Raw genomic sequence first — 72,089 nt, forward strand, 5'->3', positions numbered from 1 at the left:
GCACCCAAGCCCAAATTACAAATTCCTGCCATGACTACCTCGGTAGCTTTTGATACAATCTGACCTCCTGCCTTGCTCTCCACACTCTCTGCCTGCAGCATCCTCGGCCAACTCCACACATGGCTTACTGACCATGACATCCCTCATCCTTCAGAAAAACAGGCTGCAGCCTCTTCCCTCTCTTCAGACCTTGAAATAAATCCAAAGATGGTCAAACACTTGGACTATATCTTTCCATCCTGACAAATCTAACACGATCGCAATCTCTCTCTGAAAGGACCATCTGACAAACCCTATCTACTTTCTCAACAATCTTCTTGAGGAAGTTCAGTTATTCAAACTCCTGGGTCTCTCTATCAGCCGTGAACTTTCTTGAGCAAACCGCATTTCAACGTTGGCCTCCAAAGCCAGTTGCTGACTCAGCATTCTCCATCATATAAAGTCCTTCCTTGACACACCTGAACTCCTATCCACCTACAAGGCCTTCATCCGCAGCTTGATGGAGTATTGCTCTCCCTTTTGGGCTGGCTCTCCTGCTTTACAACTTGCTCAACTTGATGTCAAGGAAACAAAGGCCTTCAAAATCATCATTATCTCCCATGCTGAAGATGAGTCCATGGACCTATCTATCACTTCACCATCACAGACAGGTTTATGATCTTTCTGTCTTCTACCACCTCCTTTCTGATCTTGCATCCTCTGCTCTTTCCATGTTATGTCCCCCCCCCCAACGATTTTGCAGGGCTCACACAGTCCACCATCAACCCCCTTCTGGTGAAACTATCTAAAACCAGGATCACTGCTCACCTCCACTCATTTGTTCCTCTTTTCCCACCTGTGGAACCAACTTCCACATTCTCTTCAATCTCGTTCTTCTCTCCAGGTTTTCAAGACACCTGTTCGCCACCATCTCCAATCGTCCCCAATCCAAAATCATTATCTTTGCTCCACTCGTTAACCTCGCCCAAATCTCTCCTCCTTCCGATTTTCCCTCGTTGGAGTGTCCTTCTGTGTCCTTTTTGTCCACCAGATGCATGCGTGTTTTGCTTCCTGTTTTTGTCTGTTACGTCCTGATCCATTCACTGTACTAGCTCTTCCATGAGCCTCGACTATGTATACAAAAATATTTTTAAAATCCTCCAGTCACTTGTGTAATCTATATGTTATGGAGAAAGTGTATGTCGAGCCACTAACCCACGTGACTACAAATCTTTTAATTACATACTATTGCAACATACCTTTTAAACTCTTAGACACCTTGGACCTTTTTAAGACCCTTTACACATTTTAGGCCCTTTAGATACCATTAGACATTTACTTTCTGAAAACCCCTTAGACCCCTATATACCTTAAGACCCTCTTGGAACCTTATAGACCCCCCCCCCCAAAAAAACCATTTAAGAACCTGAAGATCCCTAAGATCCTGTTAGACCCTTTAGAATCCTGTCGAACGATAACATCCTCAGGACCCCTCAGACCCCTTCTTACCTTTAAGACTCTTTAAACATTTTAGACACTCTTAGGCCCCTTCACACATTAGACCTTTTATACCCAAATATACCTCGAACTTTTAGACCTTTACTCCTATTACGCACGGTCGTTGTGCCTCAGAGTGAGTGCCCTGCAAGTACCAGGAGGGGAGTGCAGCAGACAATTAAAATGATCACTTTAAACTTTTCAGTCAATTAACAATCAGGTGACAACCAGCGCATGACATAAAGCAGAAGGAAATTTAAAATGCAATTAATTAAATCCCACTGTCTATGATGCAAGTACTACTATGATGCAATAATAATTCAATCACAATAATTAATCACAATTAAATCACATTTCAATCACAATAATTCATCATCAATCCTCAGTAACTGTAAAATACCACACAGGAATAACAAGTCACGTTCAATGCTTTTTAAAACTTAATCAAAGTGACAAACATATCCTCACATATACTTCAATGCAGTTTCAAATACTTTCACAACTCTTAGACAATTTACACCCTCTGAGAAAGCAACTTTCCACTCATGTTTTAACACACCCCTTTTATGGGATATGTGCCGTGAATCAAAGTCTGTATCTTGCACTGTTGATAGCAAGTATACAGTGGATCGACTGTGTTTTTGAAATGAGTGAACCCCACAGGAATTCTCTCGCAGTATGGAATCTCGCTGTGACCCTGGCCGTTGCTTGAGAAGGAGTGGGGAGGAGGGACAACCTTGACGTGAGATGCCCAGAGAAGCTGTTGGTGTGGAATGTCAATGTGGAGTTACTTTGCACCCCGAGTGTTGCGTTGGCTCCTCGTGAGCACAACCAGTCTGCCAGCAGGAGTGAATCTGAGCACCTGCGAACGTGCACTGGATCACGATTGGGTCTGTGCTGAATGTGCGCCCAATGATACACGGCTCACGATGCCGTCACACTCTGTCTCTGCTGTGCACAGTCCATCTTTCGTAAAAACAAACTTGACTGCACTCCGCCACTCCAAAGCTCCGAACGCTGCTAGAGCTGGATCTCTGGTTCACCTCCAAGACCTCCTCCGTGTCGATTCTGCCAAACGCTCATCGCTTCAACTTTTATTGTACCAACTCAAGGTCAACCCCGAAACAAGGCGACAGACAGTCTGAATTCAAAGATTTACTAAAGTTTGACCATTGGATCGGGGCATTGCTTTTCCATAACAAATCTTTCATCCAGTCCAATGCTCCCCAATGTAGGAGTGAAGCTGTCATGTTACCAGAACACTGTAGCTTCAACAAAAGTCATCCTCAAAGTTCTGTTGATATTCCATCATGATACCAATGTCAATGATGCATTCAGTTGTCTGCACATGTATCCTTTCCCCCAATACGTTTACCATTTAATTAATTCACTGTCACCCGAGTTGCCTTTCTTACAGTTACTATCAGAGTTATGCAATGCAATCTTACAGTTATTCTCAGAATCTTACAGTTACTATAGGAATTTATGTCTTTCAATCCTGATAAATCTCAGACTCTCACAATGTCTCTCCAAAAGGACCGTGTAGAAAACCCCCCATCTACTTTCTCAACAATCCTCTTGAGGAAGTCCTTTCATTCAAGCGTCTGGGTCTCACTATCTGCCATGATCTTTCCTGGGAAAGCCACATTTCCAACCTGGCCTCCAAAACCAGTCACCGACTGGGAATCCTCCATCGTGCAAAGTCCTTCCTCGGCCCACCTGAGGTCCTGACCACAAACAAAGCTGTCGTCCGCAGCCTGGTGGAGTACTGCTCTCCCCTCTGGGCTGGTGCTCCTGCCTCTCACCTTTCTCAGCTTCACACTCTGGAAACCAAGGCATTTAGGATCATTGGTATCTCCCGCGGTGAGGCTGAGTCTTTTGGTCTCTCACCGCAGGCAAGTTGGTGGTGTTTCTGTCTTCTTCCATCTCCTCTCTCGTCTCCCCCCCGCTATGTCTGCGATACGTCCCCCCCCCCTCCATTGTTCTGCAGGGCACTCAAGGTCCACGAACAACCCCCTTCTGGTAAAAATACCAAAATCACGATTTACTGCTCCCCTTCACTCTTTCATTCCTCTTTTTTTTCTCACCTTTGGAACAAACTCCACACTCTTCGATCCCACTCTTCCCTCCAGGTTTTCAAAACAGCTGTTCACCACCACCTCTTATCATCCCCCATCCAAAACCACAATCTTTTCAACCCCCGCTAATCCACCCAAACCCACCTCCTTCAAATTCCCTGCTTTCCTTCCTGAAAGTCCCGGTATTGTCCATCTTGTATACCCCGTGTTCCCCGCCCCATCCCTCTCTCTTCCACAGATCTCCTCATGTCTCTGTTCCACACTGTTGTTTTTTTCCTTCCCTCTCCCGCCGCTCTTTTCTCCTGCTCCCCTTGTTGTACGTCCTGTGTGTTAGCTCTCATACGAGCCTCGACATTGTATCCCAAAAAATAATAAAATGCATGTTGCTTTTGACAGAATACTTCACATTTCCAATTATATAGGATTTACAAATCCGTGACACTCCCCTTAAGTCCTTTGACTCCCTTTGGACCCCTTAGACCCTTGAGTCACTCTAGACATGTGAGACCTCTTTAGACTGCTTGGATTTAGAGCTTGAGACCTTTTTCGACACTTTAGATCCCCTCAGACGTCTTTAGGCCCCTTAGACATTTACATACTTTCGAGATTGGAGCATTTAGACTCTTTAGACCGTAAACTACTATCGGAACGTACCCTTTGACCATCTCAAACCTTTTAGACACACACCACACTAACATCTAGTCTTCTTGCAAAATACAGATTTTACTTTTTTCAGCAAGTCATGTGCAAACTCAACCCACCCAGAAGGTGAGTGAGTACTCTCATGGTTGTCTTAATTATTATGTGTTCGGTTGGTGAACTTTTTGGATTTGTCGTATTTTGTCATTGTTTGTCAAAAATAATATTTTTTGGTTCTTCTGCCGATTGTTGACCAGGAATGATTATAGGAATTAGAGTTGAGGCGAGTGATTTTGAGAGAAGTAGAAACGTACTTTGGGAGGTGACGAAAGGTACGTTTATAAGTGGAATGGAGGAATATGAAGAAATTTTAATTCTAAAGTTTGGATGAGCTTGTTTTGGGTTATTTCCACGGAAGGAAAAAATATAGGGCTTTAGTCGTTGGAGGTGTAAGGTAGGCTAGCATCGTGGGGGAATAATTTGCAACCGGATTTCTGGTAAATATTTGTCTCGCCTCATTGATGTACTCACATCGACGAGTGTTTGTGTGTGCGTGTGTGCATTATAGGTCTGCCAACGTGGGTCACCTTGTGTTCAACACCCTCATTCACCTCGTGCCACAGTGGATAACAGTTCCATTGGCAGCAGCAGCAGCAACAGCAGCAGCAACAGCAGCAGCAAACTAGCAATAGCAGGTAAGAAGAGCCGTGACTGGTGAATTGATTTGGGACGAGGTAAGCTTTGGCCTTTTAAAAGGGCATATCAGGTTAAATATTAAAATATCTCAATTAAATTTTAATATTGATTGATTTGTCTTTTTTCAATCAGGCTGTGAGTTGAGAAATATGAGATTAGGAATTGCCTGTCATGAGCTTAGGTTGTTTTAAGTAGTTTTTTTGTGTTGGAAACAGTAGGTGTAATACTCAAGGAAGTCGTCGTGATCTCTGTGCAAGATTTAACTAACTAACTTCTCTGCCACAGAACCTGATCCTAGTCCTTTGCCAGCACAACATCCTGCCAGCTGGTCTCACCCACTTTCTGGTTCAGGAAGTGACCCTCTCGTGGATATGAGAACCTTAAATGATCAATGCCCAATCATACATTTTCTGCCCTGCTCTCCAAACGAAAACAACGGGAGATCTGCTGAAGCTGGAGATGGCCGTAGGCGTCTGAAAAAGAAGCGAACGTGTCTGGTTGGACCTTCCAATGGAAAGCGGAGAGGAGGTGTGGGTTTCCGGCCCCCCGGAAGCCAGAACTCGGGCTCTCCTTTGAACATCTCTTCGATGGTAATGGATTAATTTGTAAACTTGAGGCTTCATAAGCAACTTCGCACATTGCGTGTATACTTGCCCTTCAAGGAAACCTGATCTATGTTCAAGAAAGTTAACCACTACTCAACTATGTTGATTTTTTTCCTGCATTTATATGCAACTGAAAACTAAGCACTTGCTCGGAACATGTCATTCCCATCTCTCCCGATACGATGGAAAATCCTTCATTTTCAGTTATAAACATGTGTATGTGCTCCTTTGTTCATACACTTACTTACTAATTTCTTCCAAATTTGCATTTGTAAAGTCCAATAGCTTTACTCTGTTTTCTTTGAATCTCATTCTCATCAGAAGTTTCGCACTAATTATCCACAGGTAATTTGGTCCCACGGTTCCTCTATCATTTGTTGGACATTTAAGTGGCGGATGTTTTTTGAACACACACCTGCATCTCATGCCTGAGCTTGCTCTTCCCTCCCCACCTGCTTGAAGTAAAAAAAAAAATCATGGAATATATCTCAATAAGTGATTCTCAAACTTCATGTAAAGGTCGGTCTGGGTCCATTCACACACCAAGCATCTGAGTGTGACCTGCCTTTGTCGATTAAAATGTCATGACTTCTGTTAGGGAAAGGTCCATTGCATCTGAAATGTCTGTGACAAAAATGTCCATTTGCTTGACCGTGATGTTTTTGCCTCTCGTCCAGGTAAGCGCAATCAGCCAGCCACTTGAAATATCTGCGATCTCTTCTCCCGAAACTCCGGGTCCTGGTGGAGGTGAAGGCGAGTTGGGGGCCCAAAGCGAGTCTCGTATGGAACTGCTTGGTGGTGCTCATGATGGTCTGATTACCTTCAGTGGAATAGGGGATCCAAGTGCCAGTGATGAATCATGCATTTCTGGTCATGGGGTGATCAGCCCTACCCTGACTCCCTCTGGCTCTCCAGCTGTATCTGCTTCCTCTGGATTTTCCTTTTCTTCTCCATTTGCTATGGCATCCACATCCAGTGGCCCTTCTTCTAACCCCTTCTCCTCTTTGTCCTCGTTTTCTCTCCCTCCAGGGTTACTTCTTTCAGTTCCCTCTCCGCAAGCTTCAGCCATGACAAACAATGGGCTTGGTCAACCACCTTTGGTCTTTTCTTCCACCCATACTGTCTCATCCACTCCCTCTGTTTCTACAACCCATACTGCGAGGCCTAGTATTACACAGCAATTCCCGAAGAAGGCTGTGGCCTTCCCCAATACCTCGTCACTTAGTCCTGGACATGGGTTTTCATCATTGCTCTTCCCCAACCTGGACATAAGCTCTGGGCTGGGAACAAACTCAAATTCCAATCTTTCCTCTGCTGTTGCCGCCTCTCAAGCCAATGTTGAGGTGGATGAGGCACCACCCTCTTCAGGTCAAGCACTCTGGCTTCCGGTAACAATGCTGCCAAGGCTCGCACGAAGTTAAGCCAGCAATAAACACGTCTGTTGTTGGGTGTGCTAAGGGAGTGTGGGAAGACACATTTACATTCAAGGGCTGGAATATTCTCGAAAAGGACAGATACGTACAATAATGAACAAATAAGGTGGAGTTTATTATTGCTAAGGGAAGATCTGCAGAGAGGGAGAGCCAAAAAGATTTTAAAAATAAACAAGCATGCAGGAAATGCATGTGGAAATAATCCCAGTTGTTGGGAAACATCTCCCTTGAAACAGAGGTTTTACACCTGTTTCACTGTTTCTACTGTATCGATCAGTGTTGAGGCAGTCCATGCAAAGGACGGATGTGCAAACAATGTTAAGCCGAACAGTCTCCGATCAAAGACCAAGTCGCTTCGAACCGAATCAAAGCAGCTGCCTCGTCACCAATGCAGTCTATGCAAGTCCTGCCAAAATTTGCCTCCGGTGCTCCGAGTAGAGCGAAGAAGAGGCAAACTTAATTTTATTTATTTTTACATCATTTATTTTACCCGTTTATCTTTGCAGGTACTGGTAGCAGTGGTGATGCGATCGGCTGTAACTGTGGCCAGGCAGAGACCGAAGGCCGTTTGCTTGCCTGCCTTTGTTTCATCGAATTACGTGAACGATGGGTTCTGACGTTGCCCTCAGTTAGCACAATCCCCGAAGGTTGTTGGTGAAATGCTGTTTTCATTACTGTTTTCACTACTGTTTTCCAGGCAGCTCAAAGCTGTGACTATTGTGGTGAAGTTGTGTTTTTTTTTGTGTGTGTCAGGAATTTATGTCGTTACCTTGTGAGGGTCGATCGGCCACTCTAACCACTACACCAAGATGGCTTCAATATCGGTCTTACAGAACAGAATAATGATTAGATCAGTGTATGATTAAATGCGTCCATCTTATGTAAAAGGTGGTGCTTCTCGAAATAATTTTTTTGTTTGCTCATAATTATTTTAGTCTAGCAAAATAAATTGCGATTGCAATGCATGATCAACTAAGGCCATCCACACGTGGCAAAGTATTGGGATTTTTACGCCCATCTCAGGTTTGCGTCAAGATAATGCCACAATTTCTTCATGAACTTCTGACAATATTTATCACGGTATTTATGTACACAGTTTTACTGTGATGGCCTTACGTGAAGCATAATTAATTTAGAATGACGAACTTCACATTTCCCCATATGTGTGCGCGCACTTGTTTCACTCGTCTCTTGCGTCTTGTCGCTTCCTCAACATGATTATTTTGCCTTCGGCTGTAATGGCAGCAGAAGCTTTGGATTGGTAATTTGAAGCTTTAGAAATGATTGCTAGTATGGCAGTTGTGTGTAATTGCTTTATGTTGGGAACATGATCGTTCACCAAGCTGTTCAAACATCACACAAACACAACAACAAAAAAAGTTTACAAACACAAGCTCTTTGGTGCTGTAGGTTTTCCTCCGATGTCAATAAAATATGCTTTGCTTTAAGAGATTTTTGATTCCTGTATTGTATTGACATGTAACTGCAATGGTTTTGGGTTGTTTGACCTGTTGTCGTCCATTCACTCATTTATGAATGCAGCGTTTATCACATGCGTGGTTACCATTTTCTTGATGAAATGAATAAATCGTATGACTGTCGGTCGGGGTCGGAAACGCAAATTACAAAAAGAGGAATTTTTGTCAAATTCCTTCAAAAACGCAATATCTTTCGAACCACAATGCATGTAATCCCTATTTCAATAATCAGCCTGCGCACGCGAAGTAAAGAGTGGGGTTAAGCAATTGGTTCGTGTCTGTCTGTCCGTCCGTCCATTTGTCTTAACAGTTTATGATCGAGGAACAGCTTCATTAAATTGAATGTTGTATTTTGAATGTGAAGACAAGTTTGCCGTTTAAACGTCCTTTGTCTCTGAATTCGTCCCGATCGCACATGCGCTGAGAGGAGTGAGATAATATTTTTACTCCGTTTGCCTGTCTGCAGAAATCATTCCAAACAGGAAACTCACTGTTTTAAAGGACGTTATAAAGGACACAAATAACAGGCACGAAAAACTAATATAATGTGTTTGATAGGGTGATGTAAGAGACACTGGGTAAAACGGCGGTAAAACTCGGAATTAATTAATTTATATGCCTCTTTAACCTCTTTGAACCTTTATTTAAATGGAATTATATATTTGAACACTGCAGAACACAAATCGCTTTCTTAATGCTTCAAATAACCTCAATTTTTGCAGGACTTGGACATGTTTGTTCTCGAGGGTGGTGTATAAGGGTGGTTGGTGCATAAGACTGCTTCAGTAGTGCTAAACTTCTGGAAGTTTAAAAAAAACTATCTTTGAAATCATTCGTTTATTTAAATTTAAGTTATATACTTCATCACTGCATGGGGTATTGTGTTCTTTGAACTCTCGATTGAACAGAGTGAGAATTGTCCCCTACCGGTCCCAATGAATGTTCGGGAGATAAAAATTTGTTTGCGTTTAGCGCACACTCGAGTCAATACCGGAACCAAGATTAGGAAGAAACTCTAACCAACCATGCTTCATCCATTTCTAGGCTTTGCCTATTTCATATTTCAAAAATAACCTGATGTACATACATGAAGCAAAAACATGCGTATGGCTTATGTGTATGTATATAATACATCGTGGTTATATACCTGGGATCATTCCAATTGCACTGCGCCATCAACTAACACCCATACCTAAGACCTGAGAATCTGTGCTGTTTCCTGGAATGGCAGTGCATGATATTAATTGGGGTGGAGTCAGGCCAGCTGAACACTGACCCGTGTTTAATATTTGATATTTTCAAAGTCCAAAAAGGACATAAATCTGTGAAAAGTTGACCAAATACCCTGAAATTCGAACTTGTTCTGTAACTTATCATAATAAAGCCGTGTACCAAGTTTCAGTTGAATATGTTAAAGGGTACGGGAAAGAGTCTGAAAAGCCACAGGTGAGATGGACAGAGAGCAAACCTGTACTCAACTCTGGTGATACCATTAGGGGACTAATATAATAGGACAGAAACACACACAACGATTTGTAATGCAATACAAATGTTTGCTGATGTTGACAAACTTTTTACATATTCTATTTCCTCACACAACAAGAAAGACACCAACTAATGTGAAGGAAATCAACTAAACAAATCATGCCAGCAAGATGGGACACCCAGCTTAACGTCCGAGGGTCGGCGCAACCTGTGATGAGACACCGTGCCTGCGAAGCACCATTCAGAGTTTATAGTCGGGTTTGAAATCAAACCTAGACTCGACAGTTTAAAGGTAAGTGAGTGTGCTAACACACACACACACACACACACACACACACACACACACACACACACACACACACACACACACACACACACACACACACACACCTTTGTGTACATAATTAGATATTGAGAAATAAAAGACTAATTTTCCGTTCAAAACCTCCATATTGTAGTTTGCAGAGTTTATGATGAGATTCTTCCTCTCCGCACTATTACCACATCAAAATACAGTGCAAAAATATTGACCATTTAAACAAATGTAAACATCATGACGCAGTCCACGTGTAGTTTCGCTTTTAATCCAAAATGGTGGATCATAAGTGTGGTGACGTCACAAGCACACATTGTGTAATCAAAACATCTCGTTTGTTATTTCGCTACAAGTCGTTCATATTGGGATTCTCACTTCCATTCCGAGCGAGGATCAGGGTGTCGCTGGTTTTTTTTTTTTACAGGGGTTGGGGGGGGGGGCTTCGATTCTACACTGAGGCTGGAGATTGAGGCTGGGCTGTTGCCGACAAGATGGCCGAAATAACCGTGTAGCGGACTTTGCGTGGAGCACAATGTGTAAATTGTGCTCACAGAATCTGCAAGTAATCGGATGTATGTTCTTGTTTATCATTGAAAAAGTTCTCAAGTATTATTTTAACCGTTCACTCCACCAGGCCCGTCGCTAGGGGGGGGGGCATTTGGGTGCAATGCCCCCCCATGGCGCATATGGTGCCCCCCCCACTTGTATGCCACCCATTTATGCCCTGTTGTACTCTGTGAACAACTTAGTGTTTAAGGACGAGCGCCCACTGTGAACTTGCTGTTTAAGAGTTCACCTGTGTGAACTAAAACCCTTATTCCAGATGTTCAACGTGGTGAATAATAAGGCCTTCTTGGATAAACTGTTCTTTAATAATATCCTTCTTTGAATAAGAATCAAGAGATAAGTGTGCGCTTCCCAGCGCATCTCCAAAAGCAATTGGCAAGACAATACAGTCCAAGACCACAAGATAAAAGATAATAACGCAAGCACCAACGCCAGCAGCCAAGACCTCGTGTCGAACGTCGATGTTGTGGGTGGTTATATATATCGTGGATCATTTAGTTTTAAGGAATAGCCAATCAGCGTGTTCGATATGGAGACCCTATTGAGCAGGTTACCTGATTGGTTGTAAGTTAGGTATAAATGTAATATAGTCATAATATGATAATATCATGAAGGAAAAGACATAAATTTACATGATTAAAGATGAAGTGCACGTGCACCACGTGACCTTCACAACCCATCAACCCTCCATCTTACAAAAGTAATTTTCTAATAAAAATTAAAAATATGTGTGTTTGTAATCATGCTTACATTTGAAATGATGCAGATAAAACCTGTTTTTGATGGATGGATCATTTAATAAATAAAACCGTCAACCGTCAAATCTCGCGAGTCGCGAGGGACGAATCACAGAGCACGAGCTCGCAGCAGGAGAAAAAGACGTGGATGATGGATAAACGAAAATGGCTGAGAAAAGGAAAAAATGCAAGCGACGAAAATGAAGAAGATGATGAAAGACATGTTGTGGGAGGAGGAGGAAAAGACGATCATGTCGATGGAATACCGACAGAAGCTAGCCAACCTGGCCAAGCCAGCAACGTCAGCCCTGCGGCTGTAGCCCCAGCGCAGACAGCCGAGTTTCCACGCTCGGCGGCGGCCTCGGGATCGGGTGAGACTGTCAAGCCGCTTCCCGATGATCTTGGAAGTGAGAGACCGAATCAAGTTGTTCTCCAGCGGTACCCTGGCCATCTGTTTGAGAACAAGAGTCGCTCGTTTGTGTCCTCGTGGTACCAGACTAATGAATGGCTGGAATACAATGTGCAGACAGATGCAGCATTCTGCTATCCATGTAGGAAGTTTAACACCGCACGTGGCCCAGTGGACTCTACTTTCACAGTGCGAGGCTACTGGAATTGGAAACATGCCGTTGAGAAAGGCAGGGGGTTTCACAAACACGCAACTTCAAAGGAACATTTAACTTGTGTTTTGAGGTGGAAGGAGAATGAGAGGCTCATCTATTGTGGTAAGGAGATTTCCACACTCCTCAATGCTGACCAGCTAAATAGAAACCGGTACTATGTGTCTGCTTTTATAGATGTTGTGGGATTTCTCACCGAAAATCAGATACCTTTCAGAGGGAGCCTTGATAATTTTGAGGATATGTCAGACGGGCACAGTGGGCTCTTCCTCTCGCTTTTAAACTGCACACTCAAAAAAGACACCGAGCTCGCCAAAATAACAAAGCATATCCCACGAAACGCAAGCTGTACTAGTCGGGAAATGCAGAATGAACTGATCTGCACATTGAGTAATGTGACGGATGCCATCGTGGAAGAAGTAGGCACATCGTGGTTTACCATCAAGGTGGATGGGACGAGGGACCCCACTGAATGTGAGAACATATCAATCATCATTCGCTTTGTATCCGCATCAAATGAAGCAACAGAGCGTCTACTCACAATAGCTACAGCCGACGCTGGAGATGCAAAAACATTGACAGACCTAATAATTGCAGAGCTGACAAAAACAGGACTTGACACGTCAAAAATATTAAGTCAGGTGTACGATGGGGCTTCGGTAATGGCTGGGAAGCACAGTGGGGTGCAAAAGTTGTTGCAAGAGATATTGGAAAGAGAAATCCCCTATGTACACTGCTTAAATCACCAACTCCATCTGGTAGTTATCCACGTACTGGCAGCAGAGAAAGCTGTCACTGATTTCCTCAAGGTTTGTTGTTGCCTGTACAAATTCTTCAGAAAGCCCACTGTTGCTGCACAGTATAAAGGTGAGTGGTTAAAACGACTTCTTGATCAAAGGTGGACGGGACATTTAGCCACCGTGTCTGTGATTATAGGGTCTTTTGAGGATATCACATCCTTACCGTCGGAGATTGATGCAGAGCGCGCCTACGGTGCAGAGATGATGATGGAGGGCTTTTGCGGGAAGTCTCTGGGCCTGCCTTCATGTTCACTGCTATCTTTGTACAAAAACTGCTGATGTTGTTAGATGGCCCTAACAGACTCTTGCAGGCAGAGGACATGGACTTGCTAACGGGGTTGGAACTGGTGGCGAGTGCTACAGAGTGTGTGAACAAACTCCGCTCTGAGGATGAGTTTACTGATCTGTGGAACAAGGCCAACGATGCTCGCACTGCTACACCTGCACCACCAAATCGGAGACGCACAATGCATAAGAACTTGGAACAGTTTGTAGTTTTGGAGACTACAGGACAAGACAATGACAAGACGGAACTGCAGAGGGTTTTTACAGCGCAATTGACACTGTGCTTGGCGAGATCGCTCAGCGCTTCAGTGAGCGCAACACACAACTCGCCCGTTCACTCGCTGCCTTGAATCCTGAAAATGGCACGTTTTTGGATCCCCACTTGCTCCAGCACATCATGACATTAACAAGGTCAACCATCAATGAAACAGAGTGTGTGGTTGCAAAGCAGTTTATTCGCTCACAGACAGAAAAGCAGCCAAAGGAGAGATGGACAACACAAAAACTCCTCTCGACATACCACAAAACGCTGGAAGCCATGCCAAGTGTAGTGACTGCTATGAGACTTGGACTAACACTTGGTGCGTCCACTGCCATGTGTGAAAACTCATTCTCAACATTGAGGAATGTCTTCACTGACCATCGACGGTCCATGCGCCATGCACGCAAGGCACAACTGGTACGGCTGGCCTTCGAGAGAGACCTCACACGTAAATGCCTGAATGAATGGAAGGAGAAGGTCCTCAGAAGATTCCACACCGAAACGCATCGCCTGCAGCTCTTCTGACAGTGAGTGCAGCGGTATAAAAACGATACGAGGAGTTCAGATTGTGTGTGTGGTTGTGGTTGCAGTGTGGTTGTGGTCAGCACCCGCCGTGGTCGGCTGCTTTGTACTTCTGATGTTTAAGTTAAATGTTGTGTTTGGTGCTTTGCATATCCCATATCTAGTGCTTTGTGCATAACCTTACCTCTGTGTAATTGACTGCTTTAAATGCGGACCTTGTGGTATCTTCAGGCTGGTCGTATTTGCTGTTGATAGTTTAACGTGATGATCGCAGGTCATAGCCGACTGTATCTTATTTCAAAGTGCACTGATTCTGGTGCCAACATCCCCCGTTTAGTCATTGTATCTCTGGTATATTAATTTTCTAATGCCAATTATTCACAACACCTTGTATAAGTGCACCTGAATTGGTGCCAATTGTTTAATCATTGAATATCTGCATTGTGAATGTGCCAGTTTGTTGCGGCTCTCCTGCATTCAAATAATTTTAGGCCAAAAACATCGGAACATATTAAATCTAGCTGAGATCAATTTGGTTAGTATGCGACGGCAACCTCAGTATAGATGTGTCAATGCTGCATGAATACAATAGTATACCGGGTTATCAAAAATATTAAATATAATAATTGTGTCCCCCCATCCAGTTCATATTCCCCCCTTAATACTGAGCCCTGGCTATGGGCCTGTACTCCACTCACAAATATTTTCCTGAAAATTGATAATGAGAAAAATTGGGATTCATATCGACCAGGGTCGGTAGCCACACCTAGGTCCTTAAAGAGCCTGCAGGTTGCTGACCCCTGGTTTTGGCTCTTGATGACATCGCAATTACTTGCTCAAAGTAACTCCCAAAATGGTGAAACTCCCAAAATTCAAGCTCGCTGCTTCACTCATTTGTTCTTTTTTTCCCACCTGTGGAACCAATTTCCTCAGTCTGCTCAATCTCATTCTTCACACCAGTTCCTCAAGACAGTGGTTCACCACCATCCTAAGTCATCCCCCATCCATACCCATGATCTTTTCGACCCCCATCAACCCTCTGCAAGCTCACCTCTTTCTGCATTTCCAGGTTATCCCTTCACCCCTCTCTCCCCCCTCCCACCACCCCTCACTCTGTTTCCGTTGTGTTAATCAGACCTCTGTGCAGCGAGAGACCGGGGGGGGGGGGGGGTTGCAATGGCTGATGTGCGTGTGAGTTTGTGTCTGTCCAGGGAATAGCTTTTTCACCATTTGAGCATTTGTCATCAAATTGTTTATGCCTCTGCTAACAAAGTCGCTGGTGGCATTGTTTTCGGATTGTCCGACTGTCCATCCGTACATACCGTACGTCCATGCTAATTTTCTTTGTTTTCTCTTCAACCGCTTGCCACAGAAATTTTCACCATTGGTGTGACTACTCGGGTAGAATGTTTTAATGACAATTATGACGTCATAGGTCACGTGGTGTGGTGGCCATATTGTAAAAAAGGAAAAACTTTGGACATCTGCATCTCCGAAACCGCCTCATGGAAAAAATTTTAACTTGGCACCTGTGAAGTCCTCCCCATGGGAAACATGTGTGTTTTTATCCCCCGCCGCATGGCGGAAGGGGGATATTGTTGTCACCCGGGTTGTCCGTACGTCCGGCTGGCTGGGCGTCAACATTTATAGCTGTGAGTGCGATAACTCATAAACTATTCACCATATTGATTTGAAATTGTGGTGTCACAGTGATGCGGAGATGCAGATTTATCGGCGCCATTCATTTGCGGAAGTCCTCGCTTGTCCCATTATTTGTGTAAGTCAGTGTGATTGGCACCATTCGGGGTTTATAGCTTCATTTGTATCTCAAGTAGATGTGCTCATCTTCCTTCTTAGTTATTATTATTACTTATTCGTGGTGTGTCCTTATTAGTTTGTCTGTCCATTTATTTATTCATTAATAGCGTCTCATCTTCCCTCACGTATTGCTTTAAATAAACCATTTTGATAATAAGAAATGTGTTCCTACCTTCTTTGCCTTCATGCACGCTCAAACCAACCACCAGTTTCTGAACTTGTTTGAATACACTGGAGGGGTATTGCACCAAGAGAAAATATCAGCAATGAGTAAGCTCCTCCATTGATTGTGTTCCACTTGTTTTTTAAAAAAATTTATTGAGTTATTTTAATAATTCTTATTTATATTTAGGCCACTCCTATATAATAGCGTGAGGCTTATAGCTGTTGAAGGGTTTGTTTCTACAATTAGTGCCCTCAGGTTTTAATGGTACCCATGAGAGTAGGGTAGATATACTGATTCTGGCTCACTTTCCCCCATGTTAAGTGAATGGGGATTCTCAGCAATTCATATTTTTTTCCCTAAAAAATAAACCTTTTTTTCCCAACCTGTTGAATTCTCTGCTGTTGAAATATCTAAAACATATAAGTGAATGGAGATTTTAATAGCCTCCCCTTTTAGCCGAGGAGCACTTTTTTTTTTCAAATAACCAATGCATATTGTTTAGCTCACTCATTGAACCTATAAAGATTTGTTCATTCTCAAATTCCTTCAATAGTTTAATTTTCTTCACACAATAATCCCCATCTAAAATATTTAAAAATAAAACATTTTAATCTTTATATTTTTCAAGATACCCCTTTTGTGTCATTATGAAATGATATACTTCTCTCATTGATCTCGTCTGACCACCTCCTGAGTTGCATATCATTTTGAGATTGTAGTAAATTATTTTTCCATTGTTCAATTGATAACCATCAAAGTTTTCAGTCCATTCAAGGATATTAATTTTTTTTCTTTACATCCTCTAACTTACTAGTTTATAAATTGATTTGCTTATTTGTTTTATTTACCTTTGTTTTAGTTATTTTTTCAATAAGACTTATTTGATATTTTTCACATTCATTATGTTTTCCATTTCTATACAAAGACAGATTTTCTCCACTCTTTAGTTTGACTAATACTTGGTTCGACCATTTATATATTGTGAAAAAGGCGGCGGTCGTCCTTAAAAACCCTAACCCATATTCTATTGAGTTAAAACTTGTGTCCATACGGAACACAATCTATTCTATATACTCTATGATTAAATATTCACTCTATCATACAATATCCATATGGAACACAATCTATTCCATTATCTAAAATAAATCTATCATCAAAGGCTCCTAATGCCTTTTTATTTACTTCTTCACGATATATCTGATGTTTATAACTTCTTATTGTATTCATTTTCCTATATTCTTCTTTCTTATTCATCAAACAATTATAATAATTTCTAAAAGTTATTGATTTCTTTACAACATATTTCTTTATTCCCTTTAACCTTTTATCAATCTGATCACCATACTTATAAGCAGATGCCTTTGCTCTCAATCCAATAAACTCACTCATTACTTTTCCACCCAACTCATCCTTAAACTTACCAATAACCTTTTCTTTTTTGAAAATAACTCACTCTTCTTACTAAAATTACTTGTATCATATACTCCAATATTTTTCTTCATATCTTTATAAACATCATCAGTTTTTATATCCAGAATAAAACTATCAGTGTCTATATACAACAATGAAACATTTTCACCATAATCTTTCTTTAAGGCATTATACAAATAATCATACATCAATATCTTTGATAAATCAAGAACTGCTGTTCCAATATAAATTGGTTTATCCATTACAATACTTTCCTTTTCCATATGAATAGCAGAAAAGTTCTCTGAAAAAAACCTCTTCTCTTTCAAAACTTGGTTCATTTATCAATTGAGAAGCTTCTTTCCAAGATGTTGCAAATATAATGTTTTGCTTGTTTCTAACATTCTCCATTGTCTTTCCAAAGACAGCATTATTCATCAATTTATAGAATTCCCCTTCAAATTTTACTTTTGTATTTGTTCTCATATCTGTATTGAATTTAATATACTTTTTCATCCAAGGACTTTGTTTAAATTTTAAAACTCTATGTATTTTAGCTACTCTCAATCCTTCTCCCAAAAACTGTTTCCAGCTTCTCTGATGCAAAACATATCCCTCTTTATCATAGAATGTTGTTCATAACTTTTCTGTTGATTTACCTTTAATATTAAAACTTTTATGATAATCACTTAACCATTCTTTCTTTAGGGTTTCTTTCTCGCATGCAAAAGGAAGGTCTTTATGCTTATTATGAAGATCACTCGGGTCCCTCAAATCAACTTCAAAATAATAACCTTCTTCTTCCTCATTCAATTCCTCTTGAGAAGAAATAACAATATTCATCAAAACCTTTTCATAATCCTTTTCTTCCACCCACTCTAATTTACCATAAGGCAGAGATTGAGACATTGCCCATCCATACAAATTATTAGCATCAAAATACATCAAATAATTGCAATTTTTTTCACTATCATAATTTGGAAGATATTTATTATTTGCTTTTGCATATCTTTTTGAACATACTTGTGATATTCCACCTCTCTTAGACTTCTCAATCATCAAACGCATATCTACATCACTGATTAAATCTATATCTTGTTTTGTCATTTTCAACATTGCACTCCAAGCTAAACCAAGAGCTGTGAAATAGTGGGCAGGATCTAATCCATAACAATTTTTATTATGACAGAGTGATCTAAAAGCTTCCAACACATCAGCTTTTATCTGTTTTTATCAACAATAAAGCTTTTATCAACAATAAAACATCTGTTTTTCGATACAAATCATGATATTCTCCAAGGTTCTATATCTTAAATATTTTCCAAATTTCTTGTGCGTGTTTATATTCCTTATCACTTATGTCTTCTTCATAAAGGTTATTATAGAAACTTTCTTTTGAAGGAAGTTGTGTTTCTTTAAATCCCATAAATGAATCCATATAATCATAAGGATAAATTCCCTTACTTGTAAGAATTTTCTCTTTACTTTGAATTTCATTCCTTCTTTGAATTTCCTCTCTAGTTAGAATTCCCTCTTTAATCAGAATTTCATCTTTGATCAGAATTTCCTTATTAGTTAGAATTTCATTCATTGTTCGAATTTTCTTTATAATTAGAATTTCATCTTCAGTTAGAATTTCTTCATTAATTTCCTCATTAATTAGAATTTCCTCTTTACTTTGAATTCTCTCTTTAATCTGAATTTCCTCTTTAGTTAGAATTTCCTCTTTTGGAAAGAATGAATTAAGATTTGGAAAAGAGCCCGTGGAGCTTACATTTGATGCGAGGTCGGCTAGTGGTGTTCCCATAAACTTGTAAGAATCTAGAAACCAAATACGAGTTAAAGGTTTTGCGATTATCATTTTTGTCAATGAAATATACTTTTGACTTGTGTTTGTTATGGCAGAAGTATTCCCTGGTGTTTTTGAAAGTTTATTTATAAATAGATGTGTATAATAGTTGGCGCTGTTGTGAAGAAAGACTGGAATAAAAGAAGGAAATTTCTAATTAAGATTACAACAGGAATGAGCGGGACCTCTATATTTACCAGTAAGATGACAATGATTCCTAACTTTGACCTCTCCCTCAATTTTCTCCTCACAAATATGGCAGATGTTCTTTCTAAATTCTAATTTTTCTTCTTCGGTTCATTTCATCGGTTCATTTGTTTCTTTCATTAATTTAGTGAGTCTTATACAATCCTTTTCTAATCGTTTTACAAACTCTTGTGAAGCTTTTTTCCCACTATAATGTTGAAGTTTATTATACTTTTTGCCAACAGATGATTTGATATAATAACAGAAACCACAAGGAATATGTTTTTGATATTTATTTGTATATGATTCTTTTGGATTGGAGAAGCAGTATTTATCTTTTTAAGGATACATTCAAAATCAGCGTATATCACAAATGGGTGCATGATAGATTTATTATAATCTTCAAAAGAAATCTTTTTACCAGGTTTAGGCATTGTAATTACAGCTGATTTATGATCACTACAATATTTTGAATGTTGTTCTTTTGTATGAAATGAATTAAGACATCGCTTTGGCCTTAGTTATTTTATAACTTGGTTTACGCAGTTCTTCAGCTAAAATGTAGGGTCGGTAGGTCGAAATATAAATATAATTTCAATTTTTAGAAATTATATATTTTGATCCTTTTTTTTTCGGATGTTCCATGGAAAAGACAAGGGTAGGTGGTGGAGGGGGGGGGATATAAATGCCGGACCAGGAGGATCGAAGAAAACATTGAAGATGGAAGACCATTCAAATGTAGGATGCCCATGTTCACTGTAGTAGGGTGAATATACAGATTCTGGCTCACTTTTCCCCTTGGAAGTGAATGGGGGATTTTCAGCGATTCATATTTTTTCCCCTAAAAATAAACCCCCTTTTTATCCCAAGGTATATTTATTTGTCTCCCCTTTTAACCTAGGGGCACTTTTTTTTTTAAATAACCCATGTAATAAGAAGAAAATTTGTTCAAGTAGTAATGTGATTTGTTAAAGGTGATTCTGAAGAAATATCTGAAACATGTAAGCCTCGGGGCACTCATTTTCAAATAACCAATGCATATTGTTTAGCTCACTCATTGAACCTATAAAGATTTGTTCATTCTCAAATTCCTTCAATAGTTTAATTTTCTTTGCACAATAATCCCCATCTAAAATATTTAAAAATAAAGCATTTGAATCTTTATATTTTTTTAAGATACCCCTTTTGTGCCATTACTGTGGTGTACTGGGCCTGCGGGGGCCAGGCGTGATGCGGGGAGCGTGGTGGAGGCGTGGAGGAGTGGTCTTGGAGTGGTCACGTGCTTGCACGGGATATAGGAGTGCGCGCCGCCTGAGGCGTTGTTGTAGCCGTTGTGGTCTGTGGAGCCTGTAGGTCGTGTGGCTGTAGAGTGCATCGAGTACGTAATAAAGTGGAGTTACGGACATCGTACGCTCACACTCTCGCTCGTGGCAATAAAGCAGGGTTGTGCTATCCCCTCGCTCGTGTCTGCCTTGGCGCACCTCTACATATCTACATCACTTTGGCGCACCTCTACATATCTACATCACTCTACATATCTACATCGCACCTCTACATATCTACATCATCATCACATCACCTCTACATATCTACATCATCACACACATATCTACATATCTACATCACGACATTACATTTGGCGACGAGTCTGTTCGGATCGGCATGTGCAGAGTGGTTGGGTTACTCGGATTGACGTGCAGTTTTGGCCGGGGCGATTGGATCGCGGCAGCGAGTAGCTCAGCGCATCTCGCGCGGTTCGAGGTCTACACAGGGCGAGGGTCCCGGAGGAGCGCATCGCGAGTTTCGTGCGCCACACGCACAGGCTTCGGGGCCAGGCGTCTCGCCGTCATGGACGGCTCGAGCATGGCATAAGGTCGGGGCACGGCGCACGGACGCGTGCCCATCTTAATCGGAGACGACTTCGAATTGTTTTCTGAACAGTTGGGCTGCTATTTCCACGCGAATGCTGTAGACGATGAAAGCATACACGAAAATCGATCTTGCTCGCCTCGCTATCAACGGAGCATGGCGTCGCACAAGCTCCGAGGAATGTCCGGGGTCTCGATGGTCGGTGCGCAGCAGATGATTCAGAGGTCAGCGCAATGTTCCAGGCACGCACAGCCGCACGCACGGTCTTCGGCACGGGTCGGGACCGAGCGTTGCAATGCAGTCAATCGGACGGCGGTCTGAGCACTCGGGGACGTCTACAGTGTGTGTGCCGAGAGTCGGTGCCCATCATAACGGCCATGGATGGCGGTGTGCGAAGCGACCCTTACGTCCCGGGTCGAGACCTACTGCCGGTACGGTGTTCGGTGCATGGCGTACACTTTGACGCTCCGGGTCGAGTCTTGCAGCCTGGGTATAGAGATCCCGGCGACCCGGAGCAGGAGATGCTGCCGATGTTGAACCTGTCTTCAATTGGTCCGGAGGTGACAAGATCAATGACAGTGGAGGTTGAGATGATCAGGGCACTGATGCTGCCAATGTTGACCCTGGTTTCAATTGGTCCGACGGTGACAGGACCAATGCCAGTGGAGGTCGAGATGATCGGGGCACTGATCGGGTGTCGAGTTGAGTCCGCTCGTGCTACCCTCGCATTGCACACGTATGCCAGTGAAGCGCGGTTGGCGGGGCACACATCTTGGTTGCCCAGCAGGGTCAGCGGGTTGCGCTCCTGCGGTTCGTGGTGCGACGGGAGGGGCTCACAGTTCCTGTTTCAGAGTTCGTACCTCCAGGTGCACCTGTGCCTCCTTCGGGGCACGTACCTCCGGTTGGGCCCGGGCCTCCCTTGAGACGCGAGGGTGAGGTTCCGGCGACGGGGGCCGCGACGATGCAGCGTGGGCTGCCGTTCATTGCTTCCTGCGACGATGATGTACGGTTCTGGAGCAACGGGAGCCATGCCAGCTGCGAGGAGCTCTCGCGCTTCGGCTGCGCTCATGATACAGTGTGCGCCCGTGTCGTTCCGGCGATTTCAGCAGGGAATTGGAGCGAGCCGGTCGCGTTCAAGAAGTTCGTGGATCGCGACCGTCGACGGCAAGCAGATCATCGCAACATCGCGACGACGACCGAGAGACTGACACGTGATGTGATTCATGAGTTGCTGTTCGTTGCGTATTTGATTTTCATTGCTCGAGTGATGCAGTTTAGCGTTGTTAAAATAAATGCCGACAGTTCATGTGTGAGCATATGTTTGGCTAGGATCAATCGATGGGATGTTCGATATGACCGATGTGATATGAAGGCCTTGGGGGCAATCGTGGCAAATAAAGAGGTCTTTCTGGTCTCCAGCTGTGAGGGCAGTCCACGGGTCGTTACCCTGTCATGTGTGGGGATTATATTGGGAGAACGCGCTGAACGAAAAGGGGAGTTTGCATCTGCGCAGACGATTTTCTTGTTGCTTTATGGCATGACTGGATGTGATGGGTGGTTTTGTATGGGATTGGTGGGATTGCAGCCGACTAATTGCCGGTTCGACTCGCGTGTGGGTCTCAGAGATCGACTCAGAGCCGGGGATGGTTCGCTGTTCAGCGTTACCCCCACCCCTGGTTTCGGCGAGGTCAGACGTGCCTGGCGCCCTGGGGCACAACTCTCTGTTCTCGCCAAAGCCGTTCGGGCATGCGTTGGGATCTCGGCTGGTTGTAATGCGTGGGTTTGTTATGGGGTTGATGGTGCGCCCAGCCGACGGCGCTGTTCAGCGTCACCACCCAAGGTCAAATGGGTTTGGCGCCGGGCGGCACGAACCTCTGTACTCGCCAAGGTCGGCTGCGCTGGCACCACGGGGCTTCCAGACAACGAGCTTCCGGGCTCGGAATGTTTATCTGATTCGGGTATGTCTGGGGGAGATGTGCCGCCTTGTCGGCCGGGGCCATTTGATGGTGCCGGGGGAGGTTTGCTCGGGAGGTCGTCGCGACCTCGTCAGAGGGCGTGTAAGCATGAGCCGCCTGGGGGCGCTTCTGCTGCGTAGTGATGCTGTGCTTCCCGCCTTGCTTCTTGATATCTGTAACGCGGTCAGGGTTGTTGTGGGTTCGTCGTGCAACTCGGTCTTCGGAACCTGTCCATTGCAGTTCAACTCGCTCGCATCGACACGTTATATAGTGTGATGTGCCTGTGCTTTTTGGTTATTATCGTTTTTTGTGCCTCTCTGCTTTTATATCATGGTATTCTGTGCCGATTATGCTTATTATGATGATGGTCATTTTATAATCATAGTTTTAGGAGGGAGGAGTGTGGTGTACTGGGCCTGCGGGGGCAGGGCGTGATGCGGGGGGCGTGGTGGAGGCGTGGAGGAGTGGTTTTGGAGTGGTCACGTGCTTGCACGGGATATAGGAGCGCGCGCCGCCTGAGGCGTTGTTGTAGCCGTTGTGGTCTGTGGAGCCTGTAGGTCGTGTGGCTGTAGAGTGCATCGAGTACGTAATAAAGTGGAGTTACGGGCATTGTACGCTCACACTCTCGCTCGTGGCAATAAAGCAGGGTTGTGCTATCCCCTTGCTCGTGTCTGCCTTGGCGCACCTCTACCACAACATTACAATTACGAAATGATAAACTTCTCTTAATGCTCTTGTTTAACCACCTCCTGAGCCACATATCATTTTGAGATTATAGTAAATTGTTTTTCCATTGTTCAATTGATAACCATCAAAGTTTTCAGTCCATTCAAGGATATTTATTTTTTTTCTTCACATCCTCTAACTTACTAGTTTTTAAATTGATTCGCTTATTTGTTTTAGTTATTTTTTCAATGACTTATTTGATATTTTTCACATTCATTATGTTTTCCATTTATATACCAGGACTGAGATTTTCTCCACTCTTTAGTTTGATTAATACTTGGTTTGACCATTTATATATTGTGAAAAAACACGGCGGTCGCCCTTAAAAACCCCAACCCATCTTCTATTTAGTTAAAACTTGTATCCATATGGAACACAATCTATTCTATATACTCGATGATTAAATATTCACTCTATCACACAATATCCATATGGAACACAATCTATTCCATTATCTGAAATAAATCTCTTCATCAAAGGCTCCTAATGCCTTTTTATTTACTTCTTCATGATATATCTTATGTTTATAATTTCTTATTGTATTCATTTTCCTATATTCTTCTTTCTTATTCATCAAACAATTATAATAATTTATTAAAGTTATTGATTTCTTTATTACATATTTTTTTATTCCCTTTAACCTCTTATCAACCTCATCACCATACTTATAAGCATATGCCTTTGCTCTCAATCGAATAAACTCACTCATTACTTTTCCACCCAACTCATCCTTAAACTTACCAATAACCTTTTCATTCTTTTTTGAAAATAACTCACTCTTCTTACTAAAATTACTTGTATCATAGACTCCAATATTTTTCTTCATATCTTTATAAACATCATCAGTTTTTATATCAAGGGTAAAACTATCAGTGTCCATATACAACAATGAAACATTTTCACCATACTCTTTCTTTAAGCCATTATACAAATAATCATACATCAATATCTTTGATAAATCAAGAACTGCTGTTCCAATATAAATTGGTTTATCCATTACAATAATTTCCTTTTCCACATGAATAGCAGAAAAGTTCTCTGAAAAAACCTCTTCTCTCTTAAAACTTGGTTTATTTATCAATCTAGAAGTTTCTTTAAAAAGATGTTGCAAATCTAATGGTTTGCCTGTTTCTAACATTCTCCATTGTCTTTCCAAAGACAGCATCATTCATCAATTTATAGAATTCCCCTTCAAATTTTACTTTTGTATTTGTTCTCATATCTGTATTGAATTTAATATACTTTTTCATCCAAGGACTTTGTTTAAATTTTAAAACTCTATGAATTTTAGCTACTATCAAACCTTCTCTCAAAAACTGTTTCAAGCTTCTCTGACGCAAAACATATCCCTCTTTATCATCGAATGTTGTTCATAACTTTTCTGTTGATTTGCCTTTAATATTAAAACTTTTATGATAATCACTTTACCATTCTTTCTTTAGGGTTTTTTTCTCACATGCAAAAGAAGGTCTTTATGCTTATTATGAAGATCACTCGGGTCCCTCAAATCAACTTCAAAATAATAACCTTCTTCTTCCTCATTCAATTCCTCTTAAGAAGAAATAACAATATTCATCAAAGCCTTTCATAATCCTTTTCTTCCACCCACTCTAATTTACCATAAGGCAGAGATTGAGACATTGCCCATCCACACAAATTATTAGCATCAAAATACATCAAATAATTGCTATTTTTTTCACTATCATAATTTAGAAGATATTTATTATTTGCTTTTGCATATCTTTTTGAACATACTTGTGATATTCCACCTCTCTTAGACTTCTCAATCATCAAACACATATCTACATCACTGATTAAATCTATATCTTGTTTTGTCATTTTCAACATTGTATCCAAGCTAAACCAAGAGCTGTGAAATAGTGGGCAGGATCTAATCCATAACAATTTTTATTATGACAGAGTGATCTCAAAGCTTCAAACACATCAGCTAACAATAAAACATCTGTTTTTAGATACAAATCATGATATTTGTATATAACCGAATACGAGTTAAAGGTTTTGTGAATATCATTTTTGTAAATGAAATATACTTTTGACTTGTGTTTGTTATGGCAGAAATATTCCCTGGTGTTTTTGAAAGTTCATTTATAAATAGATGTGTATCATAGTTGGCGCTGTTGTGAAGAAAGACTGGAATAAAAGAAGGAAATTTCTAATTAAGATTACAACAGGAATGAGCGGGACCTCTATATTTACGAGTAAGATGACAATGATCCCTAACTTTAGACTCCTCAATTTCCTCCTCACAAATATGGCAGATATTGTTCTTTCTAAATTCTAATTTTTCTTCTTCAGTTAATTTCATCGGTTCATTTGTTTCTTTCATTAATTTAGTTAGTCTTATACAATCCTTTTCTAATCGTTTTACAAACTCTTGTGAAGCTTTCTTTTCCGCTATAATGTTCAAGTTTATTATAATTTTCTCCAACAGAATGTTTGATATAATAACAGAAACCACAAGGAATATGTTTTTGATATTTATTTGTATATGATTCTTTTGGATTGGAGAAGCAGTATTTATCTTTTTAAGGATACATTCAAAATCAGCGTATATCACAAATGGGTGCATGATAGATTTATTATATTCTTCAAAAGAAATCTTTTTACCAGGTTTAGGCATTGTAATTACAGCTGATTCATGATTATTACAATATTTTGAATGTTGTTCTCATCGTTCTTTTGCATGAAATGAATTAAGACATCGCTTACAAGAATATATTTTGTTTGCTTAATACTTTATAGAAGAGATTAATCTTGATAAATTATTGATGTATGTATAATGTGAATTCTTTCCAACACTAAAATATAAAAGATCAATGTGTGTTTCTTCATTTTTAATATTTGAACTTTGTTTGTATCCGTTAATCCATATACATTGATAGAAAGATTATTATTTTTCTCAAATTTAGGAATATCTGTTGGTGGCATTGGGAATTTAAAATCTTTAATGTCCAAGGTATTCTCATATTTCATATATTGTTTTACTCTTTCTGAATTACAATTTGGTGGATGTAATTGAGCAAGAACAGACCAGAGAAAAGATTTATTATCATTGTCCTTAATATTAACAACTGCCTTCTTTAGTTTTATTTCTTTTGGTGATTCAATACAAGAAGAAGCTTTAAGAGGGTTTGATTTTAGAATGTGTATATCTAAAAAAATGATTTTTTAAATATTAAATCCACTTCCTACCAGTGTATTATCAACATCCTCCTCTTGTCTTGATTGTTCTTCATAAACCCCACTATTCAAAAAATCTTGAAATGATGTTATAAAATGAAGATCTGTTCTCATAATAAGGAGTTTGTTCTTCATCTTGTCTTTTCATATTCATTTTCACTCCCATATAAAACTTTAAAGTTTTCATTTATTTTAGTGTCTTTTTTAATAATTTTTTTCAACATCAGGTTTCACTATTTCAATTGATTGAGCTATTGATGATGGACCGGGTTCTCCAAATTGAAAAATCCTTATTTTTATATGCCCTTTAAATGCCCCATCAGTGTTTTCAATATATAGTCTCCCTTTACTTTAAACTCATTTTTCTTGTGTTTTTGTGATTGAAGGTGATTCTTATAACTACTCTTCAAAACATCCTTTGAGCAGATATCACAATGTTTTCTTTCCAACTCAAGAGGAGATATTTGATGAAATAGATTAAATGAGTGTTTGTTGGTTCGAAGGTGTTTTTTATAATGTTTATATTCGTGATTACAAACATCGCAGTATGTTGTATTCACCATATTTATAGAATAAAACTTTGCTTAAACTAAAATTTTCTTGATGAAAATTTCGTTTATTTTACAGGTGAATCTGTGCTTAAAACAATTTTATCCTCCAACTTTTTTCACTTCATAAATACAATGTTTCAAGACAAAAAAAAAAGTTTCAATCAATCTCTTCATTTGTAAAAGATACTGAGAAATATGTCAAGGATGTAAAATTGAACAAAGATAAATATAACAACTATTGGATAAAAACAATTATGGTAAATGATATGAGTTCTTCAATTTCCTTCAGTGGAAGGGCTTTTAGTACACCTGGAAGAACATAAATTAAAGTATCTCTAACAAAAGTTTATCCTCTCCTTCTGGTAATATATTCAAAACTAGAAAAAGCAATGAAACAAGAAAAAGTATCAAAAAATAAAAACCTTATGGATGAAGCTTTAGAAAGAAAAGATAAGTCCATCTGTAATATGCAAGGAGAAATTTGTATTTTTTTCAACAACCCTAAAGATGTAAATCCTGATGAAATAAAGGATGTTGATATATCAGGTGAAATGACATTTTGTTCAATGGTAGTTGAGGATCATTTTTAAATTACCTTTCATGTAAAAAATGTTGTAGTTGAATCTGGTAATGAAAAAAAGTATATAGATATCAATGGTAATGTTGTTTCTACTCATTAAATACGAGTCAATATTCAACTGAAGATTTTGAAGATTATGAAAGTATAGATGATTCCGAAGATGAATTTTAATTTAGGTAAAGTTTTACTTCATAAATATGCGAGACTTCCCTGATTCTCCATATGACAAATTTGAGAATTGTCTTGCGTATGAAAGACGGGGATTAAACACAGAGTCAAAAGCCGATAAACAATGTATATTCTGTGATTATCTTCTAATTAATGATAATAAAGATTTTTAAAAGGAAAATAATTCTTTTGGATTTACACCAAAAATGAATTACTTTACAAGATTGATTAGAGAAATGAATGTAAAGTATGAGGGTGATAACACACCTTTCCTTACAAGGGAAGAAACTGAACGTATTAGAGAAATGTTCAAAAGATTGTTGTTATATTTTATTCATGGATGTGATTTTCAGGGAAATATCAACACAAGATATTGCATAAATAAAATAATGGTTTATCTTGAAATTAAACCTGAACTTAGGATAAAATATAGAGTTTCTAAAAAAGCCAACAATAAATTAAATAACCTGTTTTCCAAATATATAAATGAATGATTTTTTTACCCATTTGGGAAAATAAGATAAAATTTAACAATCATAAAAATCTTCCAAATTCATTAAGATGTCTCATAGTTGGTTCAAGCGGATGTGGAAAAACCTGCTTACTTTGAAGATGCTCCTGACTCCCAACTTTTTAGATTATGATAATTTAATAATTTTCACAAAGTCGAGTTTTCAACCAGAGTATCAACTAATCTCACAAGGTTTCAATGCTGGTCTTCAAAAATAAGATATAATCAGTTTATTTAAACTTCAAAAAAACCAAAATGATTATATCATTGAAGATATAATACAACTATTTTGTGATACACAGAGATGTAAAAAGAAATCAAAACCAATAAATTGTATTCTTAGTGATAATACAGATGATATACTGTCTCCACAAGATTTGAATAAATCAAAAAAGAACCTCGTTATCTTTGATTATTGTGTTAATGAGAGAAACCAAACGGTAATGGACAGCTACTACACAAGAGGGAGACATTCTTCTTGTAATTGTATTTATCTTCGTCAATCATACTTTCAACTTCCTCGTCGTTCCATCAGAAACAATACTAATACTTTCATTTTATTCAAGTTCAATTCAATAGATATAAACAATTTTTGGAGAGATAATTGTTCTACATTATGTAGTAAAAAGGAATTTGGGGATTACATGAAGCACACGACTGAAAAATATTAATATATTGTTGTGAAACAAGATGAGATATTAAATGATATTTTCCAATAAATAAATGGATGCGAAAGAAAGAGCAACAAGATTTAAGGAACATCAAGAGTTTGTTTCAAAAGTTGTAAAACAACAGGAAGACATAAAGAAGAAATGCAGACAGAAACTAACGGGCGAAGAAGCATTTGAAAGAAAGCAAAATAAATTTTTTAAACCACTTTTAAAAACTTCGCAAGAAAAAATTAAAGATGTTTCCACAGTTCCCACAGTAGAATATACTCCGAAAAAACTTCAAATGTTAAAAGATTTTGATCAAATGACGGAGGAAGAATTAGAGCATTTAGGAGAATTAGAATATGATGATGAAGGTTTATTTCAACAACTGGAAAAGATTAATCGACCCCCTGATTATATTGTGAATGCTCTTCAAAACAATGAATATTCAGCGGATTCAAAAACCAAAGCAGGACTCGTTCCAACAGAACAACCAGCAATATTTCATCTTGTTCAAGAAAAAGTATTGATATTTAATGATGAATTAAAGTTCTTGGGTTCTGCTCAACCCCCTGTTAAACTAACTCCGAGATTAATGTTTCTTCTCACAAAAGATGGAAGACAAGGTTCAACTGTGAGGGATAATCAAAGTATATTGATAAACCATTGGATATGAAAAATAATGATGATAGAGTATATATTGATCTGCTGAACACTCTTATTATAGGGTTAATATTTCTGGTAAAAGTAGGAAAAATGAGAAGGAGAAACACATTATTCAGGCTTTAAGTGTCCTTGGTTCAAGTATTAGTTTTCTTCCAAATGACCCATCGCAATTAGTTAATAGATTGTTATTGTTGTTCGGTAGTAAGAAGGCTGGAAATAATAATTGTTTTAATGAAGCATCAGCCATTTTAGACCAGTTTATGAACATGAAAATAATTAATAAATCTCAATATAAAGACATTTTATCTCATATTAAATAAGATGAGAAGCACAATCCTGAGTTTTAATTTCACAACAAGCGACCACACATCTTCATTCCCATACCCACTACAACTTGACCCAACAAAAGAATATGAGGCATCTTTATTGTCCATGGAAACTTATAATACCTTATTTAACAAAACTGATAAAAATGACAAGTTTAGTTTTAATCCGGGAAGTGGATACAAAACGATAACAGTCTCACCCGGAGCACATGAGATTTCTCAAATATCTTCCGAAATTGCTCGTCTTATAAAAGAACAGGGTGATGAACCAAAAAATATTGTTATAGACATTCAAAAACATACTTCAAAATCAACAATTAAACTTAAAAATAACTACAAGGTTGATTTCACAATTGATAATTCATTTGGAGAGTTATTGGGTTTCTCCTCAAAAAGATTGAAACTAATGGGACGTTTTACAGTGATAATGTCATTCAAATATCCTCAGGAATAAATTCGGTATTAATTCACTGTGATTTGATTGATGGTGCTTATAATGATGGAATAAAAACAAATACATTATTTTCATTCAGCGCATACTCAACCCCAACTGGTAATAAATTCAATATGGAACCCAAAAATCTGGTTTATCTCCCTGTGTCAGGAAAAACCATACACAGCGTAAATTTTAGGATAACCGACCAAGATAATCATATGATTTCTTTTAATGGAGAAGTTATATCCATCAGAATTCACCTGCGTGAAGTTTTCCAATAAATAAATACGATGGTTATTGTGAGGAAACACGAGTTGGGAAAATATAAAATAATTACAGGGGATGGGATGTTCCTTACCCCATACTACAAGTGTGAAGGTATGTATCTTGGTAGAGGATACTGTTACGGCTGTGGAAATTCGCATTACACCATAAAGGTCCCGTAGGTGAGATATCTCTCGGTGCATGTGTAGTTAGCCCACACCCATTGTATAGAGGGAACTTGTGTGATTCATCTGGGCTGCGACGCTTTGAGTTAGCCATTTTTTCTGTTATATCTTTATTTTGAACCAACCACGTTTCAAACACACAACATTTCAACAACCACACCATCCCCATCACAGCACCAACCACACTGCCACCACGCCACCTCCACCATCTACGCTACTACATCTTCGCCACTACGAACGGCAAACAAAGGCGCCGAGGAGGGAACTGCGAGGATGCGCAGGTTTCCCCGCCTGTTTTTTCCATTTGACTTCCCCGCACTTTGGAGTGGGAGGAGGGGTGATGCAGGTCAAAGGTCAGAGGTCAGGTAAAGGAGGGGCCTGATTTTGGGGGAATAATGCTCTGGCCCAGAGCCAAAAACTGACTCCCCCGGCCCCCGGACGGAGCGGGGTGGAGGGAAAGCATGAGGGCACGCCCCCTTCGAGAGGCTTCTCCAAGAAGCTCGAAGGGAGGCGGGGCCGAAAAAGGAGCGGGGCGGAAGGGCGGAGTCCCGCGCGATAAAAGACGGACACGGGCGGGCGCAAAAAAGCTCCCTCAAAAGCTCCCTCAGAAGTTCCCTCAGAGGGTCCCAAAAAAAGGCTCCCAAAAAGGAAGGTTTCCTAAAAGGCTCCCTCTCGCGCTTCTTCCTCTTCATCTTGGCTGGTGGTTCAGTTGGTTGGTCATCAGGAAAAGGTCCTGTGCCCGCGCCTTGGCGAGCGGTCCTGTCACGAAGGCACGGACAGGAGATGCGGCAGCGCCCGTTGCGAGGTGGACCTGTGCGTCCGGACGGGGAGTGCCAGAGAGGGTTCGCCGGCCGCGAGAGAGGTCAGGGCCAGGCGCGACCACGCTGACGGTCGCGGGAGAGGGACTCACCAGCCATAACAGGGAAGTCGCGACTTCTTTCTTTCTTTTGTTTGGGTTTTATGTGCAAATGACTGTGGGTGGCGCCTGTCTGACAAGTATAACTGTTTAAGTGTTGCCGTGTGTACGCATATTCGGTTGTAGCTCTGCATCATTTATTTTGGTTTGATTGCTATATGTGCATTTTTCATTACTGTATGACTGTAAATACGTGCCTTCCGTGCTTGTCTGTGTGTGTGTGAATAAAAATGCTTGCTTATTGAACTGTTCCCGCTCTGCTTCGTCTCTTTTCCTTTTTCATTGAATCTCCATCCTGTTTCACGTAAGGGGTTCGTAGTGGGCTTAATACGCCCGGTAATTAATCGGAACTGTCCAGGTCAATGATAACACCGCTCGGTTATCCCGATAGCATGGAACGGGCTGCCCAAGTGGCTCATGTCCGGAGTCGACCTGTGGTGAGGTACGATCGCCCGGTTTACCATCCGCGTGGGTACTTAGGTAGGTCGAGTTTGGCGAACAACCCTATCCTACGCGGGTTGTCGATTGGTACGATTGTGGTGAGGTCGAAAGGCCCACCCGTGACTGGCTCCGGGCGATAGTTCCCGGAGGGTCACGACTGAATTGTCCGTCCGGTGGGCGACGTGCCGCGATTCGAGTTACGTGGCCGTTCGCACGCTGGCGGGCGCGAATTCGCAACACTACTATAAACCTAAGAGACAAAGGGGTGTAGGATATCAGTTTAGAGGAGATGGGATAATTGATACTCTAATGGGTATCGGTTCAACTATTCTGAAACATAAAGACCTAATTGGTTCAACTGCTTCTGCTGTGGGAAATGTAGCAGGTGCTGTAAAGAGCATAAAAGATGCCCAAAAGGAATCTCATAAATTACAAGCAATAAAAGAAATTAAGAAAGGCAAAACTCAGTTGTCTTCCCAAGAACGACAGAAAATAATTCAAATACTTGGGTCAGGGTTTCAAAAGTTTTAACATCTTTTTTTCCGAAATAAATACAAGTATGGAAGCAATTGATAGTATCTATGATTTGGATGATACTATTATTATCTCAAACTCCACTAAAAAAGAAGATTACTTCAAGGTAAATGCAATAACTGGAACAGACTGGAATGCAAATGGTACAAAAAGTTTTGAAATAAATAATCAACAAACCTATATGAATCTATCCGAAAGTTTCTTGTTGTATAAATTTAAATTCACTAAGGCTGGGAATAACACAAACGCTACACTCGTAAATGATTTCTTCTGGAAAATGTTTGATAGTGTTCATTTGTACATTGGAACACAAGAAGTTGAAGCGGTTGATTATGTCTCTGCTGTAACTGAAATGATGAAATTTACACTATATACTGTACATTCAGTGATAGAATGGGAAAGGGGGCTGTCGAAGGTTTTATTCCTGATATGTCAACGGGAACAACCACAGACCCTGGATATACTCAAAGGAAAGGAACGTATACTGATGATACAAAAGCAGTTAATAGTTTTACTGTGGCAGTTCCTCTTAAAGGGAGATTTGGATTTTGTGATCATGATAAAGTTCTGTATGGTCTTAAAATTAGATTTCAACAACAAAGAAATGATAATGAAAATAGATTACTTTTTGGTGTTGGTTATAAATTCAATATGGAACCCAAAAATCTGGTTTATCTCCCTGTGTCAGGAAAAAACCATACACAGCGTAAATTTTAGGATAACCGACCAAGATAATCATATGATTTATTTTAATGGAGAAGTTATATCCATCAGAATAGAATGATATTCTGATGTAACCAGTTGCTTTTGATCGGTAACCAGTTGCTTTTGGTGATCAGAATAAATTTGTAATTGATGAAATGAGTTGGTATATTAGTGAATATACTCTGAATCTTAAAACAGAAGAGATGTTGAACAGAAGACTTAACTCAAAGAAACCACTCAGTATCATACCTCAAAAGAAGATGTCAATACGTTAAACTCAACCAAACCACTTACACATGGAATATGGGTGTTCTGGAAGGAAAGCCACGATATCTGTGGATCATTTTTTAAAAACCAGATGGCGATACTGCTCCTGATAAGAATAATGCATTGAGTGATAATGCTAAGGTGAAACAACTTCGTGTTTCTCTCGATGGAACATTTTATCCACAAGATATATTGGAAATTAATTGGTAAAAAATGATTTTGCTGAAGCATATAAGTCTTACCAAAAGTTGTGTGAAAGCAATGGAAATAAAGAACCTATTTTGGATATGACAGCATTTAGAAGTTTGTATACAATCTTTGTGTTTGACCTGAGTGCTCAAAAGGAAACTATAAAGTCTAATCGAGTGGATACTTCCCTATACATTGAAAGAGGAGAGAGTGAAGAAGTTGATACATATTGTTTGCTTTTGGAAGAAACAGAATTGCAGATTAATACAGATAATGGTGTTATGATTAGTCTCACATAATTTTTTGTTAAATAAATGAGTGGCAAAGTACCAACTGGGGTATATGTTAATCAAATCAATCTTCATAAACTATCATCTTGTGTTCAAAATGAAAAGCCTTGTATGATTAAGGTGAATACAATTCAGAGAAAAGGAGCAGTAAGAATTGATGTTTTGCTCACAAGAGAACAGGTTAAAATCTTGAACGATACTGGCTCACTTAAAATTAAAATGACAAAACCAATGTTGAAAAAATATTCAATAAGAGAGATGAGTGGAGGATTTCTCCCATTTCTAATTCCTTTATTTGCTTGTTTAAGTGCAGTTGGAGCATTGACGGGTGGTATTTCAACAGCGGTGAAAACTGCCAACGAAAGGAAGGCTCAACTCCAGGCTCAAAAAGAATTGGAAAGACATAACAAAGAGTTGGAGAAACAAATTAGTGGAAGTGGTGTAATTGTAGATTTTGCTGAAAAACTTGAAGGTCTGCCTGATAAAGCGAGATTTTTAGTTGGAGATATGCTTTCTTCTATCGCGCAAGCAGGTGTAAAATTAACCAAAAGGGGTAATGGATTATATCTTTAAAGAATTTGGAAAGAATACAACATCAAATTTACAACTTGTCAAATATTGTAAGAAATTAAAAATTCATAATGTGGTTATTTGTATGAGAGATGAATTAACAAACGTGCCTAAACATACAAAGAATATTATTATGAACTTAGAAGATAATAATGGGAACGGTTCTCATTGGGTTTGTATTTTTAATAGTCAAGACAAATATTATTTTGATAGTTTTGGTCTTCCACCACCTGTTGAAGTCATAAAATTCTTACATAATGGTGTTTATCAAACATTTCAAGTCCAATAATTAAATTCCAAGTGTTGTGGTCAATTATGTCTATATGTGTTATTTCAACTCAACAAAAATTAAAATTTTTATGACATTCTTTTTAATCTAATATAAATGACTTATGTTGGTAAAGATGGTTCTATCATTGGTGTATCCCAAGAACTGGATATTGATTTATCAAATTATTACACAAAGGCACAGGCTGAATGACATAAATATAATATAACCAAAAATATTAATATGAAAAATGCTTATAGATTACAAAATTAACCAAGCCCGACTGACTCAAATGACTTGGTGAGATTAAGCGATTTATCACAATATATATCCTTAATTAAAACGGCCGTGTATTCCAAAGATACAGAAGTGTTGATTTTATCTCCAGGTCATACAGAATTCACAGTTCGAATTAAAATAAATTTTTATAAAGAAGGGTTATCGTTTGTATGAGAATAGAACAATGGGGGTATGATATGAATGACTTCGGGTATAATTGGTCATTTAAAATTGACCTAGAAGACCTGGAACAATTAAATCAGTCTCGTAAGGAGGAATATTATCCACTTGGTATAGAGAATGAGTTTTGTGGAGCCACGATTAGTAAACAACAAATAAAAGAATTTAATAAGGGTAAATATAATAATGGTTTTGCCCTTGTTTATCTCATGAAAACAGAAAAAACAGGATTATATATAATAAGTAAGGAAATACAAAATGATTTAACTATGGGAAGATGGGGAGGTATTTCGTGTCATAATATTATTATAACATATATTTCTAATACATAAATGACAGCAAGAAGGCTTCAAGAAAATTATCATTTCTGTGTCCAAGCATACCTTCAAGAAAAGGGTATTCGGTATTTTAATAAATATGTTCTACAACATAAGAATGAGGTATTCTCAATAAAAGATTGGCATTATGCTGATGTTGATAAACCGACAACTTTAGATTTAATTAGAATATTAAATAATGAATAAATTGAGAAGTTAAGAAAACGTTAGGCTCTTTTAAAAATCCAAAATATATTTTATTGGTTTCTTGTTGTAAAAAAAAAAAAATTTGGATACAGGAATAACAAGAAATTGAGAGTATACCGGACTCCGTGCTTATGCTGGCTAATTGCTGATATATTTTGCGGTGATCGACTGCACATGTATTCCTTACTGCACATGTATTCCTTTTGTGTCTGTAGAGACGGCTTCAATCAAGTGAAATAAAGCCTTATACTCCGAAGGTTTTCCGCACGCATTCATTTCAGGAAGTGTTCAAACCCGGAAGCGCTTCCCCACCGGAAGTGACCAAACAGCGAACTGCACAGAGCCGGAAGTGTTCAAACCCGGAAGCGCTTCCCCACCGGAAGTTGTTATGATGTGAGCTTTGGTGCTGACGATGCGTTTTCCAAGCAATGCGTGAGGATCGACGCTACTTTTATCGCAAAAAAATAAAAAAAACTCGAAGCAGAGAACTTTAAAAAACCCCAAACCTACAGGTACTTAGTTATTGGTTCAGTTTAAGTGTTTTCCGTTGACCGTTACATAGTCATAGTCTGCACTGTATCACAAACTTGTGGAACACAAATGGTAAGTTTTTTTTCGATCTCTGTGAGAAACCTTGGTTCGATCACACAATGTTGCCGAGTTTGAGGCTTCTGTCTCGGGTTACTCTAGTTTATGCGGGTTGAACCGTTGGTTTATTTTTTTTACCAGGTTAACACCACTAGTTGAGTTGACTGTGTCCGGAAGGACGCATATCTTGGATAAGGAACTCTTCCATGTCATTCCGGACGAGGTTGCTTCGTTGATTTGTGCCGTAGATCCGTTCCCTGGTATCAGTGGGTATAATATGTTCACCTGACCTCCACCACACCCTCGTTAACCTTCCATGATGCTGTTTATGTGATGCTCGTGTTGCTGTATAAATGGATGTACACACCATCGTGTTGCTGTATAAATGGATGTACACACCATCGTGTTACTGTATAAATGGATGTACACACCATCGTGTTACTGTATAAATGGATGTACACACCATCGTGTTACTGTATAAATGGATGTACACACCATCGTGTTACTGTATAAATGGATGTACACACCATCGTGTTACTGTATAAATGGATGTACACACCATCGTGTTACTGTATAAATGGATGTACACACCATCGTGTTACTGTATAAATGGATGTACACACCATCGTGTTACTGTATAAATGGATGTACACACCATCGTGTTACTGTATAAATGGATGTACACACCATCGTGTTACTGTATAAATGGATGTACACACCATCGTGTTACTGTATAAATGGATGTACACACCATCGTGTTACTGTATAAATGGATGTACACACCATCGTGTTACTGTATAAATGGATGTACACACCATCGTGTTACTGTATAAATGGATGTACACACCATCGTGTTACTGTATAAATGGATGTACACACCATCGTGTTACTGTATAAATGGATGTACACACCATCGTGTTACTGTATAAATGGATGTACACACCATCGTGTTACTGTATAAATGGATGTACACACCATCGTGTTACTGTATAAATGGATGTACACACCATCGTGTTACTGTATAAATGGATGTACACACCATCGTGTTACTGTATAAATGGATGTACACACCATCGTGTTACTGTATAAATGGATGTACACACCATCGTGTTACTGTATAAATGGATGTACACACCATCGTGTTACTGTATAAATGGATGTACACACCATCGTGTTACTGTATAAATGGATGTACACACCATCGTGTTACTGTATAAATGGATGTACACACCATCGTGTTACTGTATAAATGGATGTACACACCATCGTGTTACTGTATAAATGGATGTACACACCATCGTGTTGCTGTATAAATGGATGTACACACCATCGTGTTACTGTATAAATGGATGTACACACCATCGTGTTACTGTATAAATGGATGTACACACCATCGTGTTACTGTATAAATGGATGTACACACCATCGTGTTACTGTATAAATGGATGTACACACCATCGTGTTACTGTATAAATGGATGTACACACCATCGTGTTACTGTATAAATGGATGTACACACCATCGTGTTACTGTATAAATGGATGTACACACCATCGTGTTGCTGTATAAATGGATGTACACACCATCGTGTTACTGTATAAATGGATGTACACACCATCGTGTTACTGTATAAATGGATGTACACACCATCGTGTTACTGTATAAATGGATGTACACACCATCGTGTTACTGTATAAATGGATGTACACACCATCATGTTGCTGTATAAATGGATGTGCACACCATCATGTTGCTGTATAATTGGATGTACACACCATCGTGTTGTCATCCACTTCTCGTTGAACTTCTTCGTTCGTACGCAGCACAAGGCTGTGGGGTAGCGTCATTGACTGAGAGCGTGTCTGTGCCGCTGATGCGACGCCCCCTGCTGATTTTTGACAGGAATTTCTCATTTGTTCAGGGTGCCGGCGATTGCTCGCCGACTCTTTGCGAAGGACACCGTGAGATCTTCGACGTCCACCAACGATCGCTGGCAGACGGGACGCCGGTTTAACTGCCCGTGGAACACCAGGATGAGAGTTTATTACCGGTTCAGGATTCGAACGCCAGTGTGCGTACCTCTCGGTCATCCCGTCCGCCCCTCGAGGGTGAACTGAAACTCCTGATAAAACATTGATTTTGGCCATCCTGGGACACGACGACCAATCCTTAGAACTCTCGTTTCCCTTTCTGTTGTCGCCATTACCATTGCAGATTGGGGACATGATGTCCGGATGTGCGTGTGTCGTACCGTGCAGACCATCTCAACCCTTTACAGTTTACAAGGACTCTTCACCGCAGGTGTCAGATCAAACGGTGCACACCACCTTTGTTTTGACGTTTGATAAGTACCGTCTCGTATTTATAGAGACTAGCCGAAACCCCGTCACAGACGGATTCCATTTATTCAACCACCCTCACCAGCTAAACCACACTCGAGGGGCATGGACTGGACAGGGCGTGCTTGCCCCCGCCTACTCATCCCCCGCTCCTGCCCCATTCCCCCCTGCCTCCCACTCCCCGCCTTCAATTTGCTTACCCCCACCTAAATATTTAATTACCCCGGCCCCACCCCGCCTCTTCACTCCCCGCCCCCGTCTCTTGATTCCCTGCCCCACTTGCCCCCGCCCCCTGTCCACCCCCTCACACTCAACCTCGCCTAATTCACCCCAGCCCCGCCCACTCATCCCCCGCCCCATTTCCCCCGTCTCCCGCTTTCAATTTGCTTACCCCCGCCCCAAAATCTGCTTACCTTGCCCCCCGCCTCTTCACTCCCTGCCCCCGTCTCTTCATCCCCCGCCCCCGCCTCTTCACTCCTCGCCCCCGTCTCAACGAAAAGTGTTTATTCTGCTTCAGAGTTAAAAGTTGACTATTGCCACTATGTGCGATGCACTCTTACAGGTACGAAGTTTCTTTCAGTCCAGGTCGCAGTACCGAGAAAAACGTGAAACGACCGCTCGGAGGAGCACAAAATTGGTCCTTCAGTATTAATATATAGATGGTGGCTCTTAAAATCTCTCTATTTCCCACCAAACTTGGAAAAATGGCTCCTCTTGCTATTTTGGTTTCCTCATATGTTAGCTGTCTCACCTGGGTTTGAATCCTGACCCAGCTAGAACCTGTCAACCCGGTGTTTCACAGGCAGGGTGATCCATCAATGTGTGTGCCGTCCCTTGGATGGACGATAAACTGAAAGTCCTGTTGGCTGGCATTTGTTGGTGGGTCCTGAAGATCCCACGATGTCCTTTACGAAGATTAGGTGCGAGCTGTCACCGGCACCATGGCCAAATTACAAATGCCTAGCCAAACCGGCAGACAGGGCATCAGCAGCACAGCCGTGCTGTTTTTGCTTCGTGTCGCTGTTTCTCCACTGTCCGTTCATTGCTTTTTCACCCTCCGTCATATCGCTCTTCCTCGACCCTCGATCTTGTACTTTTTTAAAAAGAAGAAAATATGGCACTTTTGGTTAAATTCATACTTTCTGCTGTATTATTGATGCAATTGTTGTGGAGGTTATTTGCACCACTCTTTACTCCCCTGTACATTATACCCGCAGAATGTGGCTGTTGCCATTTTTATTGGCATTATGCATCTGCACACCAGGCTGGGCAGACAGTTTGGAAGCTCCGGTTCCCTGGCTTGGACGAAAGATCCGTGGTCTCCGTGAGGAGATGCGCAAGTTCGACGACTACCTGGTTATAGCCATGGACTGCCTCGGTGGGGAAGATGGGATCTGCCAATTCCACTGCGTCTCTGGTCAGACTTGACTGTTGGTCCCTGAAATATCATATGTAAAGGGTATTACAGGATATTTTCTTGTCTTGCTAAATAGGCCTCTTACAGTCATGGCCAAAAATATTGCCACCCTTGCACTTTTTCCAAATAACTCACAATTTTCTCGAAAAACAAGTTGAAATTGACAAAAGTATTTGATCTCCACAATTGTTGATTTCACTGTTAATATTACAGAATCTTTGTTTTTGATTCAGAACTTATTTTATCCTTTTAAAACAGAAAATAAAAAGAAATGGCATTGACAAAAATTGACACCCTCAACTTTAATATTTAGTGGCATACACAGCCTTTGGACAAAATAACTACAGACAAGCACTTCCTATAGCCATGAATGAGCTTCCTACATCTCCCTAATGGTAGTTTGTCCCACTCTTCTTGAGCAAACTGCTCCAGTTCTCCCAGATTTGAAGGGTGCCTTCTCCCAACTGCTGTTTTCAGATCTCTCTACAGGTGTTCAATGATTATTTCGATCTGGACTCATTGCTGGGCACTTCAGAACAGTCCATTGTTTTGTCTTGAACCATTCCTGGGTGCTTTTTGAAGTGAGTTTGGGGTCATTGTCCTGCTGCAAGACCCATGACCTTCAACAGAGACCCAGCTTTTCTGACACTGGGTTGAACATTGCGTTCCAAAATGCCTTGGTAATCTCCTGATTTCATGATGCTATGCACACATTCAAGGCAGCACAGGAACCCCAAAACATCACTGAACCTCCTACATGTTTGACTGTAGGGAAGGTGTTCTTTTCTTTGAAGGCTTCGTTTTGTTTACTGTAAACAGAGATGATGTGCTTTTCCAAAAATCTCTAATTTGGACTCATCTGTCCACAGGACATTCTCCCAGAAAGATTTTGGTTTGTTCAGGTGTGTTTTGGCAAACTCCAGTCAAGCTTTCTTACGTGTATCTCTCAGTAGTGGGGTCCTCCTGGGTCTCCTACCATAGAACGCCCTTTCATGGAGTTGGCGACGGATGGTTGCGATTTGAAACTGTCGTACCTTGTGTGTGGCGGTCAGCTTAAATCTCTTTGGCAGTTGATCGAGGTGCTTTCTCCACCATTCGAGCAATCCTTCGCTGCAATCTTCGATCAAGTTTTCTCTTGCGGCCACGTCCAGGGAGGTTGGCTGCAGTACCAGTGCCATGGGCCTTAAACTTCCTGATAACATTGCGTATGGAGGACACAGGAACATCAAGGTCTCTGGAGATGGAGTTGCAGCCTTGAGATTGTCCATGCTTGGCTACAATCTTGTATCTGACCCCCTCAGACAATTCTCTGGTTTTCTTTATTTTCCCCATGTTCATTGCAGTACACACAGTGACACAAAACAGCAGAATGACTCCTTTTCTCCATTCAAACTGGTTGAATGAGTGATTTTTATACTGCAGGCACCTGCAACCCATCACAGGTGAGTTAAATTCTGAAGTAAAGGAGAATGATCTGTTCAAAATCCCATTATTTCTAACAACTTCTAAAAGGTGCCAATAATATTGTCCGGGCCATTTTAGGATTTGTGTGTGGAATAAGCTTGGATTTAGTAAATTTTTCAGCCTTTTTTTGTTTTGTTCCACTGCAAACCAAACAAATACATATCTGTATGACCAAATATTTTTTAATTTCAACAATTTTCTGGAAGAAATGGTGCATTATTTGAAAAAAGTGCAAGGATGCCAATACTTTTGGCCTCGACTGTATATAATCGTTGTTGCAGCGGCCGAGTTTGTTCACCATCTCAAGTGGCAAAACGGAGGTGGTGAGTGAGCAAGGTGCGATTACGTGTGCCTTGACATGAATATTTGGTTTTCACGCAGAAAGGGTTGATTCAGATCCACCCAGTATGCCAAAGAATCATGGTCAACTTGGAGATTAATGCACCCCCCCCCAAAACACTCACCCCTCCCCTTCATTCTCCTTTGATGATCCATTTTAAATTAGTTCTTTACATCATCAAGTTCCTCACCATGATATCCACAGTTTAGTAGAAATGCCATGCCGTTACACGAGGACCCAAGGAGAAGCAGAAATAGTTGGAAACGTCATCATATGTGACTGCAGATTTCATCAATAATTAAATTTAAATGAAGGCCCAGTGTTGGTGTTTGTTTGCAATAAGATTATTTAAAACTACCTTTTACAGCTGCTTTGTGTTTGGGGTTGCATTGTTTTGTGATCATTTAATTGTGTTGTTAGAGAGGTAGTTTACATTCTCTTTTATATACAGGGTCAATGCTCGTAGAAGAGCAAAGTAATTGCAGGGGGGGGGGGTGCAGACGAACAGAACTAGTGGATTAATGAATAGGAAACTAGAACTGTACTCGTTACACAACATACGTCCGTCAGATTGAACAGTTTATGTTTTGTTGGCCTGATCTGCATCCGGAACATCACTGATGGGCCTGATCTGCATCCGGAACTTAACCAAAATCTAATCGGCTTGTTATTGTCACCTACCCAACCCGACCATCAAGTTTTTTTGGGTTTTTTTGTCCGAATCGGTCCACATCTTTTTGAGATATCATGCTCATAGACAGACGGGTGAAAATAACCTCCATCCATCTTCGGTGGCGGAGGTAATGAGGAAGGGAAAAGCCTGCAGGTAAGATGATTGGGTGCAGGAATGGTTAACAGGAGTGGAAAAGATGAGGTAGGGATGGAGGAACACGTGCGGTTATGATGAGACTGCCAACTTGAAGCCCTACAGGGAACAGTAGGATTGGATGGCCTCAGTGAGGCAATTCCACTGCTGTTAAAACGAGAACGGGGTTAGAAGAAAGCAGTGCACAGACTGGATTTTTGACAGGTTTATTAAAAGAATGCACACATCCTGGACTCCTGGAGGGACTGTGGAGGAGCAGAAGGAAACTGAAATGAGAAGTCAGGCCTCCTGGTGGGAGAGGCAAAAGATGTTCCAAGCTTCAACTGCACAACGTCCAGGAAAGATGGGTGTGGAGCCCGGTACCATATAATAGCTCAGGTGGAACAGTTGTCCAAAGTTGTGGACATATGTTTTGTGGTCAATCAGAAATTCAGCTTTACCAAGCAGACCGGAGAATACTCGGACTTGGCTAGCTTGGAAATGTGGTCTTCGCAGGAAAGGCGATGGCCAACATCAACACCAAAATCTTCCGTTCCTAAAAACTTCTTCTTGGGGTCAATCAGTGACATAAATACAAGGGTGTGTTGAAAAGTAATGCCTCTTATTCTTTTTTTTCCCCCAAAACAGGGAAAGATATTCAAATGAAACAGACAAATACCAACATCAATCTTTATTCCACCATGGGACAAATTAATTAATCAACATAATCACAACTGCAGTCCGTACATACATTTCTGCCAATGTTCAAATAGTTTTGTGATGCCGTCACAATATAACTGTGCAAACGCTGACTTAACCAGCGCTTCACAGAGACCTTGACATCATCGTCGGAAGGAAGATGTTACACACCGAGGTGTTCCTTAAGTTTCAGCAAGAGATGGAAATCTGATGGAGCCAAGTCCTTTGTGGTGGTACTCCATTGACCATCTCTGACTCAGGAATGTAACGGTACACCGAACTCTCACCTCCACCACGTCACACTTCACAGCACCAACATCTTCCATCAGTGTAGAGGTAGCACGCTTACCCCCAGGTTGGCCAGTCTGAGTTTGATTCCCGACCATTTTTTGGATTGATGCTTTGCAGGCATGGTGCTGCATCACAGAGATGGTGTGTCCCTTGAATGGACATGAAGCCAGGTGTCTCATCGGATCGGATAGCATTAGCTGTTTCGCGTTAAAGATCTCACCATGTCTTTTGATGAAGAATAGGCGAGTTAACAACCGGTTCCGGAACAGATTACAAAAATTCCGACCCTAACCTACAGGGGACACTGAGTCATCCCTCAAAAGCAATGATGCTTCCACAGTACCTACTGCATACAAGAGAGGATTTGTGATATTATTGTTTATCGAAGAACAGTTGAAAGTTTGAAAAATCCAAAACACTTCCAGGAGCCTTGATCTCGTGAAGAGAAAAATAAAACAAACACCGAAATTGCAAGAATTGCACAGTGGGGAAGACAAAAGCACTGGCTTGAGATTTGATCAAAAAGAGTGATACGATTAGACCCTCACACTGATATCGCCCACTGCCCCACTCACAACCTGACTTCTCTATTACGTGTACTGCACCCTCAGCTCGAAAAGAAAAATAGGGGAAATACCCCTGGGTGCTCAGCTGGTAGAATAACGATACCGAGGAGGAAGTCAACGTGGGACGGAATCAGCAAAATGAACCAATAAACCAATGTTATGGCAGTTACCTATTTTTGGGAGCAACCCCTCCCCCCCCACCCCAATAAACCCACCTACACCCAGATTTTTCATAAATTTTCTTTTTTTTTTTTAAATATCACGAACAAACTTTGGTACGTCACAGGTGATGAAGGTTGTGCTCAAGTTTCAGTGGAAGTGTGGGTGTGGTTTCTAAGAAGAAAGCAAATACCTATTTTGGGGGGCAACCCCAACATAATTTTTATTTATTTATTTACTTTTAATTTTTTTTTTATGCCATGAACAAAAAATAAAGAAGAAAAAATTTCACAAATTCTTTTTTGTTCCAAGGTGCCACTCCTCAACGTCGCTTTGGCTTTCGCCAACCACCTGCAAACGGTTGTGGATCTCCAGCATTTGGTCTCCACGTGAGTGTTCATTTTACCTGACAACCCAGCACCCCTGTTGTATCCATTTTATTAGTCTGTCTGCTCACGCAATGAGAGATGGGATTTTGCAATTGCTCGTGTGCATGTATCTGTATCTGTCCCTGTCCTGGGCATAACTTTTTTACGACTTGAGCTTTTGTCATCAAATTTTCAACAAACCTTTATTATGAGAATACAGAAAACACTAATTAATGAATAACCTATTTGTTTTTGTCACGCTTATTTCATGTCCAAAGCAGACTTGGATGGGCTCTACATTTCGGGATGCTTTCCAGTTGGTTTTGTTGTCACAAGTTTATTATCCTCGCCAAAAAGAGGGTGTTAAATTTGTGTCCGTTTGTCCGTCTGTCGACACACAATGTCCAAACATAGGCCACAAATGCCATCTAGTGGTAGTTAGTAGTACACGTTATCTTTTTCTTTTCTTTTTTCCAACCGACTACCTCCTTTTCAGTCTGTGCAATTAGAATGTGAGTATGTGTATAAAGTATGTACAATTATAATGTGAGTATGTGTATAAAGTATGTACAATTATAATGTGAGTATGTGTATAAAGTATGTACAATGAGAATGTGAGTACGTCAAAAAAGTATATACAATTAGAATGCGAGTACATCTCTAAAGTATGTACAATTTAGAATGTGAGTACATCTCTAAAGTATGTACAATTTAGAATGTGAGTACATCTCTAAAGTATGTACAATTTAGAATGTGAGTACATCTCTAAAGTATGTACAATTTAGAATGTGAGTACATCTCTAAAGTATGTACAATTTAGAATGTGAGTACATCTCTAAAGTATGTACAATTTAGAATGTGAGTACATCTCTAAAGTATGTACAATTTAGAATGCGAGTACATCTCTAAAGTATTTACAATTGAGAATGTGAGTACATCTCTAAAGTATGTACAATTTAGAATGTGAGTACATCTCTAAAGTATGTACAATTTAGAATGTGAGTACATCTCTAAAGTATGTACAATTTAGAATGTGAGTACATCTCTAAAGTATGTACAATTTAGAATGTGAGTACATCTCTAAAGTATGTACAATTTATAATGTGAGTACGTCTATAAAGTATGTACAATTTAGAATGTGAGTACATCTCTAAAGTATATACAATTTAGAATGTGAGTACATCTCTAAAGTATATACAATTTATAATGTGAGTACATCTATAAAGTATGTACAATTTAGAATGTGAGTACATCTCTAAAGTATGTACAATTTAGAATGTGAGTACATCTCTAAAGTATTTACAATTTAGAATGTGAGTACATCTCTAAAGTATGTACAATTTAGAATGTGAGTACATCTCTAAAGTATGTACAATTTAGAATGTGAGTACATCTCTAAAGTATGTACAATTTAGAATGTGAGTACATCTCTAAAGTATGTACAATTTAGAATGTGAGTACATCTCTAAAGTATGTACAATTTATAATGTGAGTACGTCTATAAAGTATGTACAATTTAGAATGTGAGTACATCTCTAAAGTATATACAATTTAGAATGTGAGTACATCTCTAAAGTATATACAATTTATAATGTGAGTACATCTATAAAGTATGTACAATTTAGAATGTGAGTACATCTCTAAAGTATATACAATTTATAATGTGAGTACGTCTATAAAGTATGTACAATTTAGAATGTGAGTACATCTCTAAAGTATGTACAATTTAGAATGTGAGTACATCTCCAAAGTATGTACAATTTAGAATGTGAGTACGTCTATAAAGTATGTACAATTTAGAATGTGAGTACATCTCTAAAGTATGTACAATTTAGAATGTGAGTACATCTTTCATGTACAATTTAGAATGTAAGTGTATAAAGTATGTACAATTTAGAATGTGAGTACATCTATAAAACCATAAAAAAGTCTGGTTGAGGGTATGCAATTTGCCCGTTCCAGTGTTCATTTTAAACCTTCCCTACACGCTTGTTTATTTTGATGACGCACATTCATGATGTGCATGCACACAACACAGTGTATACCAATATTTGCAACAACACAGTGTATACCAAAATAACACATACCAATATTTGCCTGCCATCATTGTCAACATTTTTTTTTTTCATGAGTGGTTACTCTCCAAGGGTTTCAAGAGGGAGACTTCTCACATTCTGTGTTCCTGCAATGATCCTGGTTTATAAATTATTCTCAGAAACCTTTTGCAGTCTCAGTTTCACCGTCAGCGCTTGTCTATGTTCGCTCTTTCACATGTTTTGGCCCACGTGTCTTCCTTTTCCCAGTTGGATGTTCGAATTCCGGCGATGACCCGCTGCTGCAACCATCATGATGCCTGTTACGACTCATGTGGAGTTAACAAAGCACAATGCGATGCGGAATTCCTTCAGTGCCTCAACCACATTTGCTCTGACATTCGCCAAGCAATTGGTCTTACTTCATCACTGTCAGGTGCTCGATTCGAGGCAAACTCCATCACTCACGCATTAGCACGTTTAAAAGTCTAGTTTCCTTCAAAGATCAGGCAAATTGTTCAAATTTATTGTCTGAACCAAAATCCAGTTTGGTTTTGGTCGATACTTCTTCAGAATGGCAAAAACGATTCAAGAATAAAATAAACCAATGTCACCTGCAGGGTGACGTGTATCTTGCCAAAAGGTGACCACGTGTGACTTCTTTAAGGTCACACTGAGGCGAACAGAGCTGCTATCCACCAGGAGCGACTCCTTGAGGAATATCTGCCTACGAGAGATTCCGATGAGAATCGTTCTACAGAGTAACCATGAAAAATATGCTTTTGCCTCATAACGTCACCAAATGACGTCATAATGTCTCAAGCTTGCATCTAGAAAGCACTCAGAGGTGTTCAATTTGAGGTACTACACGATATGGTTCCTAAAACTTGAAAATTTGACCTTGGGGTCAAATATGTTTGACCTTAAACGCTAACCATGAAGGTCAAGGCCAATCGCCACCAAAAATTAATCAGCTGAGCGCCAGACCATGAACAATATTCCCATGAAGTTTGAAGACGATCCGATCAAAATTACTCAAAAAATAAGGGTTTCGTCGACTCCCCTGATTTGCGACAAAGTGACCTTGACCTTTGACCTTCAAAATTTTATGCGCTGAAAGGGACCTCTATAGGCCTCTGATATGCGAAGTTACAAAAATTTCCAATGATAACTGTGCTCTGCAGAATTTTTTATATGTGATTACAGACAAACAAACAAACAAACAAACAAACAAAAACATACAAGCTGACTAACATATCTTGCAAAAACTTCGTTTTGGCAAGATAATAATTAGTTTGTTTTATGAAGTAAAATCCTGAATGCAAAACAAATTGTGACAGTCTAGTAATGTAACCCCTGTTCTGCCTTGGGTGCTGGCAATTCCTTATTTTGGAACAAATCCCCTGTTGTGTAAATCCCACATTTTTATGACCTCCTTGCAGAATGCTCTGCTTTGGGATCCAATGGGGCCATTGTTCCATTGGGTTGAGTAATGATATTGAAGAGGGTATAATTCATCTTCCATCCGTCAGAGCTCAGCAGAGGTGAGACGTCCCAGCTACGATTGTTGCATGGAAGGTTCATTGTTGAAGGGATGAGGGAGGGCAGGAGAGTGCTGGTGGCATACACTCTTTCCCCTATACACTATGGAGTCTAATTTAAATAAAACTACCATTCTGGTGCACTGCTTATGTTGAATCTCAAACAAAAAATGCAGTCCTGCAGATCAGGATGTAAAGGCAGCTTGTTTATACAATATTTTTGGTTCACCTGTGAACGATGTGCCTTCAGAATTATTCTGAAAGGTGTGTGTGTAATATAAATACTTTTACACCTCTTGTTGGAGAGTGAAGGTTACTGGCGGTTACATGTACAAATTGGAGAAGTATTGAAAATGAGCAGCTGTTCCCATCAATCAGGGATGATGGGATTTAATAGGACAGGAGGGCCACAGAAGGATCAATCCCATGACTGTGGTGGCAGAAAGCCCCACCCACCAGAATGCTATGACATCTGGCATGGTGAAAGCTTTGATAAAAGTACTGTTGTGTGGTGTGAACAGAACAAACTGTTGAGGCAAAAATACATCACTTTGATGCCATCAGCAGAAGTGTAAATGTTAATTTTGCCTGATGATGTCGGCAGGGGCTTGAGGGGGGGGGGGGTAGACTCGGTCCTGTCATTTACACAGGTAATGCCCTGAGACAACAATATACTTGTACTGAACTGACATTTTATGCAACATAGTTAGGATTTGAACTGTGAATTAAACAAGTCATATCCAAACCCAAAAGAAAAGAAAAATTAGATTTGCTTTCATCCACATTACTGAGGAAAAACAAGGCCCAAGTCTGACATGTTTTTGTTGTTTTTTTTTAGCATGCGAATCCGGTGTGCAGTTGGTACGACAAGCTGTGCTGCGCTTGGGGTGTAAACCCTACTTGGACAGTCAGCGCGCAGCATGCAGCTGTCCTGGAGAAGAGAAGGATGAACTCTAGTCCAATTGCCTTTTCCATCAAAGGCTGCTATATTGCCAGCAGTCTTCACGTCCTCATGATCACCACACAAACGATACACAATTTAAAATGGACCGTCAAACAAATGCCAATTTTTGCTTGCATTTATTTTTAATGCCAACAGACTGGCTCGGTTGACAATAGCTAAACATCATACATGTGGAAGTGAAGGTGAAACACAAACAAGCTCCCACGTCTTTTTACAATCTTATCTTCATCACAAGATGGATCAGCCCCACGATGAATACTTTAACCTGGAGAAAAAGTGCGTCGGCAGATTCATTGGTCATGGCCGTCTGGCCTAGTGAGTTTCACCGTGGCCTTCTGGTTGTGGCAAATCTGGCAGTACCTCCCCAGTCTCTGCGATTGTATCACCCTGCAGTGAAGGTTGAAAAAAAAACAAAAACAAAAAAAAAAAACAGGCCTGCCAATCAAAAAGCTTAAGAGAAATGAAAAAGCAAATAAATAATATATCATTAAATATGCATTTGCCCAGTAGCAGGTATGTCAAGACCCACTCTTGTCAATCTAAGTGCAAGCTACACTTGGAGATCAGGACAGAAAGGTCAGGGCTTAAGAAGAAAAAGGACTGGTGAAAATGGAGGGCAGGGTCTTCCTGATAGTATTGATACTCACGGGTAGCAGGGCCGGCCTTCTTCCCACAACTGCAAATGGGTATTTCTGAAACGAAACCAAAACAAAACTCCCATCATTCGATCTGAAAAGTTGAGAGAGTTTACACAATCAGCAATTTGCACTGACTTGGTTCAACCTTTACTGTGAAAGGTCACCAATGCAGGTGACAGAATAACCGGAAGAAAGACCGAAATGCATGTCGGTGCATCAAACTATTCTACGGAGGGATTTGAATCCGTTGAATTTGGTCTCCCAATGCTTGTAACATGCAAGTCATGAGCTGGGAAATGTAAATAAAATACTGAAACTTCAGGGACCTTGTGGTGAAATATTCCTTTTGTGTGATGGGTGTCCTCTCTTAATGTTAATGCTTAAATCAATGTGATCATGAAAATGAAGAGATGAGGATTGAAAATGTTGATTAGGTGAATGGGAATGATGACAATGATGAGGTTTTGGTTCCTGATTGACCTCTCCCCCCACTCCCCCCAAATAAAAACCTATGTCAGATTTATATGTGCACGTTGGTGCTCGATTGTGATTTTGTCTTGAGAAAAGCTTTAAATCCCCTCTTTGTTGAAAAATAGTTCTGCTACATCTTTACTTCCGCCACTGCAGGTGGACGGAGGTTACATTTTCACCAGTCTGTCCATCTGCGAGTAGGATATTTATTAAGTTATGGATGGATTCGGACAAAACGTCGTGGACAGGTCGGGTGTGTGACAAGGACAAATGTATTCGGTTTTGGTGAAGATCCGAATCTGGATCTGGATACTACTGTATAATTTAGAAAAATATTTGAAGAGATTCTTCACTATTGAGAGATGGGTCCAAAAACGATATATAACATGATATTTCAAAGAGTTGTGGACTAGTTATGACAACTTGGTGGACAAGTTGGGGAGGTAACAACAAGCCGAGCAGATTTTGGTCAACATCCAGATCCAGCCTACAAAACGTAAACTGTTTAACCTGGCAGAGGTATTTGCTCTGCCGAGTGCTGTTCCAGTTCCACATGTAATTTTAGGTTAATATCCATGAAGAGGAGGAAATTCCTCCTTAAGAAATGCCCTGCCGAGTGCGGTGACAAAGGTGACACCATTGCTCACTGGGAAGTGATGTGTGTGTATGCGTGTGCGCATTTGATCAGCTTCATGATGATGTACATCAAAAAAAAACTAGGATTCAAAAAGGAAAACCAAACTCACACTTCAGTTTCTTTTTTGGAATTACAAATCGATATCAATAATAATAAATTTCACACCAAATTATTTGAGATACTTTTCCATTTCACATTGTATGAATACCTTTGTGAGACAGCAATATTCCTAAGAAGTTATTCTCTGGTACGGTTGCAGGCGAAATAATTTGGACTGTGAGAGCAACCACACACAGCACTGAACTTGTCAATAGATTAAAACACCGAGTCAGACGTGTACAAATACAGGGAGCAACAGTTAGCAGATGTAAACAAGTTTGCTTTAAGATCATAGAACGACACCAAATAGAATTAGTGAAATACAATATGAACAGGGAAAATATTAAAATATATATTTATACAACACATTATTTTAAAAGTTATATATCTATCTATAATTCCAGGTGTGTGTGTGTGTGTGTGTGTGTGTGTGTGTGTGTGTGTGTGTGTGTGTGTGTGTGTGTGTGTGTGTGTGTGTGTGTGAGTGAGTGAGTGAGTGAGTGTGTGAGTGAGTGAGTGACCGCTGTTTCTCGACAACCGCTGGTCCGATCTAATTGAAACTTGCCAGGTATATTGCTGGGGACCTGAGGATGTGCCTTTTCAAGGTTTGATATTAATCGGACAAGTGCTTCCCAAGTTATGGCCATTTATTTACCAAACGAATGACAAGACACATTGTTGCGTGGGTGTGGCCGATGGGGAAGGGAAGCTCAGCCGCGTTCCCCATTACAGGTTACAACGTATGGGCTTCCGGATAATGATGACTTCGTGTATTCTAATAATTTCTCGATTTCTTATGCGCATTTATAGATAAACACAATGCCGCAAGTTATGATCGTTTTCATATGAGACGGTGCATAAATTTCGGTAACATCAGAGTGAGCTGGTGTGTTCCGAACCAGGAAGTAATTTTTTTTCTCTCTTCTCTTCTCTTTTTATTTTTCCTTGCGATGACATTGCGAAAAGGCAAAATACGTTGGCGCGAATTGAATAATTGGCCATTAAAACCTAAATTGCGAATCATCGTAACTGTGATATGCGAACTTCTGCTCCACGCACGTACGGGCACGCGAGAGCGAAGAAACGGCCTGTGTGGTTGTTGTTTGTTGCTCGCGGTTGGAATATTTATTTATTTATTTTATTTATTTTTTTTTTACGGGCACGTACTAGTCTATCTATAATTCCAGCAATCTCTGTGTGTTTGTCTGCGACCGCTGTTTCTCAACAACCACTGGTCTGATCTAATTGAAACTTGCCAGGTATATTGCTGGGGACCTGAGGATGTGCCTTTTCAAGGTTTGATATTAATCGGACAAGTGGTTCCCAAGTTATGGCCATTTATTTATCAACCAATGACAGGACACGGTGCTATGACGTCACTATTGACGTTACAAATCTTTTACTTTTTTGCACGATTGACGTCACAATTCTTCTTCTTCGTTTGATATGCCATCACAATTGACGCTGGGGACCTGAGCATGTGCCTTTTCAAGGTTTGATATCTTTCTTCTTCATCCGTTTCAGCTGTTTCTCAAGTGTTTCCCAAGTTATGGCCATTTATTTACCAAACCAATGACAGGACACGGTGCTATGATGTCATAATTATAAAAAAAAAATTTTTGCACGTACGGTCCGCACGTACGGGCACACACGTACAGGCGCACGAGAGCGAAGGAACGGCCTGTGTGGTTGTTGTTTCTGGCACACGGTTTGCATGTTTTTTTGCACGCACGTACAGGCCCGCACTAGTATATATAAATATATTTGAATATTTGTTATTCAGATATTCAAACATTTTAAACCCATTTCAGTGGTTGCAAGGAAACAAGGAAGCAGGTTAAAAAGACCGTTTTTATAAATAACCGTTTGAATATTTGAATAACAGTTTGATCCAGAGTTGAGTGGGATGGTCATGCTTGCTGGTGGACATGTTCTATTTAAGGTAAGATGTGCATGATTTTATGGATCATCATATAATGGAACGTGTGACGGGAGTTGCAACTTCAGTAAACCTTCGCTTAACGTTGTGGTTACATTCTTGAAAAGTGTGACGAATGAAACGTCGAAGCAAATCAAATTTCCCCATAAGAATGAATGTAAATTGGGGGGGGGGGGTGAGGTTCCAGGGGAAATTTATTTTTATCATGAAACAAGACATTATTTACATATTAAGTACTGTATAAGTTTTAAATAATTTTAAACAAACAATTGAATATCATCATCTCTAGTTGCTTCTTTCTCTCATCACCTCAAGTTCCTTATGATCTACATTGGTTAACTCTTCTCCCTGTGATGGCAGAAGTTGTGTGACGTCAGCTTCCTTCACCTCATTAAAATCCATTTTACTGGCCAGGCCGGAGATAACTTTCTCCATCGTGGGGACGACATCTTTAAATCCTTTCAAGTCAGTGACACATTCAGGCCACAAGTTCCTTCATATACCTTCATACACACCTGAGTAACTTCAACCCAGGACCCATCGATGTTATCAATGCACTTGAGGATGTTTCCATCAGTTTAATATATAAACAAGTGACATCTATTCAGGTGGATCACGACTTGTCAAACACCTGAAATCGGAGAGGACGATGCACCCACCGATGTTATCGATGCACAGCTCTCCCTGTGATTAGCTCCTCTCCATGTCCACAGCTCAGTGTATACAAGGCCTATATCGTATGGTTTATCCTGTAGCTTTATTAAAATGAGGAAAACCATTAGTTTGGGACTAAATTAGGGGTAAAACGACTTTATAATGGATGGTGAACAACTTTTAATGAGCATGTTGTCTAAAGATCAGCGATGTTAAAATGAAACAGTTAACCGGGATGATGTTAAGTGAGGATTTGCTGTGTGTGATAATACATTACATCTTGAAGTGGTTGGAGTCTGATTAATGATGTTGCTTGATGAGTTTACTAACGGCCTGGACACAACTCAGGTGGATCTACTGATGTGGATCCGTGACCGAGGTTATGGATGTGCCGTTTGGAGAGGATCGAAACCTTGTGGAAGAACGGTGCCCATCTGATGGTTCGTGCAGTCAGGAAACCATTCAATTGCTTTCAGGTTCAGGTTCTTCCTTCAGGTAAGGGAACGATTTTCGAACTTCGCCAAGTCGTATGAAAGACTTTAAAATGGTACTCGTCACTTCCTTCCTTGACAATCAGCATTAGAGGAAGGATTAACCCTGTGGTTTGGAATCCCAATGGGGGAGATTGTTTTTTTTTTTAAGACACGGAATGAGAGTACAGTGGGTTAATAGTGGGACATTAAGGAATGGAGAGGCTGAGTATGGCCTACAGGTATGCACATTTGCCTACAGGTATGCACATCTTACCTTGTTTGCATCCTGACCTAGCTATAAACTGTCATTCCGATGCTTCACACGCAGGGTGATTTATCAATGTGTCTCGGGATGTTAAACTGGGCATCGCAGTAGCATCCATTGAATCCCAGTAGCATCCAACCACGTTGGTGGTTGGACATTAAAGATCCCATGGTGTCCTTCACAATGAGAATTTTAAATCCCTGCCCTAACTACTGCTGGGAGAGGGATGGCTCTGGCTCTGGCTCTCTCACTCTCTCTTTTGCAGCTTGTGCCTGCTGGTTGCATCATTGGTTGGGACGCGGCGATGCCGCTGATGCAGTGTCCCCCCCTTACCAGTACACTGGTGCTCATTTTGCCAACCTCGGAAGAATGACAGGCTGAGTCAACCTCCTGGTATATTTTTAGCAGTGTCTTGCGTAACGAACGCTGCTCCGCTAAGAGAGCTCAGCATTCTTCTTCTTGTGAAGACAAAACCTTTTGGACTCGGGTCTTTTATATACAGGATCCGGATCTCCTTAAATCCTAAACACCTGTACACATCCTCGCATTGAGGGTTCCTTTTGAGAGCGTCTATCATGAACTTTTAAATATATTCGGACATTTGCTTTTTAGTTTCGAAAAGTTCATGTTACTATTTAAAGATTATTCCATTTGATATATTGTAATTTCGTACACTATTTTCTCGTCATGAACGAAGATCGTCCATGATGGACGTGACTTGACACGAAATATCGGAAGTTGTTTAAAAAAAAAAATTCTTCTTCCTCTTCTTGTTCTTCTTCTGGTGAAGACAAAACCTTTAGGACGTGGCTCTTGGACACATTTGTCCTTGTTTTAATTTAGCGGCCAACGGGGCTTGAACTCAGGACCCTAGGATCCCAAGCCACCACCATAACCACTAAGCCAACACCAGACTTGATAGCACACTACCCAGTGTAAAATCTTCCAGTCGAGCATCCTCCGCCCTTTATCCCTCGGTTAAATCTGAATCAAGCTCCTTCGGTAACCCCCTCCTTGGGGTATTCTCACAAAATCCAGACACACCACACTCCTACACTTTTGTTCCTCTTTTCACCGATTTGTGGAACTGCCTTCAGGAGGCCGTTCAACCACACTCTTCCTTCTTCAAGCAAGTCGTGCATAACCTCATGTGATCCCCGACCCCAACCCATGATCTTTTCTACCCTCATGAACCCCACTTACAGGTTACCGTTTCCTTCCGTTCTCTTTTTTCTCTTTCCCTCTCCAATCTTTTCCTGTTCATTTCCTCGCTGGTGTCCCTGTTTGTGTTTTTTTTTTTTAACCCGTTTAACCCTCCCAAGGCAACTCTGATTTTTGGAACTGCCTACCTCCCCAACATCCCTCATTTTTCCAGGTCTCCCTCAATCCTACTGTTGGTTTTCCCCCCTCCTCTTTTGTTCTTTTACATCCCAATTTGTTGTATGATCCATCTCCTCCATGAGCCTCGACATTGCACACCAAAGCAACCTCAACGAGCCCGAGATGACTATAAAATAAATAACTCTCCCCGAAGCGTATCAAAACGACCGTTAATAAATAAATAAACAAGCAGTCATAGACTGGTACTTACGAAATCGTCAACTTGACCTCTGACCTCGTCTAATAAAAGCTATCTCTGGTGAAGGTAGCGACGCAAACCAGAAGTTTCTACGATGATTCTGTACCAAACCATCAAAAATCGGATATTTGACCTCACTGTGACCTTTGACCGATTTTGACCAAAATAGGTCAGCGCTAGCCATCACCCTCCTGAATCACGTGGTGTAATTTGACATTGGTAGCATCCTCCGTTCTTGAGTTATCGTGCGTACGTACACACACACACACACACACACACACACACACACACACACACACACACACACACACACACACACACACACACACACACACACACACACACACACACACACACACACACACACACACACGAAGTGATCAATATACTTACGAAATCTAATAAACACGTGGCGTGTAAATAAAACACCCCTCACCATGGCATGGTATTTGAACAGGTAAAACATCGTCCAGGTGGGCAGCAAACCAAACACGAACACTTTACCAATCACCTTACAGCTTCGGTAAGTCTGCAAAGCAGAGAAAGGTTGGGAAGTCTGAGAACTCATAAAATGGTCATCAAGTGGCAGCAAACTTCAATATCGTCAATCGTGACACTCATTCTACAACGTCAACGGCCGAGCACAGGAAGCGAGACGACCAAGGACGCTCACGTAGAGTCTCCAGACGCTCTGCGGGGTCAAGAATCTCTGCCAGAACCGCTCCACGGGACCGCGACTTCCCGGAACCTCCACCGGCTCTCTGGGACTCAACTCCTGGTCCCGGAGCCATTGGCGCCTCAGAGCGCGAATCTGCTTCGCCCGGAGCTCCTCGTCCGACGTGACGGACATGCCTGTGGTAAATCGCGCGAGAGCTCGAACTCCTATTTAAAGCTTTAGGAATCTCGCGATATTTACTACGCTCGTGATTGTTCTTTTTTGTTTTAATTTCCCGACGATGCGAAATATTTTTTATTCGATTCTAACCGGTCATTTTTGCAGTTACACAATTATGTTTCAACGCCACAACCTTTAAGAGTTTAGGCAGGACCTGCAGTTTGATCTTTTTTTTAAAAATGTTTGAAGGTGACCCACGAATTCTGGGAGAAACGGAACTTTTGGAAAAGCTTTATGATATTAAACTGTATTTGCTCTAATGTTCTTCATTTTGTACTCCAAGGAATAGCGAGTGCTTAAAAAAAAAACAGAACGTCAAAGCTCCTCCATTTTGGCGTCGGTAATAAATGTATGGCTTCGTGACAGACGTTTGACATGACGCCATTTTTGATCCAAAACCAGAGAGAGACTCCAAAACCAGAGAGAGACTTGTCGTGCAATTTTTGATCCAAAAAGAGAGAGAGAGAGAGAGAGACTTGTCGTGCCATTTTTGATCCAAAAAGAGAGAGAGACTTGTCGTGCCATTTTTGATCCAAAAAGAGAGAGACTTGTCGTGCCATTTTTGATCCAAGAAGAGAGAGAGGCTTGTGCCATTTTTGATCCAAAAGAGAGAGTTGTCATGCCATTTTTGATCCAAATAGAGAGAGACTTGTCCTGCCATTTTTGATCCAAAAAGAGAGAAAGAGACTTGTCGTGCAATTTTTGATCCAAAAAGAGAGAGAGAGAGAGACTTGTCGTGACATTTTTGATCCAAAAAGAGAGAGAGGCTTGTGCCATTTTTGATCCAAAAGAGAGAGTTGTCATGCCATTTTTGATCCAAAAAGAGAGAGATTGTCGTGCCATTTTTGATCCAAAAAGAGAGAGAGACTTGTCGTGCCATTTTTGATCTAAAAAGAGACTTGTCGTGCCATTTTTGATCCAACAAGAGAGAGAGACTTGTCGTGCCATTTTTGATCCAAAAAGAGAGAGACTTGTCGTGCCATTTTTGATCCAAAAAGAGGGAGAGACTTGTCGTGCCATTTTTGATCCAAAAAGAGAGACTTGTCGTGCCATTTTTGATCCAACAAGAGAAAGAGACTTGTCATGCCATTTTTGATCCAAAAAGAGAGAGAGAGACTTGTCGTGCCATTTTTGATCCAAAAAGAGAGAGACTTGTGCCATTTTTGATCCAAAGAGAGAGAGATACTTGTCCTGCCATTTTTGATCCAAAAAGAGAGAGATTTGTCGTGCCATTTTTGATCCAAGAAGAGAGAGACTTGTCGTGCCATTTTTGATCCAAAAAGAGAGATTTGTCGTGCCATTTTTGATCTAAAGAGAGAGAGAGAGATACTTGTCCTGCCATTTTTGATCCAAAAAAAGAGAGATTTGTCGTGCCATTTTTGATCCAAAAAGAGAGAGACTTGTCGTGCCATTTTTGATCCAAAAAGAGAGAGACTTGTCGTGCCATTTTTGATCCAACAAGAGAGAGAGACTTGTGCCATTTTTGATCCAAAAAGAGAGAGAGACTTGTCGTGCCATTTTTGATCCAACAAGAGAGAGAGAGACTTGTCGTGCCATTTTTGATCCAAAAAGAGAGAGAGAGACTTGTCGTGCCATTTTTGATCCAAAAAAGAGAGGCTTGTTGATGTGCTATTTTTGATCCATACGGAAGTGGTATCGTGTGACGTTGTTGTTGTCGGTAGATATTTATCGATTTTATTTTCGATCATCTCCAAACATTTTCTGCATTTTTAATGCCGACAAACGTTAGATGAGATATCGAGGACTGGAGTCAATTTTGACTTACAGGGCATTTATTTATTACGTACGCCGGAGAAGAAACGAATGGGGGAGGCGGATTTGGCGGGTGGTCCACACACGTTGGGAACACGTTATGTACTTTTGGCGGGGACACTTACACATCGAGTGTATAAATAACTATGAACACAACAAATGTAGCAAACAAGAAAAACAACAGCGAGAGTGTCCTTCACGTTAAACCGTGTACTCAACCTCTCGTCCCACTCACGAACCCCTTTTTTGTCCCTCACTAACCCCCTCCGTTGGAGGGAAAACACTCCGGTGACAATCAACGAGCGTACAGATGTTATCCAGTCTCTGGGGAGAAATGACCGTTACATACACATCAATATGTACATGGAGGAAGAGGAGGTGTGAGGAGGGTAGGACGAGGAGAATGAGGAGTGGAATGATGTGAGATATGGAGTAAAATGAAATGTGTAGTGAGATGAATAAGGGAGAGGAGTGGAATCGAGAAAGAGAAGTGGGGAGGGGAAGGAGGGGAGGAGAGAAGTGAGGAGGGGAGGGGAGGAGATAGGTGGAGGAGGAGGAGAGGGAAGATTGAAGACACAAATGTAAGAGAGATGTGGAAGGGGGTGGAGGGGGGTGAGAAAGGTTGGGAGAGTTGTCGGGGAGTAAGAGGCGAGGTGGGGGTGGGGGTGGGGGTGGGTTCAAGGAGCGAGGGGAGGATATTTTTGTTGGTATGTACATGTGTACATTGGGGAGGACGGGGTGGGGGTGTTTGGATGGACATATATATATATATATATATATATATATATATATATATATATATATATATATATATATATATATATATATATATATATATATATATATATATATATTGTTGTGGGCCAGGGGTCGGTGGCGAGAACGACCGTGAGGTGGGGAAGTTTACGCCCTCTCCTACCAGACTCCCTGGAATTATTGGCCGTCGCTTGGATAACTCCGAAGCCGGCGGGTTGATTAATCGACCATGAAACGCCAATATCTCGACCGCGTTGCGTAGGGTTAATTGTCGAGATCCCAATATACTTAAGTAACCACGCAGTCTTGGCTACCTGGGATTCACGCCCTTGGCACGTCTTTCTTGAACCGGGTCACTCGACTGACTGCAGTAGAGTTCCAACCACCGACTACCAACTCCAGTTTGGCTGCAGCCGAGCGGAAACTGCCAAAGCCGTGCCGGCTAGAATTAACGGATTATCGGGAAAGAAACCCCGTCTCAACTCGGATACGAACCATGCTGGACCAATGTAAGAAGGGACAGAAACGGACTGGGAACATTTCTAATAAATTTATTTACAGTAAAATAAAGACACAGGGCAAGAGTTATCATGAATATGCAATGCAGTATTTACAATGATGAAATAAACACTTAAACAATTCTACTTATAGACGGGCCCACACGCAGTCACACACACAAAAAGAAAAGAAACCCCCGGAGTTTTTATTGGACCCTCCAGTCGATGAGAGAGACGAGCTGGGGGCCAGAGTTTGGATGGACACCTGTGGGTCATTGAAGGTCCCAGCCACACGTGTGGGACTCGTGGCTCGTGGAGGCAGCCGCGTGGAACAATTGGTGCTCCGGGGCGGAGATCAGGATTGCAGACGGGACCCACCAAGGCTCCATGAACGTCATTCTCCAGCCCAACCACCGGCAACCAACTTGTAACCAATCAAGCCCTTCAGATCTCCCAGCGCCACGACGACAAATGAGTCTGCTCGGGGATATATCTCCTAAACGGGGAGGGGCCTTGGCAAGAATCATCTCACTGTCCGTCCCTCATTGGCCTACGGCCGCACCTTACCGGGGCGGAGCTGTGGCCCCTGTTCGGAGACCCCATATTCTCCACGTGGCTTCGCTCGCGAAGAGTAACAGGATCAACGCTGAAAAAAAAACATACAACAACTACAAGCCGAGGACTGGAACCACGAGCCCCCCCCCCCTCGGCAAGTTAAGGTACGAGCAGCCAACGGGTGGTGATGGGCAGGTTGGGTCATGCAGATGGGATGGTTGTTGGTTATAAAATGGCTTGTTGGAGGGTTCGTTGGATGTAAAACCGAACTAAAGACATCACAACGCACACATTTAATCCTCCCGCTAAACAAAAGGATGGGGTCCTGACTACACACGTACTTACCAGCATAACTAACTTTGGGACCTGAATGTTGAGTGCGCATGGTTTCCAGATTCGTAACACTACCCCCCCCCCTTTTTATAGACTCGACCCGAGTCGTCAATTTTCGTGTAGCATGTAGGTGTAGGTTTTCCCCTAGTAAGTTTTACCTACGGATCCCTGAGTGCGACATTTGAATACATGTCCCAAAAAAAAAATACCTAGTGCGTTGCGTAACTAAACTAACAGACTCACTCGGACAACTTAACTACCGGCGCTAAACAAACAACAGGTGGGCTAAAATTATGTACAGTCCTAATATTTACACTACCCATGGCTCAGGACCTGTGATTTGAGGAGAGAAAACACAGCAAAGTTAACATTTGTGGGTGAGTACACAGCAGGCATCGATAGTCAAACGTCTTTAGGGCCATCAAAGGTCCCTTGTTTGTCGTTGAGTTCCTGTTTTTTGGGGGGGTTTTTTCGGCTGCTGGAGGTAACTCACCCTAACACGGCAAGCCATACGCCATGTCACAGGGCATTTGAACTGGCCTTTATACAACAAGAGCTCCGGGCTGCTCAGTGCAGTCCCCGGTCCATTGGAACTGGCTTTCATGCAACAACAAGGAGGTATCCGGGATGCTCAAAGTTCCTGTTCCTGGGCACTGCAGCTGCCTGCAGGGCAGTCCTTGCAAAACACTTTCAGAGGTGGTCCTGGAGCACATGGTGAAGGTTATGACATGAGTAAGCAAACAAAGGCATGGGCAGGTGTGGAGGCAAGGTAAAGGCAAGCAAAGCATGGCAAATGCAGACCAGGCAAGATGCAGTACCAGAGGAGGTCGGCACACGAAGTTGGCCAGCCTCAGTCTGGTCTCATGAGGTTGTGGAGGGAGTGTAGTGGCGCCGGCCGGTCTGAAAACGAGCTCGGACCTACCCTATGGTCTCCCTCCAACCTATCGCCTTTGCCTGTCTTTGTCCATACCTAACCCCATTAGTTTGCAACAACAAAACAACAACGAAATTTAGACTATTTTATTTTATTTTTATTTATTTTATTCTATCTTTTTTTCATAATTACATATGTGCCTAGCCCCCTTATCGTCTTTGTTTGGCTAACCTGTCCTGACCGTCTATCCCCAATCCCTAAGATCCTTTTTGAGGGGATTGAGGAAGAGACTGGTGAATTTGTCTCGAGGCCCAATGCAGCCTCAGAACAACTCCCTCAGATTTCAGCAATTTCCAAAGATGAGTCCAGCGGCCTACGAAGAGCGAAGGGATGGATGGTGCGAAGGGGTACATGTTTTCTATCTATCCGAGCATTTACTAAACGTTAATCTATCCCCGGGGCTTTTCAACACGCCTGTCTCTTTAAACTATTGGTTCTAGAAACCATGATTCCTGTCGCCTGTATTGATGTTCGTTATTCATTTGGGCCCGGCCCACAAATTTTCTCTCGTGCCCTTGTAAAATTTCATGGCTGGGCAGCGTGGCTCAATTGGCAGGGATATCCCTCTGCCGAACTCAAACTACGGCACCTTCGGGTCGCTGAGGCTGTCTCCGAGCCTACCTACTCCGTATGAACGTGGGGAATGCCCCTGGCAGTGTCCCCTTCGATGCCCACGTTGCATTTTGGTGCTCTGAGTCCCGTTTCCGTGGGTTGCCCGTGCCCATTACACTAACTCGGTCCCTTGGACCTATGGCCTACCCTGGCTGACTACTCCGGTGCCCAGGGGGCCCTCTACTCAGTGCGCACATTTCCACAGCCACGCTCCCAGCCGGTCAATAGACTCCTGCACCCTTCCACAGGTTTTGTGCCTTCGTTCACACCAACAAGAAACTGACATCCATTTTGGTTTATTTAACTAACCCACGAACTAACATTACACTAACCCCGGGGTCCCTTGGGTGGGATTCACTCCTCCCCCCAATCATTCATTCGCACCATGCATTCCACATTCACTCCACTCACACTCGGGCCCGCTGACCCACATTCACTCATCATGTTTCTTCCTTCGTTTCTATTTTCACACCAACACTCCAACAACTACATCCCCCTAACTAATTCGTGCCACTCGTCATCCCTTATACTAATGCACGTTCCATTTAATTCTATTACTAAGCTACGTCCCCACTACACGTTCCATGTCTGTCCAAGTCTCCAATCCATTCCTAATTCTAAACGAAATTTCCCTAATTCGTTTTACCAGGCCCCATGAGGCCAGTCAATCTATCGCTAAACCCATCTCACTAACTAATGCTCCTCTGCCAAGCACGAGGATGTTCGCGACATTCCGTTTTTCACAATGCTATTCTTGACAAATAACTCCTTATTTGAAGGTGGTGTCGGCACTTCAAAAGGTGATAAAAGCTAAAATCTATGCAGATGAGAGTGCTAAGCCAGTTTTCTGTAAAGCTAGGTCATCCATGCCTCACATGACTCGAGGCAGAGCTCGACCACCTGCAGAAGGAATATGTTAACAGTCCTGTTTAGTTGAGTAAATGGCATGTTCAATTGTTCCTGTATTAAAGGCTAATGATAGTGTTTGGATTTCTGATGATTCCAAAACAACAATCAACAGGTATTTCAAGCAGGACCATTACCCTCTGCCCGAATTAGATGACTTGTTTGCTCCACTTTATGGCGGAAAGCCATTTAGCCACCTTGATTTGGAATCTGCTTACACTCGGATATTATGAGATGAGGTCACCAAGGAGTGATCAAGGCATGAAGGAGTGATGTTGCAACATTCACAAGGGTTTTCTTGCGTATGATAGATTGCAGCTCACAAATATAAGTCTAAGTTGGACAGCCGAGTCACAGCACTGTCTGTTGTGAGGTGGATTGCCATAAGTCCTTTATTAAATTTCCGTAGGTGATGCTCGTTTACAATACGATGAACAGTCTGATCCGGGTGACCACCCAGTGACAGCAGAGTCACATGCTGGGCTGTTCTTGAAATACCATTTGTGGAGGTGCTGTGGTGGTCTTGCATGGAGAGTACAGATCCTGTTGAGCGCAGCCACCATTTCCTGGGGAGGTTGAAACCTGGAGGCTCGGATCACTCATCAGGGCTTTGTGACCAATGTTATTGTGTCCAGTGATTGCATCACTTTGCCTTTGTGTTAAACCCCACATCACTCAAAACATTTTCAGATCTCCAGAAAGGTTTGCGTGACTTGAGTTGCAAATTTGGTAGATTCTGCAGGTAGGTCTTCGTGGATTGGAAGCTCTGAAAAAAAAGAAGAGACTAACAAGGTGTTGTTTGTGTAGAATGATTTCTTGAAACAGAATGGTATCAAGAACTATCGCAGTGCAACCTTCAAACCTGATTTGAACGGTCATGCTGAGAAAGCTGTGAAGGTGATCAAGAGTGGTCTCAAAATGGCGAATGACAGCCATTGTCTGCAGACCGGTTGTCACGCATTTTATTTACGTAGAGCGCACACCTGCACACAACCACTGGATGCACACCTGCAGAAATGATGTTCATTCGAATGTGAAAGCCAAACTTAGCCCTATTCCATCCTAATGATTCATCCATAGTTACTCACCACATGTTTAAACAGAAGTGGTACCATGACAGGAGCTCAGTTCCATGTGCCATTAATATGTTCCATCCTGTTTTCTTGCTGAATCCTGGCCATGGACCTAAAGAGCTCACTGATTATGGAATCAACAGAATTGGCAACTCTGTATTTGTTGTGGAACTGTCTAATGGACATATAGTACTTAAACATATTGACCAGATGTCCAGCTCCTCCTAAGGTATTGTGAACCCAATCCTCCAAACCATGTTCAGCCCCATCGAAAGTGAACCCTTGGTATCTATTCTAGTTGTGAGTCAAGTGGCACACCCTAACATGACTGAACCCCATCGTGGAGGGTTGGAACCTGTATCCCTTGTCCTCCTCCATCTCCTCCTGAGTCTGCTGTTGTCAGCACTCTACAAGCACAGTCACCCCCTTTTGCGACGCTGTGCTCACATGCGTTCGGCACCTGAACGATTGAACTTGTAGTGATTGTACCTTGTACTAATGTATAGTCCTTTTGGGAGGGAGGATGTTGACATGTTCTGTGTGACGTTACCCAGGTGCGCAGACGCAGAGGATGTGGATTGTGGAATAAACGTTCTGGTCCAACTTGAGTGTTGCCTTGCCTTTCACCCCTTAATCCTGCGGACACATCCCAAAGGGTGGCAAGGAACAGGTTTATAGCAGATGCAGGTTACCTGGAGGATTAGTGTTAGTGTTGTTTGCATTAGGGTTGGAGGGACACACCCCTCTCCCAGACCTTTCCACGTCCCACAACCTGAAGTAGGCACACTTGCTCTTCACAAGGAGGAGGTGAGACGCTCCCCTCAATTAGACAGCACCCCCACCCCACCCCTCGTACACCACTCCCTCGCACCACGGATCCTCCCCATCCCACCTCTTTTTCTTCCCTCAATGTTGGCAACTACGGTTTGTGTTTGTTGTGTAGACAAGTGCAGGGGAGGGAGTGTTACAGATCCGTGAGTGTCGGTAGTAATGTGGTGGTGTTCGGTGTGTGGGAGTGGGTTCCTTCTTGATGCCGTTTTAATGATTATTTTAGATTAAAAAGTTGTTATCACAAGGTCAAGGCTCTTTATTCCGACAACAGGAAAATGAACCACCCCACGACCCAGGCCTGCAACAACAGGAAAATGAACCACCCCACGACCCAGGCCTGCAACAACAGGAAAATGAACCACCCCACGACCCAGGCCTGCAACAACAGGAAAATGAACCACCCCACGACCCAGGCCTGCAACAACAGGAAAATGAACCACCCCACGACCCAGGCCTGCAACAACAGGAAAATGAACCACCCCACGACCCAGGCCTGCAACAACAGGAAAATGAACCACCCCACGACCCAGGCCTGCAACAACAGGAAAATGAACCACCCCACGACCCAGGCCTGCAACAACAGGAAAATGAACCACCCCACGACCCAGGCCTGCAACAACAGGAAAATGAACCACCCCACGACCCAGGCCTGCAACAACAGGAAAATGAACCACCCCACGACCCAGGCCTGCAACAACAGGAAAATGAACCACCCCACGACCCAGGCCTGCAACAACAGGAAAATGAACCACCCCACGACCCAGGCCTGCAACAACAGGAAAATGAACCACCCCACGACCCAGGCCTGCAACAACAGGAAAATGAACCACCCCACGACCCAGGCCTGCAACAACAGGAAAATGAACCACCCCACGACCCAGGCCTGCAACAACAGGAAAATGAACCACCCCACGACCCAGGCCTGCAACAACAGGAAAATGAACCACCCCACGACCCAGGCCTGCAACAACAGGAAAATGAACCACCCCACGACCCAGGCCTGCAACAACAGGAAAATGAACCACCCCACGACCCAGGCCTGCAACAACAGGAAAATGAACCACCCCACGACCCAGGCCTGCAACAACAGGAAAATGAACCACCCCACGACCCAGGCCTGCAACAACAGGAAAATGAACCACCCCACGACCCAGGCCTGCAACAACAGGAAAATGAACCACCCCACGACCCAGGCCTGCAACAACAGGAAAATGAACCACCCCACGACCCAGGCCTGCAACAACAGGAAAATGAACCACCCCACGACCCAGGCCTGCAACAACAGGAAAATGAACCACCCCACGACCCAGGCCTGCAACAACAGGAAAATGAACCACCCCACGACCCAGGCCTGCAACAACAGGAAAATGAACCACCCCACGACCCAGGCCTGCAGAAAACGGATTTGTTTTTGGATAGCCGGCCGCATTTTCCATCCAATCATCACGTAATTTTGTTACGTAACTTTGTTTAAAACTCACTTTATTGGCCAAGCAGAGGGTAACTTTCTCCATAGTGGGGACGACATCTTTAAATCCTTTCAAGTCAGTGACACATTCAGGCCACAAGTTCCTCCATATACCTTTCATACACACCCTCGATCTCACACACCCGATCTCTCACATCCGATCTCTCACACCCGATCACCCACACCCTCGATCTCACACACCCTCGATCTCACACACCCAACCTCTCACACCCTCATCACGCACACCCAACCTCTCACACCCTCGATCACACACACCCAACCTCTCACCCTCTATCTCACACACCCCCGATCTCTCACACCCGATCTCTCACACCCGATCACCCACACCCTCGATCTCACACACCCTCGATCTCTCACACCCGATCACCCACACCCTCGATCTCACACACACCTGATCTCTCACACCCGATCACACACACACCCGATCAAACACCCTCAATCTCACACCCTTGATCTCTCACACCCTCGATCTCTCACACCCTCGATCACACACACCCAACCTCTCACCCTCGATCTCACACACCCTCAATATCACACACCCAATCTCTCACACCCGATCACCCACACCCTCGATCTCTCACACCCGATCATACACACCCTCGATCTCTCACACCCGATCACACACATCTGACCTCTCACACCCGACCATACACACCCTTGATCTCACACACCCGATCACACACACCCGATCTCTCACACCCGACCACACACACCCTCGATCTCACACACCCTCGATCTCACACACCCGATCACCCACCCCTCAATCTCACACACCCTCGATCTCACACACCCGATCTCTCACACACTCGATCTCACACACCCTCGATCTCACACACCCTCGATCTCACACACCCGATCACCCACACCCTCGATCTCTCACACCTGATCACACACACCCGATCTCTCACACCCGACCACACACACCCTCAATCTGTCACACCCGATCATACACACCCTTGATCTCTCACACCTGATCTCACACCCCCGATCACACACACCCGATCTCTCACACCCGACCAAACACATCCTCGATCTCACACACCCGATCTCTCACACCCGAACACACACACACCCGATCAAACACCCTCAATCTCACACCCTTGATCTCTCACACCCTCGATCTCTCACACCCTCGATCACGCACACCCAACCTCTCACACCCTCGATCACTCACACCCTCGATCACTCGCACCCGATCTCAGTCTCACACTCAACCTCTCACACCCTTGTCACACACATCCAACCTCTCACACCCTCGATCACGCACACCCAACCTCTCACACCCTCGATCACTCACACCCTCGATCGCTCGCACCCGATCTCAGTCTCACACCCAACCTCTCACATCTCGTCATGCACACCCAACCTCTCACACCCTCGAGCACACACATCCAACCTCACACCCTCGATCACGCACACCCAACCTCACACCCTCGCCATGCACACCCAACCTCTCACACCCTCGATCACACACACCCGATCTCAGTCTCACACCTTCGATCACGCACACCCAACTTCTCACACCTCCGATCACGCACACCCAACTTCTCACACCCTCGATCATACACACCCAATCTTTCACACCCTCATCACGCACACGCTCGATCACATACACACAACCTCTCACACCCTCGATCACTCACACCCGATCTCAGTCTCACACCTTCGATCACGCACACCCAACTTCTCACACCCTCGATCATACACACCCAACCTTTCACACCCTCAATCACATACACGCAACCTCACACCCTCAATCACACACACCCAACCTCTCACACCCTCGTCACGCACACCCAACATCTCACACCCTCGTCACGCACACCCAACCTCTCACACCCTCGATCACACAAACCCAACCTCTCACACCCTCGATCACACAGACCCAACCTCTCACACCCTCGATCACACACACCTAACCTCTCACACCCGATCTCAGTCTCACAGACCCGATCACCCACACCCTCGATCAGTCACACACCCAACCTCTCACACCCTCGTCAAGCACACCCAACCTCTCACACCCTCAATCACACACACACCCAACCTCTCACACCCTCATTACGCACCCCAACCTCTCACACCCTCGTCACGCACACCCAACCTCACACCCTCGATCACACACACCCAACCTCTCACACCCTCGATCACACACACCCAGCCCCTCACACCCTCGTTCACACTCACCCGACCTCACACCCTCGTCACGTACCCCCAACCTCTCACCCCCTCGTCACGCACACCCAACCTCTCACACCCTCAATCACACACACACCCAACCTCTCACACCCTCATTACGCACACCCAACCTCTCACACCCTCGTCACGCACACCCAACCTCACACCCTCGATCACACACACCCAACCTCTCACACCCTCGATCACACACACCCAACCCCTCACACCCTCGATCACACACACCCGACCTCACACCCTCGTCACGTACACCCAACCTCTCACACCCTCGTCACGCACACCCAACCTCTCACACCCTCATCACACACACCCGATCTCAGTCTCACACCCTCGATCACGCACACCCAACCTCACACCTCTCCTCACGCACACCCAACCTCTCACACACCCAATCTCTCACACCCGATCATACACACACACTCGATCTCACACACCCTCGATCTCACATACACTCAATCTCACACCCTCCTCTTCCTGTACTATCCCATCATTTTTACCTCCACTCGGGGAGGTGGACCGAGGTTGTGTGTTCCCCCCGATGTTCGTTCGTGTTTGTCTGTGAACAAGATATCTCACAATGTTACGGACGGATCCGGAATAAACTTGGTGAAGAGGTTGGGTGTGCGTGACGGGTGTGAGAGGTTGGGTGTGCGTGATCGAGGACTAATTGAGAGGTTGGGTGTGCGTGACGAGGGTGTGAGAGGTTGGGTGTGCGTGATCGAGGACTAATTGAGAGGTTGGGTGTGCGTGACGAGGGTGTGAGGTTGGGTGTGCGTGACGAGGATGTGAGAGGTTGGGTGTGCGTGATCGAGGACTAATTGAGAGGTTGGGTATGCGTGACGAGGGTGTGAGAGGTTGGGTGTGTGTGAAGAGGGTGTGAGAGGTTGGGTATGCGTGACGAGGGTGTGAGAGGTTGGGTGTGCGTGACGAGGGTGTGAGAGGTTGGGTGTGCGTGACGAGGGTGTGAGAGGTTGAGTGTGAGACTGAGATCGGGTGCGAGTGATCGAGGGTGTGAGTGATCGAGGGTGTGAGAGGTTGGGTGTGAGACTGAGATCGGGTGCGAGTGATCGAGGGTGTGAGAGGTTGGGTGTGCGTGACGAGGACTAATTCGTTCGATGTTGGTGAAGATCTGGATCCAGATCCGGCCGATCCCAAGTGAGTGTGATACAAAAGGTAAACACTGATCACCCCGGAGGAGGTGTGCGCTCCACCGGGTTCCGTTCGAAATATTGATTTAACTTTATTAATCATTTCTACCCTCTCCCTGCATTTCTTTTCACATTTCCGTCATGTGGACATATGTATTTTTTCCCAAAACCAATAATATCTTTTCGATGTTTAGTTGCAGGAAGAACATGAATGAGTTTAATTTATAAAACATTTTGAGGTGTATACTAACATGAGATAAGCTCGAATGGTTGTTCGTCGTGACGTAAATCTTCCCAAATATACAAGTTTTCAGGTGAAGTGAATGAAACTTTGAACGCGAATTATTATCCGTGACACACGTTGGTGTATATTTATATTTATATACATATACAGTATATATATGTAATTTCGATGGTTGCGGATTAATAAAGAGATTATTGGAAGTGAGGCGACACCTGGGACCCGATTTAAACTGCAGTCACACCCAGGTGGGCTGGACGGTCCGACAGGTGAGCTTGATTCGCACGTTTCCACTCAAAACAGATCCCTCCTTGGGATCACTCCAGCATGCTTTGAGCCACCGATCTGAGTGAGTGTTTGTCTTTGTGTTTTCGTAACTTTAAAAAGATTTATTATGATGTTTAACTTTATATAAGCCCCTCATTCCTGCCTCCTATAGGTGGATTCATTATTTTTTTGCTGTTTGGGGGTGTTTCTTTCAAACTCTCATTGTGTGGACAAGAAAGTTGTTTTTTTTTTAAAAAAATTATTTAAAATATTTCACTTTTTCTTTTAAACCATTGAACTGCTTCATTGTCTACATTCTGGACATCAAAAGTACTTTTTGTGGTGTTTGTGTCAGTGTCAAAAACCAAGCAATGAACAACACCTGATTGTAAACAAACTTTATGATAAATATTTATTTTAAACAATATGTCCTTTGGCATCATAATCGTGTTTTAACCCATGGAGGCATCAAACCCATGATATTCTCTGTGTATCCAGATGCTGATCCAGATCCAGATCCAGGTTTTCAGGAGGTTGTGTATCGGATGACAGCCCCCCCCCCCCTTTACATG

General features: G+C 42.0%; 4 protein-coding genes and 1 long non-coding RNA gene across 17 annotated transcripts in view; 3 read left to right on the forward strand and 2 right to left on the reverse strand.

The window, feature by feature from the left end:
* The window catches only part of DOT1L (DOT1 like histone lysine methyltransferase), a 189,243-nt gene extending 180,866 nt beyond the window's left edge, over positions 1–8,377 (forward strand). For 6 of the 7 annotated variants that reach the window (XM_085886127.1, XM_085886128.1, XM_085886125.1 and 3 more), the window contains 3 exons: positions 4,762–4,888; positions 5,175–5,479; positions 6,172–8,377. In XM_085886127.1, the coding sequence (XP_085742253.1) occupies positions 4,762–4,888; positions 5,175–5,479; positions 6,172–6,915 (1,176 nt within the window). In that variant the 3' untranslated portion in view covers positions 6,916–8,377. The remainder of the gene's footprint in view (positions 1–4,761; positions 4,889–5,174; positions 5,480–6,171) is intronic. The other variant, XM_085886131.1, reaches the window with a different exon arrangement.
* Positions 8,378–10,909: 2,532 nt separating this feature from the next.
* LOC147025284 (uncharacterized) lies at positions 10,910–37,016 on the reverse strand. The gene is made up of 3 exons (XR_015059440.1): positions 36,870–37,016; positions 15,990–16,048; positions 10,910–11,961 (listed from the first exon to the last, which is right to left on the reverse strand). It is a non-coding gene; the product is annotated as an uncharacterized LOC147025284 (long non-coding RNA).
* An 11-nt stretch (positions 37,017–37,027) lies between these two features.
* On the forward strand, positions 37,028–51,417 carry LOC147025285 (group XIIA secretory phospholipase A2-like). Of its 5 annotated transcripts, none has more exons than XM_085886134.1 (6): positions 37,034–37,285; positions 37,412–37,540; positions 40,827–41,026; positions 45,663–45,739; positions 48,022–48,187; positions 50,131–51,417. In XM_085886134.1, exons 3-6 carry the CDS (start codon positions 40,828–40,830, stop codon positions 50,247–50,249), a joined length of 561 nt encoding a protein of 186 aa, XP_085742260.1. In that variant the 5' UTR covers positions 37,034–37,285; positions 37,412–37,540; position 40,827; the 3' UTR covers positions 50,250–51,417. The 5 variants fall into 5 exon arrangements, with proteins under 5 accessions (XP_085742258.1, XP_085742260.1, XP_085742259.1 ...); XM_085886133.1 differs by having other exon boundaries at positions 37,412–37,530; XM_085886135.1 differs by having other exon boundaries at positions 37,034–37,194; positions 37,412–37,530.
* Positions 50,356–57,945, reverse strand: NDUFB6 (NADH:ubiquinone oxidoreductase subunit B6). The gene is made up of 4 exons (XM_085886137.1): positions 57,685–57,945; positions 57,448–57,540; positions 50,904–50,948; positions 50,356–50,643 (listed from the first exon to the last, which is right to left on the reverse strand). The coding sequence occupies exons 1-4, from the start codon at positions 57,859–57,861 to the stop codon at positions 50,569–50,571; spliced, it is 390 nt and encodes a 129-aa protein (XP_085742263.1). The 5' UTR covers positions 57,862–57,945; the 3' UTR covers positions 50,356–50,568.
* A 12,956-nt stretch (positions 57,946–70,901) lies between these two features.
* The window catches only part of LOC147025287 (lysophosphatidic acid receptor 1-like), a 62,840-nt gene continuing 61,652 nt past the window's right edge, over positions 70,902–72,089 (forward strand). The window contains exon 1 of one of the 3 annotated variants that reach the window (XM_085886141.1): positions 70,902–71,016. The gene's annotated coding sequence lies outside the window, so the exon portion shown is untranslated. Of the gene's footprint in view, positions 71,017–71,400; positions 71,600–72,089 lie in introns of those variants that run through there. The other 2 variants (XM_085886139.1, XM_085886142.1) reach the window with 2 other exon arrangements.

This window comes from Eptatretus burgeri, chromosome 6 (genome assembly GCF_056783735.1).
Source record: "Eptatretus burgeri isolate ZD-2024b chromosome 6, Ebu_testis_v1, whole genome shotgun sequence".
NCBI classification, from domain to species: Eukaryota; Metazoa; Chordata; class Myxini; order Myxiniformes; family Myxinidae; genus Eptatretus; species Eptatretus burgeri.

Excerpts from the sequence above, each read along its gene's own strand:
- LOC147025285 (XM_085886132.1), top strand. The coding sequence starts at position 40,828 with ATGTGGCTGTTGCCATTTTTATTGGCATTATGCATCTGCACACCAGGC. Across the intron at positions 41,027-45,662 it reads CCAATTCCACTGCGTCTCTG|GTGCCACTCCTCAACGTCGC; the intron begins GTCAGACTTGAC and ends TTTTGTTCCAAG. Across the intron at positions 48,188-50,130 it reads TCTTACTTCATCACTGTCAG|CATGCGAATCCGGTGTGCAG; the intron begins GTGCTCGATTCG and ends GTTTTTTTTTAG.
- NDUFB6 (XM_085886137.1), bottom strand. The coding sequence starts at position 57,861 with ATGTCCGTCACGTCGGACGAGGAGCTCCGGGCGAAGCAGATTCGCGCT. Across the intron at positions 50,949-57,447 it reads TGTTCAAATACCATGCCATG|AAATACCCATTTGCAGTTGT; the intron begins GTGAGGGGTGTT and ends GTTTCGTTTCAG. Across the intron at positions 50,644-50,903 it reads GAAGGCCGGCCCTGCTACCC|GGTGATACAATCGCAGAGAC; the intron begins GTGAGTATCAAT and ends CCTTCACTGCAG.